The 50,702-nt window shown below is 32.8% G+C and overlaps 1 protein-coding gene across 1 annotated transcript; it reads right to left on the bottom strand.

The window, feature by feature from the left end:
- Positions 1-39,575: 39,575 nt before the first annotated feature.
- On the bottom strand, positions 39,576-40,459 carry LOC124371008 (piggyBac transposable element-derived protein 3-like). The gene is made up of 2 exons (XM_046829319.1): positions 40,224-40,459; positions 39,576-39,882 (listed from the first exon to the last, which is right to left on the bottom strand). Exons 1-2 carry the CDS (start codon positions 40,307-40,309, stop codon positions 39,576-39,578), a joined length of 393 nt encoding a protein of 130 aa, XP_046685275.1. The 5' UTR covers positions 40,310-40,459.
- Positions 40,460-50,702: the final 10,243 nt, after the last annotated feature.

Genomic DNA, 50,702 nt, shown 5'->3' with positions numbered 1-50,702 from the left:
AGAATTTTACTTATTTACCTGTATTCCAAATAATTTTTAAATTGCTACAAAAAAATACTGCTATATTTAAAATAAATTATTAAAACCAACGTGATGATAACATTTAAGTGTTCGACATATTTTTTTTATACTAATATTTACGTTTTTCTTTTAAGTTGGACTTAAAAATTTTCATACTGTGTTGAACCTTATACGACCCTGTTTTGATTTGTTACTCTTCTAATCATCGTGTTTTTCAATACCTTTCTTGATCCAAAAATAAAACCATTCAAGTATTCTTCATGATTGTAATTTAAAACCAATCATTGAAAATCGTCGTTAATAAGTCCATTAACATTAAAAATAATAGCTGATTCTCAAAAACGCGTTTTTAAATCAAGTAAACGAATATTTTTTACTACGGAAATTATATAAGCTTCATATATCTATGATACACCTCATGGCGGCAGAAAAACTGTTAGACAGAAACGGTAAAAATATGACTTTACTATTTGGTGGTCTTACTCCAATAGTGGTCTTCTGGGTAAACAATATGGTAACGAGAAAATGTGTTAGTAAATAAAGTTGAGATGACTAATCTATATAATGGTTTTAGTCTTATAAAAAGCTTAAATATTTTAGCTTAATGTGTAGTTGGCATGTATAGTATGAATGAGTGATGAGGAATTAGGTGGACATGGTCTCTCTGACAGCGAAGAGTTTGAAGTGCTAATTCGGAGGCGCAGCTTGGACTGTAGAGTGCCCCGTAAAAATAATACGCGCATGTGAGGGCGAGAGAACTCGTCTGCTGCTATCATATTATTGAGAGCTCTACACACTCCTGAGAACTCCAAGATCAGGATCCATATAATACTCAATTACACATTTAGGGGCAATATTTGGATTGGGGATGGTTGAATAAAGTTGCAATTAATTGTTTGCAAACTGTTGAAATTCAATATTAAGTTAATGCGTATTTGGTCAAAACTAGGTCAAACACAATAAAATTCATGGTGATTAGTGAGAGGTTGATACTCAAAGTACAATATCTACCGTAGACCGAGCGTAAACTGTGAAGAAAGCGTAAGAGGATTTATTCATACTAAACCATAACGTAACCAAATATGACTGTGTTAGTCACACATTATTGTTTCATACCCATAAAAGGCTGTTTGACAAAATGGACTGTTTAATAACATAGATATACTTCTGCATTAGCATGTAAAATTTCTCAATCCTGTGTTTGTTTATGTTTAATAATAATTTTTTGGATTGTTTTATTTCATTTTATTTCTTAAAATATTTAGATTTTTTAAAAAATCGAGAAAACATATATTAAAAAGGTGTAAATTGTCACTTTGTCTTATTTTATGTTTTGCGGGCGGATAAACAGAAAAATAGAAAAGACATTTTACGTTATTCACCAGACAAAGAGAAATTGTGTTACCCTACTGAGTGGTAGGCTTCAATAAAGCTCAGCCTTATTTCATAGTGGGACATGCATTGTAATAGAACGCATTCGTGTCAATGTAGAATTTAAATTGTGCAAATGTAATTTTTCTCAAGATTACTTTCCGCATTATACATTCACACTTTTACTTGTTAAGTTAAGTTGCATAGTCGAACTCACTGTTGCTTATAGAGAAATGAAACTTCATGAAAAATTCTATTCTAATAAAAAGTCCACAGGTCAGTTCGATTTCTAGATATCGTGCAGACAGATCGACAACAAAATAAAAGAAATATACACAAAAATTAAATTTGCCAGCCCAACAAGTGATACACTTCGCCAATGCTCAGCTAATAGAAATGTCTTTGTAACTGTAGCGCAATAATAAAAGCAAGTTCACAAAAACTATTTCCAGATCTATTAAAAACACAATGTCACAAATCTTTATTGCAATGTAATAATATATTGATGATTCTTTGTTAATAAATAAATTCCTTTTTGGGCTAGGAGGTGTCACACAGCCAGACGAAATTAAAAACAGTCAATAACACGAATTTTAAAAGAACCTATAAGGTCCTTTGGTATTGATGGACCTCTAAAAGTGTAATAATTTAGAGACTATATATTAATTTAAAATTGAGAATTATTTACATGACAAGTTTTGATTGAAGAACCGTTTACATAGGAAATAAACAAATTTAAATCCTATTATTAAATATAAAGGTGAACCACAAATAAGGCAATTGAGGGCACTTGGTACTACTCGTATTATAAACATTAGGAAATACCATATCAATTCAAATAATCAGGTTAGTATGAAAATTGTGTATTGGCCATTTCATAACTCACTTGATGGTAATTTTTCAGTTTATAGGAATTGGAAAAGTAATATCCCTTCCCGCATATAAATTATACAACAATAAATCAAGCCACATCCCACGTTCACAGTGACAAGAATCTATTTCTTTGGTAGCATTTCAGTGGTACAATTTGGTGTAATGAAGTATAAAGTGTTTGAAGGAAAACTGAAATCAGTCAGTTGGTATATCGGAGAGCACGTTCAACAGACAGACAGACGCCCTACGTGACCGAGATACTGATCGCTAACAAGACAGTACCCCTTCCCATCACCAAGCATTCACCAAGCCACCAGTTAATTAATTGGCTTTGTTCCAGCTTTCAATCAAACAAATTGGCAAAGCTTGGTCCAGTTACCAGAAAACAAGACATTTCATCTGCAATTAAGATAATTTGCCACATTCTTTCGATCAATCGGTAATTAATTAGCTTAACATCGTTCCATCTGTCACCATGTAAGAGTACAGCCAAGTACAACAACTCATGATTCGTTCGGTTCTTTATTTCTGTAAGTTAGTAAAAAGCTCTAGTTAGAATAAATAAATATTTCTATTAATGACACTTAATTTTATTTTTAATCATGGCTTCAGTTATGTTTGCGTTTATGTAGAACAAATCATCGATTGTAGATAAAATATCCTTTTCAATTCTAATTTAAAATGTAACTTTTCATCAACTTGCAAATTTTTATTTCACGACGGTTTGGATTATATTTTATGAATATATAACTAGTAATGAGACTAGGAGGAAATAGTTTTTTTAAGTCACATTTGCATATAGGAACATCTGTTACAAATTATTTAGATTTACTAGCGAATAGAAACAGAAATAAAACTTAGATTTAAATACTTGAACACAAATTTGCCGTTTTAAAACAGGCTCTATATGACGTCACAGCCCCAGCTAGATCCTCCACAGAAGCAATACATCCTATTGCCATACAGTGAAGTTAAAGTCGTAAAGTTAAAAGGGAACCCCCTTCTAGAAAAATTTCGTTACTGAAGCGTTTATATTATCATCATCAAATTCACAAAAACTGTATTTTTTTATTACGCATTAAAATATGTTTTTGCTGCAAAACCCATTTTCATAGTTCTGAAATAATTTGAGCAAAATATGTTTTAAGCATCAAATACGTTTTTCTTAAATGTTTACTAGTTAATTGTTTGTTTGATTACATGTTTTTCATTTAGATATTTTTACTTATGGGAAGAATACAATTGACTGTTTTTTGTATCCAAAAAATACATGGACTGAGATTTTAGGTAAATTTTTTAAACCTCTCTTTCGTCATTGTTGTCCAAAGCTTGAATCAAGCCAACGTAAACGAATATTAAGATATGCTACCGTGATGTTATTTAGAAAACAACCATGGCCACGACACATAGTCTGGTGTACTCTCATCTTGTTTTAAGAGAGAATTTCTTATTTTTTCTAAGCTCTTGTACATTTTGAATATGTAACACATTATGACAACTGTGGAAAGTTTAGTCAAATTAAATCACATTTGGTAATATGTATTTTTTTTTGTACATCTAATTTTTATGTTTCTAAAAATATAGAACTTTATTAGTGAAGTGGCCATATGTATAGGTAGATTTTGTAAGGGACGTTTTCGATTTGCTTATTCGTATATCATAATGGTTTATCAAAATAGGAAGCTATTTAAGTTTTCTTATTGATTATATTTTGCTTGATTCCGACAAAATAACAGCTGGATTAGTAGCAGTTTCTATTAATATTTGTCTGTTAATACATTTTACTCTTTACGCACGAACAAATTCCGACATTTCAATCTTGAAGTACTTAGGAAAACTGTTGCACATAGGTTCACTTACCTGTTATGGGAAGAATGAGCGCACACCTGTATTAACAGTGTGGTAAATTAACATAGAAAAATGGATGGAACAAGCTGTAACTCTATTTAATGAAATAAAATTACTAGGGTTTCAATACACAACTAATTAATCTCCATTGAATTGAAGTATAATGAAGTAAAATAGACAGCAAAATAAGCTAAAAGAGCAATACAGATGTTACACAGCACTTTACCTGTTGGATAATTTCACCATAAAGGTTATAATTGGAACAAAAGTTTATCACAGACATGAATTTGAGTTTCATAAAAGGATGTCATATAATGTTTCATAAACAAAGTAATTATGGTAGTTAACCAAGTTCATAATATAAAATTCGTGAACGGCATTAATCCTTTCACAAATAAATTACAGTCCGGCACCACCAAATATACAGTATACAATAATGATCTCATTTAGATAAGGCATGTTTATTGCAGCTCACTAGGACCGGATGTGGGAAGTGAAACAATTACATGTCAATCCGGTCTGGGATCACCAGACGTACAATAATAATCTCATCAGATACAATATGTTATTGCAGCTCACTAGGATCGGATGTGGAAGAGAAACAATTACATGTCAATCCGGTCTGGGGATCACCAGACGTACAATAAAAATCAAATCAGATACAATATGTTATTTGCAGCTCACTAGGACCGGATGTGGAAGTGAAACAATTACATGTCAATCCGGTCTGGGGATCACCAGACATACAATAAGAATCTCATCAGATAGAATATGTCATTTCAGCTCACTAGGACCGGATGTGGAAGTGAAACAATCACATGTCAAATCCGGTCTGGGATCACTAGACGTACAATAAGAATCTGATCAGATACAATATGTCATTACAGCTCACTAGGACCGGATGTGAAAGTGAAACAATTAACATGTCAATCCGGTCTGGGATCACCAGACGCACAATAAAAAATCTCATCAGATACAATATAATATTGCAGCTCACTAGGACCGGATGTGGAAGTGAAACAATTACATGTCAATCCGGTCTGGGATCACCAACGTACAATAAGAATCTCATCAGATACAATATGTTTATTGCAAGCTCACTAGGACCGGATGTGGAAGTGAAACAATTACATGTCCAAATCCGGTCTGGGATCACCAGACATACAATAAGAATCTCATCAGATAGAATATGTCATTTCAGCTCTCTAGGACCGGATGTGGAAGTGAAACAATCACATGTCAATCCGGTCTGGGATCACTAGACGTACAATAAGAATCTCATCAGATACAATATGTCATTACAGCTCACTAGGACCGGATGTGAAAGTGAAACAATTACATGTCAATCCGGTCTGGGATCACCAGACGTACAATAAAAATCTCATCAGATACAATATGTTATTGCAGCTCACTAGGACGGGATGTGGAAATAAAACAATTACATGTCAATCCGGTCTGGGATCACCAGACGTACAATAAGAATCAAATCAGATACAATATGTCATTACACCTCACTAGGACCGGATGTGGAAGTGAAACAATTACATGTCAATCCGGTCTGGGTTCACTAGACGTACAATAAGAATCTCATCAGATACAATATGTTATTGCAGCTCACTAGGACCGGATGTGGAAGTGAAACAATTACTTATCAATCCGGTCTGGGATCCACAGACGTACAATAAGAATCACATCAGATACAATATGTCATTGCAGCTCACTAGGACCGGATGTGGAAGTGACACAATTACATGTCAATCCGGTCTGGGATCACCAGACGTACAATAAGAATCTCATCAGATACAATATGTCATTACAGCTCATTAGGACCGGATGTGGAAGTGACACAATTACATGTCAATCCGGTCTGGGATCACAAGACGTACAATAAGAATCAAATCAGATACAATATGTTAATGCAGCTCACTAGGACCGGATGTGGAAGTGAAACAATTACATGTCAATCCGGTCTGGGATCACCAAACGTACTATAAGAATCTCATCAGATACAATATGTTATTGCAGCTCACTAGGACCGGATGTGGAAGTGAAACAATTACATGTCAATCCGGTCTGGGATCACCAGACGTACAATAAGAATCTCATCATATACAATATTTTATTGCATATCACTAGGACCGGATGTGAAAGTGAAACAATTACATGTCAATCCGGTCTGGGATCACCAGACGTACAATAAGGATCTCATCAGATACAATATGTTATTGCAGCTCACTAGGACCGGATGTGGAAGTGACACAATTACATGTCAATCCGGTCTGGGATCACCAGACGTACAATAAGAATCTCATAAGATACAATATGTTATTGCAGCTCACTAGGGCCGGATGTGGAAGTGAAACAATTACATGTCAATCCGGTCTAGGTTCACTAGACGTACAATAAGAATCTCATCAGATACAATATGTTATTGCGGCTCACTAGGACCGGATGTGGAAGTGAAACAATTACTTATCAATCCGGTCTGGGATCACCAGACGTACAATAAAAATCTCATCAGATACAATATGTTATTGCAGCTCACTAGGACCGGATGTGGAAGTGACACAATTACATGTCAATCCGGTCTGGGTTCACTAGACGTACAATAATAATCTCATCAGATACAATATGTTACTCCAGCTCACTAGGACCCGGATGTGGAAGTGAAACAATTACATATCAATCCGGTCTGGGATCTCCAGACGTACAATAAGTATCTCATCAGATACAATATGTTATTGCAGCTCACTAGGACCGGATGTGGAAGTGACACAATTACATGTCAATCTGGTCTGGGATCACAAGACGTACAATAAGAATCAAATCAGATTCAAATATGTAATTGCAGCTCACTAGAACCGGATGTGGAAATGAAACAATTACATGTCAATCCGGTCTGGGATCACCAGACGTACAATAAGAATCAAATCAGATACAATATGTCATTGCAGCTCACTAGGACCGGATGTGGAAGTGAAACAATTACATGTCAATCCGGTCTGGGTTCACTAGACGTACAATAAGAATCTCATCAGATACAATATGTTATTGCAGCTCACTAGGACCGGATGTGGAAGTGAAACAATTACTTATCAATCCGGTCTGGGATCCACAGACGTACAATAAGAATCACATCAGATACAATATGTTATTGCAGCTCACTAGGACCGGATGTGGAAGTGACACAATTACATGTCAATCCGGTCTGGGATCACCAGACGTACAATAAGAATCTCATCAGATACAATATGTCATTACAGCTCATTAGGACCGGATGTGGAAGTGACACAATTACATGTCAATCCGGTCTGGGATTACAAGACGTACAATAAGAATCAAATCAGATTCAAATATGTTATTGCAGCTCACTAGGACCGGATGTGGAAATGAAACAATTACATTTCAATCCGGTCTGGGTTCACTAGACGTACAATAAGAATCTCATCAGATACAATATGTTATTCCAGCTCACTAGGACCGGATGTGGAAGTAAAACAATTACATATCAATCCGGTCTGGGATCTCCAGACGTACAATAAGAATCTCATCAGATACAATATGTTATTGCAGCTCACTAGGACCGGATGTGGAAGTGACACAATTACATGTCAATCTGGTCTGGGATCACAAGACGTACAATAAGAATCAAATCAGATTCAAATATGTAATTGCAGCTCACTAGGACCGGATGTGGAAATGAAACAATTACATGTCTATCCGGTCTGGGATCACCAGACGTACAATAAGAATCAAATCAGATACAATATGTCATTACACCTCACTAGGACCGGATGTGGAAGTGAAACAATTACATATCAATCCGGTCTGGGATCACCAGAAGTACAATAAGAATCTCATCAGATACAATATGTTATTGCAGCTCACTAGGACCGGATGTAGAAGTGAAACAACTACATGTCAATCCGGTCTGGAATCACCAGACAATAAGAATCTCATCAGATACAATATGTTATTGCAGCTCACTAGGACCGGAAGTGGAAGTGAAACAATTACATGTCAATCCGGTCTGGGATCACCAGACAATAAGAATCTCATCAGATGCAATATGTTATTGCAGCTCACTAGGACCGGATGTGGAAGTAAAACAATTATATGTCACTCCGGTCCGGGATTACCAGACGTACAATAAGAATCTCATCAGATACAATATGTTATTGCAGCTCACTAGGACCGGATGTGGAAGTGACACAATTACATGTCAATCCGGTCTGGGATCACAAGACGTACAATAAAAATCTCATCAGATACAATATGTTATTGCAGCTCACTAGGACCGGATGTGGAAGTGAAACAATTACATGTCAATCCGGTCTGGGATCACCAGACGTACAATAAGAATCTCATCAGATTCAATATGTTATTGCAGCTCACTAGGACCGGATGTGGAAGTGACACAATTACATGTCAATCCGGTCTGGGATCACAAGACGTACAATAAAAATCTCATCAGATACAATATGTTATTGCATCTCACTAGGACCGGATGTGGAAGTGAAACAATTACATGTCAATCCGGTCTGGGATCACCAGAAGTACAATAAGAATCTCATCAGATACAATATGTTATTGCAGCTCATAAGGAACCGGATGTGGAAAGTGAAGCAATTACATGTCAATCCGGTCTGGGATCACTAGACGTACAATAAGAATCTCATCAGATAAAATATGTTATTGCAGCTCACTAGGACCGGATGTGGAAGTGAAAACAATTACATGTCAATCCGGTCTGGGATCACTAGACGTACAATAAGAATCTCATCAGATACAATATGTTATTGCAGCTCACTAGGACCGGATGTGGAAGTGAAACAATTACATGTCAATCCGGTCTGGGATCACTAGACGTACAATAAGAATCTCATCAGATACAATATGTTATTGCAGTTCACTATTTCCCGGTTTGGCACTGACAGTTTCATACGGAAACATTCACACAGTGAGAACTCAGACTGTTACTCGTGTTACTGCCTTATTCAAAGTTAGCACGTACCATCGAGGCTGTGTAGAGTATGAAGGAGGATTTAGACGGGAATGAAGAGCGCCTAATATGCGTCTAACCCGGATCGAGGCACATCCATTGATGCAGAAGCTTTTAGCAAGTTATGAATGAGCAATACGGACAAGTGCCCTAATGATTAGTTACGTGTCAACTAAAAAATTATATTTAAAAATATAACTATATTCTTCCTGATTTTATGCTTATATTTCTTCAACAAAAAGGTTTAAATAACGATTTCATACCTAACAGAAATAACCAGAATGTATCCTTTGCAATATTTTATAAGCACGTCATACACTAGAGTACATATTTATTTCGCTCATTTTTTACATTATTTTATTTTTATTTTGAGTTCTATTATTTTCATAGGTAAATATTTAAAATAAGGAAAGCTATTAATAATTAGCATTAGGTATTTATTATTTGGACAATCTGAAGGTCAGCACAGAAACGTCAATTTATTACTCGAAGTTACGCTCAGGTGGTTTATTGGTTATAACAGAAAAACACCTTTTCCAAACCGGAACTGGAACTTTTATACCTAGGGTGAAGCTAACCTGTCTACCGTGTCTAATATTACAGTCGTTTCTTGTAAGGGTGAAGAACGTTTCTGCATATTAGTTGTGAGTATAAAATGTAATGATGCTATTTAATACTAGTTGGATACTAGTTAATGCAATGTGCACACTAAATGCGTGGTTTACTGAAAGCTTTATTTAAAATGATCGGATAATACTTTATAAGGCTTAATATTATCACGGGATGCCAGATTATAAGCTTAATATATAGATTCTGTAAGTTAAACTATATTTTATAAATTAAGAATAATTATAATTATTGGTTTGTTTATACTGTAGTTGTGTGCACTGTAGGGTTCAATATGCTCTGATTCTATACAAGGCACACTATCTTTGTATTGTCATACAACACGGTTTTGTTGTCTGGAACAAATAAACAGAGTTTTGCGATTGAATTCACAACGAGATTGTATAAAACATGTTATTGAATAAACTTTTGTTAAACGCACACTGAATCAAACTAACATTCTCATAGTTTAAATTCATTAATATATGCAACGCTGCCGTAATCGGCCAACACGAATTTCCAGTGTTGTGAACAGTAAAATTGGAATTTCTCCAGCTCTGGAAAGAGAACAATCCATTACTGACTGTTCTGACTCGCATATACCATCCCATGTTGTTGGAGGCTGCAGAGCGACAGGTTTTACATCAATTTGTACAGTTACAGAGGAAGAGGAGTGTTCACAATATTAAAAAAAACATGACAATAACAAATGAAGGCAATAGATACTGTATAAAGACTAGAAACTAAAAGTAATGGTACTTTGACATCCACGCGGTTAGGACAAACTTTAAGTTTCGGGGTTTTCTTGTCAGAAACAAAAGATACCCATAAACACATAAACAATACACATAACATTTCCTAAACTGTAACGAATGCCCAACCAGTATTAAAGCTTTACATATAATCTATAGCAAAAGCTAATATTTAATTTACGTTCTTTGTGTATATTTTTCTGGTTTATAAGGTTACACACATATTAGACACTGTCTAGATGATACGTGTTCCATTATCTTTACTTTATTCCATCAATATAATTGGCCAAAGCCACCAGCATACAACGTTACACGCACATTGTGCGTTCTTCGTTACCGTTAAGATCCTTAATATTCTACAAATTATTTTTTTTATCGACGCTATACAGGCTGTTCAACTTGTGTTTATAATCTGAATACACATTTGCTTAAAATGAAAACAACGGTAAATTTAGAATCAGGTGAATAATGTGACAGAGACAAGGAATACAGAATCTGTTGCCAAGTCACAACTGTACGTCTTACTTCAGCACCGAATCTAACAAACATCACTATGCATGAATCTTCTTTCTTGTTATAAGATAAGCATCATGCACCATAGGTTTGCTCTGATCTATAATTGTGTTCCAAGTTCATATATATTTTAGTTTTTTAAATCTTATGGAAAAATGTATAATAACTCACTTTTATAGACCAAAATTATATTATGTTTCATAGGAGTGATGAGCAAGAATATACTCGCTTTATTAACACACATATTTAACGATGGTATATTTGCTGTAGCTTGAGAAAATGAAAACTACTAGTCCAGGAGGCGAGAGGCAGTATATAACCTTTACCTGTGATAGACGTATCACCCGGACAGTAATCGATCGACCTGGTCGTTCTTTAAATATATAGAGAAATATCCACGAATATCAACTGCCGTTGTTTTATTGCAGGACTAAATAGAAGGTATGAAGAGAAATAAAATTATTATTAGATTACATTTGTCTGAGCTAGAAAAGCCATAAAGAAACGGTTTAGCCACATTGAGTATTGAAGTACTGTAGCCCCATTACTATAGGGCATATCATATAATCTGGCGTTATATATGTGGATACATTAATGTAAAACTTAAACACAGTTGTGTGTTATGTAGTAGTATGTGTGGTACGTGCGAAGAACAGGTACAAGTCCAAGGGTATGACATCATGCTATCGTATTGTAGCTCCATTACTCCAGGGCGGTATCACATGTTCTGGCGTTATATAGTCTGATACTTAGTGTAAAACTGAAACACAGTTATTCGTTATGTAGTTAGTATGTGATACGTGAGAAGAACAGGTGCAAGTCCTAGGGTATGACATTATGCTGTCGTACTGTAGAGCCCCATTACTCCAGGGCTATATCATATGTTCTGGCGTTATATAGTGTGATACATAGTGTAAAACTGAAACAAAGTTTTTGCGTTATGTAGTAGTATGTAGTACGTGCGAAGAACAGGTGCAAGTCCTAGGGTATGACGTCATGCTGTCGTATTGTAGAGCCTCATTACTCCAGGGCTGTGTCATATGTTCTGGCGTTATATAGCGTGATACATATTGTAAAACTGAAACAAAGTTTTGCGTTATGTAGTAGTATGTAGTACGTGCGAAGAACAGGTGCAAGTCCTAGGGTATGACATTATGCTGTCGTACTGTAGAGCCCCATTACTCCAGGGCTATATCATATGTTCTGGAGTTATATAGTGTGATACATAGTGTAAAACTGAAACAAAGTTTTGCGTTATGTAGTAGTATGTAGTACGTGCGAAGAACAGGTGCAAGTCCTAGGGTATGACGTCATGCTGTCGTACTGTAGAGCCCCATTACTCCAGGGCTATATCATATGTTCTGGCGTTATATAGTGTGATACATAGTGTAAAACTGAAACAAAGTTTTGCGTTATGTAGTAGTATGTAGTACGTGCGAAGAACAGGTGCAAGTCCTAGGGTATGACATTATGCTGTCGTACTGTAGAGCCCCATTACTCCAGGGCTATATCATATGTTCTGGAGTTATATAGTGTGATACATAGTGTAAAACTGAAACAAAGTTTTTGCGTTATGTAGTAGTATGTAGTACGTGCGAAGAACAGGTGCAAGTCCTAGGGTATGACGTCATGCTGTCGTACTGTAGAGCCCCATTACTCCAGGGCTATATCATATGTTCTGGCGTTATATAGTGTGATACATAGTGTAAAACTGAAACAAAGTTTTGCGTTATGTAGTAGTATGTAGTATGTGCGAAGAACAGGTGCAAGTCCTAGGGTATGACGTCATGCTGTCGTACTGTAGAGCCCCATTACTCCAGGGCTATATCATATGTTCTGGCGTTATATAGTGTGATACATAGTGTAAAACTGAAACAAAGTTTTGCGTTTATGTAGTAGTATGTAGTACGTGCGAAGAACAGGTGCAAGTCCTAGGGTATGACATTATGCTGTCGTACTGTAGAGCCCCATTACTCCAGGGCTATATCATATGTTCTGGCGTTATATAGTGTGATACATATTGTAAAGCTGAAACAAAGTTTTGCGTTATGTAGTATATGTAGTACGTGCGAAGAACAGGTGCAAGTCCTAGGGTATGACATTATGCTGTCGTATTGTAGCTCCATTACTCCAGGGCGGTATCACATGTTCTGGCGTTATATAGTGTGATACTTAGTGTAAAACTGAAACAAAGTTTTGCGTTATGTAGTAGTATGTAGTACGTGCGAAGAACAGGTGCAAGTCCTAGGGTATGACATTATGCTGTCGTACTGTAGAGCCCCATTACTCCAGGGCTATATCATATGTTCTGGCGTTATATAGTGTGATACATAGTGTAAAACTGAAACAAAGTTTTGCGTTATGTAGTAGTATGTAGTACGTGCGAAGAACAGGTGCAAGTCCTAGGGTATGACATTATGCTGTCGTACTGTAGAGCCCCATTACTCCAGGGCTATATCATATGTTCTGGAGTTATATAGTGTGATACATAGTGTAAAACTGAAACAAAGTTTTGCGTTATGTAGTAGAATGTAGTACGTGCGAAGAACAGGTGCAAGTCCTAGGGTATGACGTCATGCTGTCGTATTGTAGAGCCTCATTACTCCAGGGCTGTGTCATATGTTCTGGCGTTATATAGCGTGATACATATTGTAAAACTGAAACAAAGTTTTGCGTTATGTAGTAGTATGTAGTACGTGCGAAGAACAGGTGCAAGTCCTAGGGTATGACATTATGCTGTCGTACTGTAGAGCCCCATTACTCCAGGGCTATATCATATGTTCTGGCGATATATAGTGTGATACATAGTGTAAAACTGAAACAAAGTTTTGCGTTATGTAGTAGTATGTAGTACGTGCGAAGAACAGGTGCAAGTCCTAGGGTATGACATTATGCTGTCGTACTGTAGAGCCCCATTACTCCAGGGCTATATCATATGTTCTGGAGTTATATAGTGTGATACATAGTGTAAAACTGAAACAAAGTTTTGCGTTATGTAGTAGTATGTAGTACGTGCGAAGAACAGGTGCAAGTCCTAGGGTATGACATTATGCTGTCGTACTGTAGAGCCCCATTACTCCAGGGCTATATCATATGTTCTGGCGTTATATAGTGTGATACATAGTGTAAAACTGAAACAAAGTTTTGCGTTATGTAGTAGTATGTAGTATGTGCGAAGAACAGGTGCAAGTCCTAGGGTATGACGTCATGCTGTCGTACTGTAGAGCCCCATTACTCCAGGGCTATATCATATGTTCTGGCGTTATATAGTGTGATACATAGTGTAAAACTGAAACAAAGTTTTGCGTTATGTAGTAGTATGTAGTACGTGCGAAGAACAGGTGCAAGTCCTAGGGTATGACATTATGCTGTCGTACTGTAGAGCCCCATTACTCCAGGGCTATATCATATGTTCTGGCGTTATATAGTGTGATACATATTGTAAAGCTGAAACAAAGTTTTGCGTTATGTAGTATATGTAGTACGTGCGAAGAACAGGTGCAAGTCCTAGGGTATGACATTATGCTGTCGTATTGTAGCTCCATTACTCCAGGGCGGTATCACATGTTCTGGCATTATATAGTGTGATACTTAGTGTAAAACTGAAACAAAGTTTTGCGTTATGTAGTAGTATGTAGTACGTGCGAAGAACAGGTGCAAGTCCTAGGGTATGACATTATGCTGTCGTACTGTAGAGCCCCATTACTCCAGGGCTATATCATATGTTCTGGCGTTATATAGTGTGATACATAGTGTAAAACTGAAACAAAGTTTTGCGTTATGTAGTAGTATGTAGTACGTGCGAAGAACAGGTGCAAGTCCTAGGGTATGACATTATGCTATCGTACTGTAGAGCCCCATTACTCCAGGGCTATATCATATGTTCTGGCGTTATATAGTGTGATACATAGTGTAAAACTGAAACAAAGTTTTGCGTTATGTAGTAGTATGTAGTACGTGCGAAGAACAGGTGCAAGTCCTAGGGTATGACATTATGCTGTCGTACTGTAGAGCCCCATTACTCCAGGGCTATATCATATGTTCTGGAGTTATATAGTGTGATACATAGTGTAAAACTGAAACAAAGTTTTGCGTTATGTAGTAGTATGTAGTACGTGCGAAGAACAGGTGCAAGTCCTAGGGTATGACGTCATGCTGTCGTATTGTAGAGCCTCATTACTCCAAGGCTGTGTCATATGTTCTGGCGTTATATAGCGTGATACATATTGTAAAACTGAAACAAAGTTTTGCGTTATGTAGTAGTATGTAGTACGTGCGAAGAACAGGTGCAAGTCCTAGGGTATGACATTTATGCTGTCGTACTGTAGAGCCCCATTACTCCAGGGCTATATCATATGTTCTGGAGTTATATAGTGTGATACATAGTGTAAAACTGAAACAAAGTTTTTGCGTTATGTAGTAGTATGTAGTACGTGCGAAGAACAGGTGCAAGTCCTAGTGTACGACATTATGCTGTCGTACTGTAGAGGCCCCATTACTCCAGGGCTATATCATATGTTCTGGCGTTATATAGTGTGATACATATTGTAAAACTGAAACACAGTTGTGTGTTATGTAGTAGTATGTGTGGTACGTGCGAAGAACAGGTGCAAGTCCTAGGGTATGACATTATGCTGTCGTACTGTAGAGCCCCATTACTCCAGGGCTATATCATATGTTCTGGAGTTATATAGTGTGATACATAGTGTAAAACTGAAACAAAGTTTTGCGTTATGTAGTAGTATGTAGTACGTGCGAAGAACAGGTGCAAGTCCTAGTGTACGACATTATGCTGTCGTACTGTAGAGCCCCATTACTCCAGGGCTATATCATATGTTCTGGCGTTATATAGTGTGATACATATTGTAAAACTGAAACAAATTTTTGCGTTATGTAGTAGTATGTAGTACGTGCGAAGAACAGGTGCAAGTCCTAGGGTATGACGTCATGCTGTCGTATTGTAGAGCCCCATTACTCCAGGGCGGTGTCATATGTTCTGGCGTTATATAGTGTGATACATATTGTAAAACTGAAACAAAGTTGTACGTTATGTAGTAGTATGTAGTACGTGCGAAGAACAGCTGTAAGTCCTAGTGTATGACGTCATGCTGTCGTATTGCAGCTCCATTACCCGCAGTTCGTATGTTCTGGTGATATAAAATTCTGATGAATTAGTATACTACTAATATATGACGGAGAGGATAGATTCCAATCCTCCAACGTTGTGTTATACCTTTAGTAACGATGGCAAATATCCGATATCCTGTTATATTTAAACCTTCCATTGTTAGTAGTAACAAACAACAACTACACATGTGTACGTTATGCAGTAGTATGTAGTACGTTGGGTAACAAGTACAGCACTTACAGGTTATGGCATCAGGTTGTCGTATTGTAGACCCATTACCCTCCGGTCATATGTCTTGGAGTTACATAGTATACAATGGTTTACTACTGAAACACAAGTGTGTTTATGCATGAGTGAATAGTTGCCTAAAATGTTCATAGGACGCTACAACTTGTAAAACATTCACTCTGAAATTATAGTAGATTCAGATGTAAGTGGGATTTGTAAAAGATAGACAGAATATCACATTTTACAACTAACGACTGCCTAAAGTACAGTTTTAAACTTAACTTTAGCATTAACTTGGTTTTATAACATAATCTGATTTAGTTCTTCCTTGTGTAATTTTTACTAATCAAAGCGATATATATATATATATATATATATATATATATATATATTATATATATAATATATATATATATATATATAAGTAGATATGAATATGCCGATTCTAGACCACTTTTGGGACAGTCAGAAAATCAATGTAAAATACTGTTCATTGAACCATAAACGAATCTATAAATCATGAACTAAAAATAAACGAATCTATAGCTGTTTGCTTCTACTTTCTAGAGCTGTCAAATCAATCTATTGGTCTGCTACGAATAAACTATAAATTAAAACTTATAAACGGAAATGATGGAATTTGCTAACAATCACTCGAGAAGTCGGGGAGAATGTGAGTAAAACCACATTCTTTTGACGAGGTTCTTCATTTAATTTCTCCAAATGTACTATAAAATCATCAAAGATTTCAGGCTTAAAATCGTAATCAAATTCAACATCCAGATAATGAAAAAATACAGGTAAAATCTTCTCATAATAAACGTGTGTATCGATACCTACAAACCTAATGTATTCTTTGAAAAGGAAAATAATGTTTTCAAGGGTTATGAGAGATAAGTAAAAATTTTTATTCTGTTTTCTAAATTCTGTAACAAATTTTGTTTGTTTTTCACCTCCGTATTGTAATTTCATAAGCAGATTATTCAAATGTGTTAGTTTATTTCGAAATTTCTTTCTTAGGTTTAGGTCTTTCATACAAAATTAAATTACAATCTCTACAAACTAAATATTTTTTATCAATAATTTCTCCTCTATTATAACACTTGTAACAGTTGGCATTGTACTCTTCCATTTAAACAAAAAATGATTTTTTTATAAATGGAGATTATGGAACTAAGTCTACCGAGATATAAATTTTTCAGCACAAATGTATATGTTTACATTTCTACAACAGAGATAAATAGAAATAATTTCATTCTATTGTACAACTATTTAGGATATTTTGTCTATGATTACAAAGATTATTACGGAAGAAATCGAGATTTTTCAGTGGCGAAAGAGTATATTTTTGAAGTATTAGAAGGAATGAAAGAGAATAACATGAATTTAATCAATTATTGAAGCTGGCTTTTCAAAGTCAAAAAAGTGCAAAACCATTTCTCAGTCATCCAATCGAGAATTAAAAATTTAGGAAATTGACACGAGGTCTCAGCGTTCCTAGTGGTAACGCATACGTCATGAAATTATTATGAAGTTAGTCGAGGTCACCGCGTTCCTAGTGGTAACGCCTACGTCATAGTTAGTGAAACAAACAGTCGAGGTCACCGCGTTCCTAGTGGTAACGCCTACGTCATAGTTAGTGAAACAAACAGTCGAGGTCACCGCGTTCCTAGTGGTAACGCCTACGTCATAGTTAGTGAAACAAACTCTCACAATGTTCATCACTCTTTCTTCCAAAATTCTTAGTGACCATAATTTATTACAGGAGTGTTTGGAACTCTAATAAAAAAATCTGTAATTGTTATTTTTCCATCAACAGGCATAACATTTCCAGTTGCAGTCTTCGATGAATAATATAGAAAATACGATGATTTTTACTGAATTTCTTTAATATCGTTCTTAATCACATCATAGGCTAAAAATTTCTCAGAAACCACAACAACATAACAAATCGCGTTTGTAACAGCATTTTGAAAATCCATATGATAATTATATCGTTCTTTGAACCAGAAATATTTGTCAAACTCTTTGTTGTATCAATGACATAAATAGGTCTATTCGCTAAAAATTCTTTAGGATTGTAATACATTTCCTTATTATTACAGTAAACTTTCTTAAAATCTTGATACATCTGATACATGATTCTGAAAAGACCTCCTGAAATGTTTAAGTTTTGTAATTCATCTGGATAATAAGAACCGTTCAATTTTACTCTGATATTTTTTACATTCAAACTATCAAACTTTGAAGGATTTTTCTCTTGATTATTCTGTCTATCTGTTTGAAAACCTATGATAACGAACTTGGGATTGAAGATATTTCTATAAATATTTGTGATATCGAACGATTAAGTTGTTCCGGAAATACCTTTTTGTTCAATACATTGCCAATCTAGAAAATTAAACATAATGTTTTGACTTTTTGTAATTTCATCAATCAACCTAATTTTACTCGTGGTTTTTATAATCAATCATTGGAACTCTAATAAAAAAATCTGTAATTGTTATTTTTCCATCAACAGGCATAACATTTCCAGTTGCAGTCTTCAGAATCACATCATCGTCTTCTGCTCTTATAAAACTTAGATAAAATCCTCCTTTATAGATCGGAATAGTAACATTTTCAAAAAATCCTAATCCAAAATGAGATAAATTTCCAGCTGCTTCAAAAACACCAAATTTAAAATCTGATTCAAAGCCCTTAGAAGTTTGAGAAATAACATCACTTTTTGAATACGAAATAGTTCCTTTAATTGTGCTTAATTGGCCACAGTTTTCGACTTCTTCTATCAATTTATTGTGTTTTCTTACTTCAATCTTAGAAAATAAAAACGGTATAAAATTATCGATTAATCTAACATTATCAGTTCCAAGATATGCTTGACCATCTTGTTTTGTTAAAGTTCCAGAAATATAAAACTGGAAGTTAGACGAGCAAAAGTTATCTCCAAAATCAATATTAAACTCAGTTCTTTTATTCGGTGCATTCAAATGTTGTTTACTAATTGGATAGAAATTTTTAAACTCCGCCCTTTCAATATCACTAGCATATTTTCTGTAGTCCGCCATTTAATAAGAGAAAATTTAGAAATTTTAAACATCATGTATAAGAAAGATATCATTTTTTCATCGATCTAATGTACGTTTTTATAAGAAAAGATATAAATTTTAGTAAAATAATTAAAAAGATTAGAGTCATTTTTAATGATCTACTTCGTCATATTCAGGATTCTCTTCCTTAAATTTTGCGATCTCGGTCACATATTTCAATAAAATTTGCACAGGATAGTAACCGCTATCTATAATATTGTTCCAATCAACTGTATCTTTATTTTCATCCAAAAACTTTATACTCAAGTGTTGATAGAGACAAAGAACAGACATATGATCTTTTAATTGATAATGTATATTTTCTTGAATGAACTCTGGGGACAGAGTTTGATATTTTGCAATGTTATACCAATTCAATTTGTTTACGTATAATCTCATCATATCTTCGGATAATTCATATTTTTGAGAAATGTCATCCCAATGTTCTTTTTTCAAATCTCTTTCGTGTTGCATGATAAAAAGATCGAAAGCACTGTAATGTCCCGCCATCTCTATTTATTAGGAAAAAATTTCAAATCAAGTTTTTATAAATTGGCTCTTTCTTGAGTTACATTCAGCACATTTTCCAGAAATTCTCTTAACTCCATTGATGTTTGCATAGTATTTTATATCATTTGTTGCAGTTTTTTCTTTACATCTCACACAATATATGAGCGCCATTTATTTAGGGAAAATTTAAAATGAATCATCATAACCGCCTAATCTATTAAATCTGTTTATCAATGTTTTCAAAAGATTTATTAACATCTTCTTTAAATTTATTAAAGTTTTCTTCTAGTTTATTTACTTTATCGAGATATAAAGAGTATTGATCATCTATTCTTTTAAGTAATTCATTATTATGTGTTACTTTCTCATTGAAACGTGTACCAAAATTTTCAAAAAAGTTTACTTTCTCATTGAAACGTGTATCAAAATTTTCCAGAATTTTGTTAATTGCTACACCAACTAATTCATTAACATTATTTTTATATGTATTGAAGTTTTCTTCTAGTTTATTTACTTTATCAAATAATTCACCAACATCGTCTACTGATCTTCTATTTCTGGCTTCTAACTTGTCATAGACTTCTGTTGTAAAATCTTTAACATGCTGTTTATGATTCTCATAATTTTGTTTTAGTTCATTAAACATTTTAATAGGATCTTCTAATTGAATCATTACAACAACATCAAATGGATTAATTCCTTTACTAACACTGCTAATTCTTTTTCCTTTAAAATCTAAGGCATTTTTAACATTCGGATCATGTAAATCAACAATATCGATGTTTTCTGATAATTTTAGAGGTTTTAAAATTTGTTCTTTAACAACAACATCATGTTTGTCAATACCAGGTCGAACACCGACAATTCTTTTTTTATTAGCCAAACTAACATAATTCTTTTCAACTTTGATCGCTTCAGTAATTTTATCAGCTTTTTCGATATGAGACATTAAATTGGTAAATAATTTTTTTACACCATCATCGACTTCTTTTTCCAATGTTTTTATTTTATCAGCAACTTCATTTGAACTCATGAAATTTGCAAGTTTGTTATCATATTCTGCTTTAAAATCTTCAATCTCGACAGCAAACATATCTGAATCTGGAAGGTTTTGTAATAAATTTTCTAACTTGTTATCAAACTCATTTCTCAAACTATCAAAATTCAAACTATTATCTACATTTTGAATAATTTGTGTACCAAATACGTCAAAAATATTTTGTGAATCCATATTTATTAAGCAATAATTTGTTAACAACTTCTTTAAAATCTTTACCATTACTCAGTTCATTCAAAACAAAAACACATAAATGACCACAAATTGGGGGATCTTTGTAGTCTTGAATTTGAGAATCGTTATAATAAACGTTTGATTTTTTTAAATATTGGATCAATTCTATAGGTGGTTTGTCCTCAATTCTTCCATACGAATCAAAATAACATGCATTCTTATCATTTTTATAATAACAAATCCAATGCGTTCCACTTCCCATAATCGAGTCTAAATTCACAATTCCACATTCAAATTTCTTAACTTTTTCAGGTAATGTATCTCTCATGAAGATTCCTCTAAAATGTTTAATATTTTTGCAGATTTCTTCCAATTCCCCGAATGTTAAAGGTTTGATTTCAAATTTTTTTTTAATGTTTGATTTCACGTAATTCAAAGTTTTTTCATCTAATCCAGATCCTGTAACATCTTCCAACTCTTTATCTAACCAATTTAAAATGTTTCGAACAATAGGAATCACATCCTTTTTAACGATTGGAGCAGCTTTACGAACATAAGGAACAACATTTTTAACAACTGGAATATTTTTCTCCAAAATCTAATAAATCTTTCAAAAGTCCACCCATTTTTAAGTTCTTTTCAACTGATTATAAGAAAATTCTATTCTGGTTCCTTTATTGTTTTTCTTATGTTTTTCGAGTTTATTGTATTGTCTATTTGTTAAAAATATCTTATCTTCGCCATTTTTTAGTTGATCTATTTTAAATTGAATACTAACGGGTATTTTCTTCTTAAAAGCGGATTTTATTTTTTCTTTCTGATTTTTGCTGAAATTTACATTCACCTCCATTTATATAGTTAAAATTTCAAGTTCTCTTCGATTCCGTTCCTAGTTTTCTCTTCAAAAACATTGCTCCAGCTGTTGGAAGCGCAACAAATCTTTCACCTAAACTAGCATCTTTTGATAAAAATCTATCCATTGCTTTATCTTGCAAAACTTTATCTGCTATATGTCTGGAATTTGTGTCTCTATGTTTTGCATAAAAAATATCGTGTTCCATAGCAGCTTGATCTAATTTATTTATACCAGGATCTCCTCTTTTTAGTCTTTTTCGAGTTTTGTGCCAGGCCCCAGATACTGATAAGTTGGTACGTGTAATTCAAAAGGTAAATTGTTGATAAAATCATTCAAAAGTCCACTACCCTCAATCATAGATGAACTTATTGCCGGCAAAACTCGTTTTAAATATTTAATTCCATCAGGTTTTTCAATCATTGCATCAAGTTTGTTCGAAATAAAATCTTTAATCGCTTTCTTTTCGTTCAAAAAATTGTTGTTTCCAGCCTTTTCTTGAGCATAAATATAATTTATAATTCCATCGAGTTTTGTCAAATCGTCGATATATCTGTACTCAATCTTATTATCACTGTATTTTCTTATACCAGATCCTTCGATTCGTTTTTCCCAAATTGGTTTAATTAATTTAATATATTTTTTACCTCTACTTGACTTAGGCTTCTTAGTAGATGGATCATTATTTTTGTAAATTGAGTCAGATTCCCATAAAATTTCTGTATACTTTTTCAAATCTTCTTCAGAATATAAACCGTCTTTTGGAACATCAGTGCCTGTTAATAATCTCCATAAACCCTGAGTACCTTCGTACATTTTTTCATTAATAACTATGTCATTATGTTCAAAATTAACGGGTAAATTTCCAATCATAAAACTTTTCTTTTTTTTATCCCAATACAAACCAAATTTATCATCTTTTACTCTAGGAAGGAATTTTTTTACCAATTTTACCAATTATTATATCCGTTGTTCCAGGACTTATTGGTTCAACTATGGTAGAGTCTTCAATGATTCTAGGTCTAAATGGTGTTGAAGATGGTAATTTTGGCAATTCAAACTCTTCTACTTCAGATTCTGGAATCGAAATATCGGCAAATTGTCGTACAACTGGAACCAAATTCATTAAATTTTGATTATCGCTTAAAACATTTTCAATTTTGCCCTCAACATTTTTTATTGCAGAAGTTACAGGTTGATTAATTTTTTGAATAAGTTCTTGTTCTTCTTCATCCATTCGAATCTGTTCTTTAAATTCTTTGATTAATTTCTTTACGATTTGATCAAGTTTTTTCGCTTCTTCAGAAGTTACGTTCGCCATTTATTTAGGAAAATTTTGAAACGTGGAACGTAAAACGTGAACGTGGAACGTAAAAACGTGAACGTGGAACGTAAAAACGTGAACGTGGAACGTAAAACGTGAACGTGGAACGTAAAACGAGAACGTGAACGAGAACGTGAACGTGAACGAGAACGTGAACGAGAACGAGAACGTGAACGAGAACGTGAACGAGAACGTGAACGTGGAACGTAAAATGTGAACGAGAACGAGAACGTGAACGAGAACGTGAACGAGAACGTGAACGTGGAACGTAAAACGTGAACGAGAACGTGAACGAGAACGTGAACACGAAACGTGAAAACGTGAACACGAAACGTGAAACGTGAAACGTGAACACGAAACGTGAAAAACGTGGAACGTAAAACGTGAACGAGAACGTGAAAGAGAACGTGAACACGAAACGTGAAAAACGTGAACACGAAACGTGAAAACGTGGAACGTAAAACGTGGAACGTGAACAGATTTAACCGTTTTTCTGTTATTTTCATAATGTAAATAAAAAGTAAAGATAATGTAAAAATAATTGTAACAAATATTTTATCAAGTAGATTTGTCAGACCACTGAGCAGCATTTATATTAGAAAACTTATTCAAATATTTACCATTTTTAGGCTTCAAAGTTAGATTAATAGTTAAAAATCCATAGTCTTCTTTCCAAATTTTATCACATAATTCATTAAAGTGGTTAAAACTCATATCAGATCCCACATAATTGTTGTAAATCTTTCTCGAATAGTGATCGTCTTGCTTAAAAACACACAACATATTCAAATTATTTCTAATAACTTGTTTATCAATCTTTGAAAAGCATTGGGAAAGATAGATACAAGATATGTTTTTGTGACGAGACATTACGAAATATTCCTTAATAACGTCCTGATTTTCCAAAATACAATCATCAAAAACGATTAACGAATTGGGTTTACATTCGCTTAATGGAACTATGTCCTCAGAAGCATTGTAAAAATGTGATATTTTCTTTGCTTAAGTTCTTCTCAATATTTTCAAATCTTTCTTGTAATTTTTTATAGGCGTCTTGTTCTAAAGATTTACTAAAAACATACAAATTGGAATAAGGAATCAACCTATTGTAGATAAAATTCAATAATAAAGTTGTTTTTCCACATCCACTTGAACCAACAATTAACAATCTGATTGGTTGATCTTTCTTATTTTCTTCAAACGTTTGAAGTTTTATCTGATCTTTTTGCTTTAAAAGTTTCTCCATTTAAATAGAAGATTTTCATCTTGAAGCAACGCTTGCGAAAATGAAGCTGTTCAAGTTGACTTCAGAAAGCTCTAAATTAGTTTTAAACTTGGAACATCCTATTCATTTAGAGGAAGAATCAAATTATTTTATCGGTTTAAGCGGATTTTATTCTGACAATTTTGTAATAAATATTAGTGAAAGTTCTCCTTATTGTATAGGATTTAGTGAGAAGAACATAACAAAATATTATGGTTTAAACAAAGGATATTATACTTTCGATCAAATAAAAAATTCCCTTAAAAATTATCTGAAAACATTCAAACAATCAGATAAATCTTTAAACTTTGACGAAAACAAGTTTGAAATGCAAAAAAATTATCTCTCTAATAAAATTCAAATAAAATCACCAGTAAGAATAATGTTTTCAGCAATTATTGTAGATTTATTAGGGTTTGTTTCAAGAAACTATTGAGCCAAATCAGATATATTTAGGAAATAAAACGCCAAAATTTAGACCGTTTGATGTAATTGAAGTACATTGTAATCTCGTTGAACCTAGTTTTGAAAATCATACCGAACATTTACACAAAGAATCTGAAATTTTGTACACATTTTTCCCAAATGTTGCTTATGGATCAAAAATCAGTGAAAAACCGAATGAAATCGATTATATTCCAATTAGAAAAAATATTAAAAGAATTCAAAAAATCGTTCTAACTATACAAGACTCTGAGGGAAATTTATTAAATAATGAGAGTAAAACAACAATATATTTAAGATTGTCGAAAGAATGATGAATCAAGGGGGGAACGAATCGTTCTTACCTTCAAACTTTCAAAAAAACACTGTTTTTATCAATGAATCTGGACTTTACACTCAAAATAAAAATTACTAGTTAAATGGAGTCAGTTGTAGACCTATATTCAATAACAAAGACATTGTAACCATTGTAGACGAAACCAATGTAATCTGGTTTTAAAGCTAAAGATGTTGCAGAAGTATTAGAATATGAAAATACGAGGCAAGCTATCATAAATAATGTCGATAATGATGATAAAACAACTTTTGAATGTATAAATTACAGGAGTCTATCCCATAGACCCCTTAACAATCTTCATCCTGACACTGTTTTTATCAATGAATCTAGGCTTTATTCTCAAAATAAAAATTACTAGTTAAATTTCTTTTCTATCTAAATGGAGTCAGTTGTAGACCTACTCAATAATCAACTTATATTCAATAATAAAGACATTGTAACGATTGTAGACGAAAACAATGTAATCTGGTTTAAGGCTAAAGATGTTTGTGAAATATTAGGTTATGAAAAAACAAAAAAACGCAATTAAATTAAATGTTGAAGATGATGACAAAATTCAATATTTTTACTTAAAAAACAAGGGGCTATTCGAATGGCCCCTTAACAATCTTCATCCTGACACTGTTTTTTATCAATGAATCTGGACTTTATTCTTTAATTTTGAGATCACATAAAAAAGAGGCAAAAAATCTTCAAAAATTGGGTTACAAAAGAAGTTTTACCGAGTATTAGAAAATATGGCGAGTACAAACTTGAAAACGAAAATAAGCAGTTAAAAGATGAAATAAAACAGTTACAAATTAAAGATGAAATGAAATCATTGAAAATAGAGAATCAAGAATTGCGAATGGAATTAATGAAGAGAGATATGGTATGTAAAGATTTTGATAAGAAAAAACACCATGTTTTTGTGTTAATTAAGAAGAATCACATGTGGGAATGGCCTTATTACGTTATCAGAGCTCAGAAACGAGAAATACCAAACCGATTAAAACATCTAAAAATAAATTATCCTGAATTAGAGATTTTGTTCATTGATGACGAACCAAATTCTATCAATCTCTACAACCAAATGAAAGAATCTTTGAATATTTTATACAACGGAAATCATTTTACTACAAATATGGCAGAATCTCGACTGTTTTATCGAATATCTAAATTACACGATGAAAATGTTTCTAAATTTTACTAAAAACTCTCGATTTATTATATTTTGTTTGTAAATGTTTAGCATAAACTAGGTAACCATCGTAGAATTTTTTTTCATATTCACAAGGCATTTCGTTTTTATAACTTTCGCTGAAAATTTTTTTAGCACAATCTTTGCAAAAAGCATCTTTTCTATCTTTACTATACTGCCAGTTATTAAATTCAGAAATATTTTTAATTTCTTTACAAAAGTAACACTTTTTTTCTTCTAAAGTTAATTTGTCCATTTTATCATATAATTCCTTACAATAACAGTCTTTTCTATTCTCTTCTTGACACTTTGTACATTTCTTTTGAGACTCCATTTATATAGAACAAATTATTACACGATGAAAATGTTAAACTCTTGAATTATGATATTTTGTTTGTAAATGTTTTTGATAATTATTTAAACCATTTTATAGTTCTTCCACATTCACATTGAGTATCTTCATAATATAATCTATGGTGATTCTTCTTTACACAATCTTTACAATATGAGTCTTTCTTATCTCTACTATAGTGATGACTATTAAACTCTGAAATTTTTTTAGTTTCTTTACATTTAAGACATTCTTTCTCTTCCAAATTTAATTTTTCTATTTTATCATACAGCTCTTTATGATACTTCCTATAACAATCTTTACAATTATAATTAATTCCATCTTTTCTATTCTTATCTTTATAAAATTCTTCAAAACCTTTTAATTCTTTGCACTTTGAACATTTCTTTTGAGCCTCCATTTATATAGAAAAAATTAAAGCTTTGACTTTCTCAATTCATATTCATAAAACTTTCCGGTTATTTCTTCATTATTTAAATCTTTTATACTATAAGTTTACAGGATCTGTGTTATTAATTTGATAAATCACAAAGATTTCTCTTGACCAATTGTTCTTATATTTGTTCGAAAATGTTTGTTTTTTACTAACAATTCTTACATGATCATCGACTTTAAATTTAGTTTTCGTGTGAATTTCAGGTGGAACATACTTGAAAACGGTCTCTAAAAACTCCTTTTCTGCATCCTTATCTACGTCTTTGGGCTTCATTTTGATTGTGCTGTGAACCGTATCATTGTAATTTGTGACTATTTTTTGAAGAATATCGATCCATTTAAAGTTTTTTATTAATCTCAAAAATAACTTTCATCCTTTCGTTTTGAGTTCTGTTATATCTCTCTACGATACTTGATTTCTCTTCGTTTTCAGTATGATAAATCTTAATGTTGTATTTCCTCAAAACTTCGTTTAAATTCTTTATTTTTGAACTCTAAACCCTTATCTGTATGAAGTAGGTTTGGAGGTTTGTGATTAATCCTTATGGCATCTTTTACTATATCTTCGAAGGCTTTTGAAACATCTTTACCGTTTTTTCTTTTGATAGCTCTTGACCAAGCATATTTTGAGAAAGTATCAATAACATTTAACATATACTTAAATCCATCATTTTGATCCGAATAGTTAGACATTATTACTAAATCTGCTGCCCATAAATCGTCAATTCCTAAAGTTATAATTTTTCTCTTTTTAAACTTTTTTCGTACTGGTGCATGAATTTCTCTAGCTTCAATCTCGATTTCTTCCTTATTCTTAGATTCTTTCTTTACTTGTTTTTCATAAGGATTCTTTATAAATTTACTCTTATTTGTCTTACATTTTGAACATTTTGCTGCAATTCTATACAATCCGTTTTGAGTTTGAACAATCTTAGAATCTATATTTTTCGTTTTCTTTTTACACTTGTGACAGTGAATTAAATCATCTTCCATTTACATATCAAAGTTTCCAAGTTTGTTTAACTCTTCTAAAATATCTGTTTTATATCCATACGGTACTGTATCGATCTTATTTTCTAGGACAATTCTCTTATCATCTTTAGCGGTCAGTGCTAACTTGTTTATAGTAACGGTGTACAACTCATGTTTATAGCTTTTGATTACTGTCATCTCCCTAAATTCTTCTTTATCTTCGAACAAACATCTCTTCAAGTTTTCGATATTTATTGTTTTATTTACAACGCTTCTCTTAATTCCTTTACACCTAACTGGGTTTTTATCTAGATATTTGTACGAGTACATCTTAGACCTTAAACCACAAAATTCTTCTAAAACTTCGCTATTTAACTCATCTTTGAATTTCCCTATTACCTTCTTATTTTTAGTAGTGAAACATTCGTGATCTTTTGGATAATCACTTGTATCAAAGTCATCTATATTTTCTTTAATAATTTTAAAAGGATCTCGTTTCAATTCTAGGAAATAACTGTCTGTATCCATGTAACACAGATTCAAATATGGATCAAACTTCTTTAATTTGTTGTAATAAAACTCGTACATTAGCAATTTTGAGAGGTCGAGAACTGAAAATCCTATGTAAATCGGTTTGTTAAATTTAAACCTTTTGTTTGTACATGTGACTCGCTATACAGTTGTCGTCAAAGATGTTAAAGCATTTGAAATTTGTTTTCTTAGCTTGTTTCATTGAAAATTCTTCATTTCCAAGCTTAATATCACATCTGTTTCTCACATTTTCCCATAGATTTTCCAAAAACTGAGTTGTTCATCAGCTTATAAAAGTCCTTTTCAAAGTCGCTTGTAGCTTTGGTTCTCATGTTTGTGTTAAAATCAATGTATTCTTTCATAAAAGACTTCTGATCGAATGCGATAACTCTATTCACATGTTTTAACACCATTCCTTGTTCCAGATAGAATTTCAAATTTCTCGAATGAACAACGTATTCAGTTTTATCCAGTAGAGTTGTGCAAAGTTTTGTTTTTAAAATGTTCTGGAGCAAGAGGTAAATCCTTGTGATGTTCGTGTAAATTTGTTGGATATCCAAGATCGACTTCGAGAATATAGCCATAATCTTCGTCGCCAGTGAGTTCCAAAATTGTTTTCTTGCCACTCTTCTTTTGTATATGTTTTAGGATCCATCCACTTTATATCGCCGTATGGTAAATTTTGCATAAGACCGTAACCATAAAGGTTGTTTGCATCGACGTACAACAGATAGTTTTCAGGCTTTGATTCATCAAAATCTTTCAAATATTTGTTTATTTGCTTTAACATATCGTTTAATACATTGAGAAATGCCTCCGCGAATACCTTTTCGATCATTAAATACATATCGTAATCGTGTATCAGTTGAAGCTCGATTTTAGTTAATTTTAACATAGCATCCCATGCAAGACTGGGAGCTGTTAGATAGTGTGCTGGATCAAGCTTATAGCAATTCAAACAAATATTCCTTAAATTTTCAAAGATATCAGCGAGCAATAGAACATCTTGAATGTTATAGAGATCAGAGTAATTTCCTAGATTTTTTCTCTTTTAATTTGTTCCAAACATTTAAGTAGTGTTGAAAATCTTTCTCAGATATGCTCTCGTCTGTCAAAAGTGAATAAAATCTTGAATTCTCAATTCTTCTGTGTAATCAAGTTTTTCAATACTGTCGATAAATTCATAGGGAAATATGCCTTTTCCAGATAGAATTTTAAAGATTTCTTCTTCGTCATTTGGCTGTCTTTTTAGAATTTCATTCAATATTCTTCCATCCTGTATAAAATGATTTGTATGTTTTGAAGTCTTCTTTCTTTAGATTTTTCGCTAATTTTTCAATAGACGAGGCCATGAATCTAAATGTGTCCACGAAAGAGAATTTTATGAACTTTCTAGGTTTGTCACCATCAAACTCATACCCGTATCCAGAATTTACAGAATAATTTATATATCGTTCATCGGTGTTTGCAATCAAATCAACATTACCGTACTGTTTTGCCAATTCTTTTATGTACAAATGAGTATCGTAATTTGACATATTATGACAGAAAAACTGGAATATTTTGTGGAAATTTCAAATTCAGATTACAACATGAATGAGCTGCGCCTCGAAACTTTCCAGTCAAATGACAATGATCTCTTACTTTATTATAACTCTTATCTTTCCAACTATCAGGAGTAAAACCATACTGAATTGACTCAACATCATAAGCAGACCATTCGCAAATATGACAAACGTTTGCATTTTGGTATGAAATTTCTTCTTCTTCAGTCAATTTCATAGGTTTTTTGTTCTTAGAATTATATTTTGTAGCTATGTATTTCGATAATTTATTGAGTTCTTCAAACAATTTTGCAGGAACATTTGGCAAATCTTCTTCATTTTTTGCTCGATAACATATCGGCTTGTACATACGATTGGTCACATTCGACACTAAATATAGAGTAAAACCATAAGGAATGTGCTTCTGAATCTTGGTTGTAGTCGATCTTTGTGGATTGTTCTTGCATGTCGGAATTTTTTCTAATATGCTCTCAAAATCCATATAAATAACGTAAGGATGGCTAAACTTCTTTTGATAATTAGTAAATGATGTTGTTTGACCTGGAAATGGCATAATTGGTTTACAAACTTCATGTTGCTTGCAAATTTCTAAATGATCTGTTAAATCTCCAGATTTGTAGAAATGGCTTAAACATCTTCTACATAGAAAATTTTTATGTCCATGTTTGGATGTTTGAGAACTCAATAACCTACTTAAATCCGTGATCAAAACATAATGAGATTTGTCTTCTTGTTTAACATACAATAAATCGATTTCTAACTCGGCATCATATTTTTCAGAAATTTGTAACGGAACAACCTTAATATTTTCATCAAAACTGTAGACATTGATAGACATTTTAGGATACTTAATACATTGGAATTGTAACTTCGTTTTTTCAAATGATTGTATATCTTTTAAGGACATTGGATACTCGAAACCTGAAAATATCTCGTCATTTACAAATTTTTCATATTGTTTTGCTCTGTCTACATGAGTTTCTGGTTTTTCAATAGCACATCGGATAGAATAAATAAAACAGAAATCATCTTTATTTTTGATATTCACACAAGCCTTCCTATCTTTGATTATCTTTGGTAAATCGATATATGATCCTGCGTTCATCATTTCGTGTTTATTAATGCTCAAAACTAGTTGTTTGCAGCTTTTAAATGTCCATCCAGAACCCTTATTTGGATGATTTTTTTTGTTCACGATGTGTTAATTTATTAAATTGTTTGGTGATAAAATCATTTACATCGAAGATTTCATCTGCTTTTATAGTAAAGTACATTGGACACGTTTTGTGTTTCACCGTTCACTAAAGTTCTTTCATATTCACATTCCAACGAGAGATAACCCTTCATATTTTTAACATTCTCTTGAAATTTTTCTATTAAACTTTTAATTTCTGGCCTCATAATTGATAGATATTTGTAAATTGACAGGGAATTGTCGTTCAAGTTTGTTAAAATGTATTGCTTGAAAAGACCGTGTATTGAGGATAAAACTTCTACATCTATGATATTTTCAGGTTTTTCGTTAAGAGTTTTATCAATTTCTTCGATCATTTCAGACTTAGTTTTATCGTTTGTTTCTATGGACAATTTTTTCAGCGATTGATTGAATTTTTTCATCATTAAATAGATTGAGATCTTTTTTATCTTCCTTAAAGCTTTTCTTTAATTCACGCAATTTTTCTATATTGTACATCTTTTCGTGACCATCGATTTGATTCTCTTTAGCCCAATTCCTCAAATAATTTAATTCTTTTTCATAAATATCTTTATTTTTCAGATGATTCTTTGAATATTATAATGCCTGGTGTAATGATGTTCAAAAACATCTTTTTTGCAGTATGGACATGATACCTTTTTCCTCTCCATTTAAATAGGGAAAATTTGAGTGTGTCAAGTTTCACTATTTAGTAAAATATCTTTTTATTAAGGAAAAGTTATCAACTCCTAAGCCCAAAGTCGGCAACAATTTGAGACAATTCAGCAGATAATCAAGGTTTTTTAAGGTCCCTACACACTAGTATTAGAGTTTTTTTGAAAAATCCTGAAAATCTACTGAATTATCTCAAACCACCGCCAACCCTAAGCTCAAAAGTTGATAACTTTTCCTTAATAAAAAGATATTTTACTAAATAGTGAAACTTGACACACTCAAATTTTTTCTTATGTAAATGGAGCTACTAAAGGAATTAAATGAAGTTGGTGAGCTAAGATTTAAAGTATATAAGAAGTTGAATGAATTAGAAGAAAATAAGAAATACAAAATTTTGAATCTGGAGAAAATGAAAGATAAATTCGGGTTTACAATAATTGCCGAGTTGGAAGATTATAAAGTACACTTACCGAACAGATTTTTTTCTGTTTTGGATGAAAAAAAGATTAAAGAATTGAATAAAAATGATAAATTACACTTGATTGTTACTGGAAAGAAGACTATTAAAGATAAAGACTGTGTTACTATCAATCAATTTTGTAGAGTAGAAGATTTTTCGTTTATTCGTAGCAGACATTTCAAATAGATTGATTTGACAGCTCTAGAAAGTAGAAGGAAACAGCTATAGATTCGTTTTATTTTTAGTTCATGATTTATAGATTCGTTTATGGTTCAATGAACAGTATTTTACATTGATTTTTCTGACTGTCCCAAAAGTGGTCTAGAATCGGCATATTCATATCTACTTATATATATATATATATATATATATATATATATATATATATATATATATATATATATATTGTAATGTATGTATAGTAAAGCGAAATAAGCAAAGGAAATATAATTTCATATTTATTAACCAAATCTAAAGTTTCTCTCCTGTTTTCTATAACATTTTTGAGTTAATAAAATAAGCCACCATATTATGAATTCCATATTATGAATAAGCCGCTATAGATAAAATTATGAATTCTTCAAATACTGTATGGTGGCCTTTTTTATTAAGCCCAGAGAGTGCTTATTTCTCTAAATACTACATCTTATAGATCTTTGTTTTAAATTTAAAACCCTATTTAAATTACAGAAATAATAATTATTTATATGTTTCACAAGCAAGCTATAGGCGCGTTTTTAACGTAGCAAATCGACAATACTTAAATAAGAAACTGAAATGTATGATTTAATAATATCTCTGATTTTTTTATAATCAAAGAAACTTTTTTGATCTTGAATATATCACGGAATTTTCATAAATATTGAATGAGTAAACAATTTTCCAAGTGGAGTTTTCTCCCTAACATTAATTCTGAATTTGTTAGGAATAAGGAATTATTGGAACCGCAGCAGTTTACACAGAAAACGTTAAATATGAGAACCGGTCTGAAGCTCTGGATAAAATAATAAGGAATTTCACACTCGACTAAATGTTATGATGATTACACAGTAATGGAAAATTCTACTTGAATCGTGGCTCTGAAATCTTACTGCCTGCTAAATTCATTCTTTAATTGGATTGGTGACATATATTTTATTATTACATTTTGAACTATATTCGTTTAACTAACTTAAAGTATACATACAGATTTCTCCTAAATTTTATAAATTTTTAAAACTAAAAATTATTCTTTTGAACTGATTTTCTAATGAGAATTCAAAATTATTACTTTATTATTAGATGTTATGGTTAAATCAATAGATAAATCCAATGCGTGAGGTAGACATTGTTATGTATAGGCATAGTAAGTCCTGATCTGTGTACAAGATAGTGCACTTCCGGCTGGTTGATACCTTCCAGTTAAACTTATACTGGGTACAGTAAAAACTGATACGTTACTTAAATATTTACAACCATATGGATGTCTGGGGCGGTATGTCTAGTATATTACTGAGGATGACTGGTTGGAGTTCGTGGGGTTCCCTAAATGTTAAAATCAGTTAGTCGCTAGGCCAGACATCAAGACGTGCCATCCCTATCTGCTTTGACTGAGTAGGGCTCCTCAATTAAAGTCATGATTGAGTTTAATACCCAAAATGCCTCCTGATGGATTTTGACTGGAGGTGGCCTTATCCCGAACCTTACTGATGCCGAATATCCTGTCGCTCCAGATGTATTACAACGGTTCCCTTAGGATTAATTGCAATTTCTCAGCTTCTTGTCCTAAAAGAACAAAAAAGTGTTCTGTCCTGTACTTGACAGGTGATTATTAACTTAAAGACTGTCGAAGCTTGATGATTTTGGTAGAATATAAGACTAAATACAAATTGAAATGGGATTGGGTAGAACAAAATTTGTACGTTTTGTTTTCATTTAAAATATCTAAATACATATGAAAATCACTTTTCAGGTTCACAAAGCTCAAAGCTCTAAAAAATTTACGTATAACATTAAAACTTAGTAAAGCAAATAAACATTTCATGCCAGCGTTGCTTCAAAATCAAGTTCAGACTTTACTAAAATTAGTTTACTGTACTTATATTTGTACGTTTAATTGGTCGGGGATAGGAATGCAGAGTAGGCCACAGCATTTAATACATAATTTCTGGAAACATAACAAAAACCAGCCATTAGTCAATATAAAATTAATTAGGAATGTCACATGCCAAACATAAGGTTACCAACGGTTTTATTGGAGAACTTCAAAGATAATTGTTAGGGTCTTTGATTATAAAATTTATTTATTTATCATATTTCAGTGTTCTAGTACGTTACGATAAAAGGTTATCCCCAATAGCTAATATCAGTTATTAAAGCTATTTAAGTTGTTAATAACTGGAACTAAACCTAATAGTGCAAACATAACGTTACAATCTGTTTTTAGAGAATTTCTAAGGTTTAATTTATTAATTTTACAGTGTCCTAAATACATTATGAAAAAAGTTGTCTCAAATGTTAATATCAGTCATAAAACTATTATAGTTGATATTTATCGGAACTAGAGATTAGAAATATACAATACTGATGCAAGACTAATAAAAACCTGATATGGCGATTGTATGTCACAAGCTACACAAACGTAACTCATGCAGTATTCAGTGCACTAATTATCCTATTAATGTAAAACCCTATTCCCTATCAGAGACGAACTCAAGGATGCTGTGGAAGCTCTGTAATGTACGTCACCAAGGTACGTGTCCTAATTTTAACGTCCTATAGTCGTAAATGGCAGAATGTCATATCATATGTTTGTAAACGGAATACGGGTGTGTTCTTTTTACTTCTCTTTTGATGCTTCTGTAATTTAAAGGATGTAGACCATTGTTTAATTTTTCTCACCCTATCATTAAACGTATCTAAACTGTTTTTAACAGTGTAATATAGTGTATTGGTTGTACAGCCTGAAAAATTACATGCAAATAAATTATTATTCTTTTTTAACTAACGTATAAAATTGGATCAGCGCATGAAGTCGTTATAATCTTATCAATATTTTTTAAATTCCCATTTGAAAATTTAAGTATTATTTCGATACACCAAATGCACATTCTGAGTTTTATGTATGCAAATAATACTTCTCGATGCTAAGGAAAGGAGGGTAATGGATATTTCGCAAGTGACTTTAAAAGGAGTGGTTACTTTTCCAGTCATTCCATTCATTGTCCTGAGGGAATGGAATGATAAATAGCTCTTTTAGTTGTTATAAAGATCTTCGAGGAGAGCACAATTCCGCGAAAAAGTAACTGAGAAGATACGATGCAATCTTGTATACGCAATTTATAACTATTATATTTACTATAATTTCATTCCAAATCAATATACACACATTTTGAGACGCCTGTAATTTGTATAAATTATTGTATAAACAGTTCCAAATGTGAATATTAATTACATTTTTAAAGAAAATCGTTATTATTACTAAACAATTTCCAGAAATTAACAACTGTTCTCGTTCACAAGTAATAGATTAACAAAAATAAACTTAAAATAATAGTGCTATACTAATCGTTTTTATTTAAAACTATTTACTGTAAAGTTTTGAAGGTTTCGTAATTATTTCACAAATAAAAATTTTTAAATTAAATTGAAATTTTCTTTGAACACCAAATACGAATGAATTGTATTGTTATCATGAGGAACGTTAAGGTTAGCTTTACAGAGCTAATCGGTAACGGGTATTTGATAACGACCAAATATTCTTATTCAATTAAACGATAAAATATAGAATGCTAAATTAACGTGCTTTATTGAAGCTCGTGCAACATTCTCACAGCTGAGGTAGATTTTAGTGACCACAAACAATAACTTTACTGTGCTTGTCCTTCGCAAGGAATAGAACGCAGTTATAATGTGGAGATCTATGCTGGCATCCAGGGAAGCAGTATTCTAATCAGCAAAATATGGGGACATTGTCGATAACATTCCGTATGGATGGACCAGGAAATCAGAAACTGCACTGTGCGTGTCCATCACATGGATATAACGCTTGCTGTACAGTTAAAATGTGGACAGCTATTGTAAGTAGTAGCAACCAGAGTAGCGGTTCAATGTTATTATTATTCAGAGGGAAAAATGTCCAATATATCTTTGAATCAAAATTTATTACATTTTTTTTATTCAAATGTAATAAATTCAAAAATCACAAGTAATTTTTCAATACAACTATTTTGATAAAGAAAATAAGTTTCTATTTCCTCCAGGCGGGAACTTAATCTAAATCACCATCTGAACCCGACCTTGATCTCCATTATCCTCAGGGCTCCACCTTGATATCCAGCATCGTCGAGATTCGAACTTCGTCCCCATCATCCTCTAATTTCGATCTTAATGTCTATCATACTACAGGTTCAACCTTGACCAATACCATCCTCCAGGCTCCACATTAGTTTTTCCTCTCATTCCATGCTCGATCAATATTCTCAATCAATATCTAGGCTCAACCTTGATATTCATCATCCTCCAGGCTCGACCTCGGTCTCCATCATCTTCACGCTTTGACCTTGATATCCGTCCATAGCATAAGGTCGAACCTTGATATCCTTATTCTCCAGAACTGAACTTGATCTCCATCAACTTCCAAGCTCGACCTTGATCTTAATATTTTCCAGGCTAGACCTTGATCAGCATCATCCTACAGGCTCAAACCTTGATCTCTATCATACACTAAGCATAGCTAGACTAAACTATGTACAAAATGTAAATATATAAGACCTTTTTACTCATTTATTAGACATAAATCTACAACTTTTTACATGTTATATGTCCAGGAACTCAATAACTTATATATCACGGATAAGTTATTTTTAACCGTGTGTTATGTTTAAGCCATGATTTACTATCTAAAGTTGTACCATACAACTCAAAAAGATTGAATGGCGTGTTTTATGTATGTTTAAATGAAATTAACCCAGATATGCCTGAATTATTTTTTTTTAATTTTTTTTAATTCCTACAGTTTTTTTTATACTATAAATGTATTCTTCAACACATTTTAACAATAATTGTAAAAAATTTCATCGTCGTTTTTAGTAAATAATGGGTGGCCTATATATAGGACAGTAGGAAAAATATGAGTGAAATGCTAAAATATTCCAAAAATGCTTTTTATTTTTAGAAGGGTTTACATTTACATTGGATATAATATGTTTTATGTACTTAATTCAACTGTGTTTTTAACAAAAGATATATAAAACAAGCTTAAATAAAATTTTTAGTAAGTGCATTTGTAGTTTATGGCTTTGTGTGGTAATCAATAAAACATTTAGTATGAAGACCAACATTCACACTTTTGGCATCTGGTAGTGCACTTGGCATGGCAATGCCCCACAATCTCGTTTGCTTTTCCTGAGGAAACAACAAGGTGGTCCAATCTGTCCAAACCTGGAGTCCACTTTTGATTGTTTCGATGGCCGTCCAGCCTTTGACGCGCACCCTTTACCAAATGTTTCTAGCAGGTTTACAGGCAAGTCTGCGTCTGAAAGACAAGTGGTCAAGGTTCCCCTCCCGCATGGCGGTGAAGTTGCCAGGCATTTTGTTCTGCACTGTCAATGCAGTCACAGATCAGAGGGAAATACCACTTCTTACCTCTGATTTGGATTCGGTACAGGCTCATATTTTGATCGCACGTCCAACCGGTCCACTCCGCCCATTTTTTTGTTGTACTGGTGTAATGAGGTTTTGGTTGAGGGATGAAAGCATGTTTCTTGGCTTTAAGTGAAAAGCGTTTTACCTGATGTATGGGTTGTACACCAACAGCAATTTTGAAACAACAGTGACAATACTGTTGTCATTCCATCTTGCAATAATTAAATTTTCATCACATACTTTTTCGTATTCAAAAGTTCCCCTTTCTTTCTTTTTCAAATCTTTACTATCAGTCAGTGGGCACTTTGCTATTCTGTTCTCTCTCACACCGTACCAATAGCTCTTATATTCTTTTGGGACAGTTTTCTCAAACAAAGGTAGACCAGAAAAAAAATTATCAAAATACAAGAAGTACGGGAAATCACCATTCTTCTTCAGAACATCACAGTACTGCAAAACAACACTGGCACCAAGGCCCAAGTGTTCATACTGAGGGTCCAAGGTGTGGCTGCTCCCTTGGTAGGGGTCTTTCCAAACTACATAGCCATTGGGTGTAGCACCAACCCAAATTTTGTAACCATAGCGAATAGGTTTGTTTCTGATGAATTGTTTCAAACCATGCCTCCCAAAAATATGGGACCATAGACTCATCAACTGAGTGGTGTTCCTCATGTGGTGCGTAATCAAAAAATGTTTTGTTCAATGCATCAAACAATGGACGTACTTTTGCATACTTGTCATCAGCATTGAGGTTGTCATTATCACAAACATGCAAATTTGACATAATAAACTCAAATCTGTCTCTAGAAATTGCATTTACAACTAATTCATTGCGAGTGTCCAAAGCTGTTTCCCAAAACATTCGTCTTCGAGGTAATGGGAACATAACCACTCAACAACAATACTCCTATGAAACATTTCATTTCATCGACAGTTACATCACCTAAACGGTTATGTAATGCCGCATAACGATTTGTTTTCTCAACTAATAAATCTACAATATCATCATCGAAAATACAGAAAAACTGTTCCATTGGTGTTAATTTTTGTTGTACTTCCTGTCTATTACTCCAAATAGTATCATCTAGTTTTAGGTCCTCTTTGACCCATTTGTACTGCTTTTTAGTGAATGGCTTACTAACCTTTTTTGCTGGTTTCTCTTCAGTGAAATTCTGAATTCGTCTTACTTTTTTATTTGGTGGCTGTGCTATGTCCATCTTCGCTGAAACTAGAGGGTAAGGTTGGTTGTGATAAAGAAGGATCCTCTTCATCTTTGTTGTCACTCAGTTCAAATTCTTGGGAAACTTCAGCCGGGGCCAATAGTTGGTTTCCTGGAAGATGATGGATTGAAGTCATGTCCTCATCCCCAGAATCCTCATCAGTGACATCATCATTTGCATTGATTGGTGGCTGAATATATACGCCAATTTCTTCATCAGGTGGCACTTGGATCTCTTCATCTTCTAGCATCGTCAAAATTTCATGAAGGTTCAAGTTCCTAAAAAATTCAAAGTACGATAAATAACAAGGTTTTTCAGAATTTTTTATAAAATAACTGTAAAAAATTGTATTGATGCTTAAAACAAAAAGTTTAACCCAATTACTAAGTCACGACTTGAAATACAAGGGTCGAAACTCATTTGAGAGTGGGAAGCATTATTGTTGTACATATGCCTACTGGACTACATGTAGGACGGGCCAATTCCAAACAACATAACCTATAAACGGTCTGAATTTAGAACGGTCACATTTCAAGATAAATGTAATAACTAGTTAGTCAGTTATTAGGAAATGTACTTAAATAGGTTTAAAACTACGAAATAATAGTATTGTACTTACTTTTCGCACATGGCGCAGAGCTCATGAAGTTGATTGGAAATCCTAAATTTGTAAACTAGTCTAAAGAAACAAACTAGTTGAAGCATTCACTTGATTGTTGCTCAGATGCATTCAGTAGCTCTTACTGAAGACAGCAACCACCCTGCCACCTGTTGGAAAAAGCTGAAACTACTTCAGAAGTAAGCTTTATGGAGAACACTACAAGTGTCCTAAATATAGGTCACTAGGCATATCTGGGTTAAATTTTCTAAGAGATTAAAATTTATCATTACCTAGCGTTGCATCAATTGTATCTTGACTTAAATGAAAAAAACTCTTAATAAAAAATAATGTATAAAAGTAGAACAAACTACACCATGGAGGCAGCTTTAAAGTTAAAAGTGTGATACAGTTTACAAGAAAGACAAGTCGACTAGCGACAAATAGTCTTGCCACACTTCACAAAAGTTAATGTATATATCAATAATGCACAAGTAGTATGAGATCTCACTAATATAATCATAGTTCACATTGACTACCGAGTTACGCGGTATATTATACCGCGTGACTCACAACACTGTAACTTTAACATTGCCACTGTAACTTCTAGTAGTGATATATTATAAATGTTATATTTAATTTTCAAATTTGCAATTATTATTGTAGGTTCTGTTTCATTATATTTATAGTCAATACACAGCTTAGTACTAGTTTTGTATACCTACAGATAAAAAGTTTAAATATCAAGAGTTGTATGTAACAATAAATAATTTTTTACATTATAGTCCTTAATATATATATTATATATATATATATATATATATATATATATATATATATATATATATATATATATATACAATATTGGATAATTTTTTGATGATTTTTTTACCCCTTTCCACACACTTTTTTCTTATTCATTTTAAAGGAAAGTTTGGACCCTTTTAAACTTTTATATTTTACACATAAGTACGGTATATATAACCTATGTAGTTATAAGTATACATAAATATATTTTTGAGGTGTGTTTCTCATGCATCACCATGCCGTTCTAATGCCCGGATGCATTACTGTCAGCTTGTTAACTATTAAAAGCTCCTTTTCAAGGTTGATATTACTTTTTTTGGCTTTCTACTTGTTAATTGTTTTCTGTGTATTCTTTATTCACCTGTTGCCTAAGTTCCTTATGAAATAAACAAATATAGTGCGATGGGTTTAAAAATGCCGATAATTCACAATGCCTGTTTATATATTGATATTTAATTTATTCTTTTAACAACAACATGTGTTAAGATGAGCGGCAATGTGTAGTAATGTGCCTGACTCGCTGACAAGTGAGTCATCTGTTTATAGATTCAGAAACTCCTCCCTTCAGTTGCGATATCCATTTTAATCAGTAATCCAAGAAATAATTCCTTGGCTAACATATTTCGAGATGAGCGGCAAATGTGTAGTAATGTGCCTGACCACACTGACAAGTGAAATCATCTGTTTATAGATTCAGAAACCCATCTTTCAGTTGGCGATGTCCAGTTCCAATCATCAATCCGAGAACTATTTCCGGTTAATTTTTAAGAGCCTCAAATAAAACTGATGAGGAAGTTCAACAATAATTTAAAATATAGAATCATGAAAGTTTATCTATACAACCATTAAAACAACCAAACAGTTATACAAGTATCCAAACCATATAAAGTAAGTATAGCTTTATGTAAGTTTGAAGTAAGTTTTAAGAGACATCGTTTTGCCTCGAAATCAGTTAATTCACTAAAGTTTATTTAATCCTCATCTGTTGTTACTAAAATTAGTCAAATCATCAAAGAGCAAATGTTTCTAAAGTTTCATTATTCTCTGTAATAAGACTGTTTCAAATATACTAATTAACAGACAGATGGGAGTTGTTTAAGATGGTGTGAAGGGAGGGGGTTGACTGGGATGGTACAAATGGATTAACCAGTACAAAGCTCTCAGTATAATTGTTTTAAAACCTTCTGGAGCTGCTGACTAGTGAACTTACTTGGCATAACAATCAAACTACTTCACTTAACACTTAGCGTGAATATGCTAATTTTAAAGGTCGTTCGTCATTTTTCCTGAACACAGTTTGTGTAATAATCATATGACAAGGTTTGGACCTGCTAACTGGTAAACTTACTTGTTTTTTATAACTATATCTTAAATATAGTTTAACACTCTCCATTACTTAACCAGGGACGGCTAGTCAGAAAATGAATATTAATTGTTAAGTATAGTATATAACACAATCAACCAAACAGGATTATCGGCTCGGCATTTACTCTATTTGTGACTGCTCCACATTAGCAGTAGTTGGTGATATCATGTTATCACTATTAGTGACACAGGGTATCTGCTACGAGCACTACATTAAAGTTGTAAATCACGTCCGGTGTCACTGTGGCTCGCACGTAGCGACCAAACAGGATTACCGGTTCGGCCCTCTAGTCTGTTTGTGACCGCTCCACATTAGTCTGTATTACAGAGGTAAACTCCATATGGAGTCTAATGTTTGTTTATTTACATTCTTGATTCTATTTCCATGTTCTACATCTAAATTCAAAAATGCTTTCTAGTGCTGCCTGTAGCGAGCAATCTTTACAGGAATACTTTTAAATACATTATTTCGTTATCCTGAGCATACAAAATAGAAGACTGAACCGCTAAATTTCTACATGTGTAATTTGATGGTCATTTATGAATCGTCTAGATTATAAAACAGGCTGAGTAATCACTCTCATGACACAATTCCCCAAATGACACCCTAAAGAAAACACCTATAAATGTTTGCATATATGTTTTTCGATCGCAAAAGAGGCCCATGATTGAATTTTTACGTTTAAAATATTGTAATATAAAATATTTACATGATTTTTTGTTAGCCTGCATTAATGGTTTAAAAGATGTGCTCTTTTGAATCTGATCACAAGTTGTATTTCAATTGCACAATTAGACAAGATAAACTTATTCAATCCACTTTTACACTATCACATTGTATAGAGTCACTTTTAAAATTATAATTTGTTGTAGTTACTATTATATTAACTTTAAACTGAATTTGATCTAATAAAGACTAATACGTGTATTACCTATCTCATACACTAGCCAAGCTCCGCCAGGTGTCCGTAACTCCATATGGAAGTCAAATTATTGTTATTTACATTCTTGATTCTATTTATACGTTATGCACCTAAACTCAAATGCTTTCAAGTGTTGTCTCTTTTCAAAGAGTACCTTTAAAGGCATTATTGCGTTATTCTGTGCAAACAAAATAGAAGATTGACAGCTTAATTTCAATATTTGTAATGTTATACCCTTTAGGAAAAAATCTAGAGTATGAATAATCACTCTCATGACACAATTCCTCATATGACATCCAAAAGAAAACACTGATAAATGTTTCCATGTATGTTTAGATCACAACACATCGCCATGATTGAATTTTTTCGTGTAGAACATTTTAATATAACATATTTATGTGAGTTTTTTGTTAGCCTGTATCAATGGCTTACAAAATGTTCTCTGTGAATCTGTTCACAATTTATATTTTAATTGCACAATTAGACTAAAGATAAACTTATTCGAACCACTTTTACATTATAAAATAGTTAACGGTCGCTTTTAAAATTATAATTTGTTGTAGTTACATCATATTTACATTTAACTATAACGTGTAGTGAGCTGATTGCTCACTTCCAGTAAAAGTGACGTTGATCTGATAAAGACCAATATTATCTGTCTCATACACAAGAAAAGTTCCGCCAGGGGTTCGTAACTATTCAAATTTTTGTGTAATAGAATTTATATTTCCTCATTAATTAAAATAATCAAATTTAATAGAAGTGAATCCCTTAATGGACAGAGACCCCAAAGAGAAAGGTGGTTGGTAATTTAATGTTCTCTGTTTTCTACTTTTATTTTATCCCAGAAATATTTATATAAGCATGGTCAACATATCTCTTCTGTCGTGAATTATTAACGAGATTAAAACCTACCTATCAGGTAGAAGAAAGGAGGAACCCAGAAAGTGGAAATATAATTCAGTCAGCTTAATTAATGGACAGGGGCCTCAGACAGCTTTGTTATGAATCTCATTTTCACTGTCTCTCACCTCTATTTGGTTAAAAAGAATTTACAAGCGTCTCTGTAGTCACGTGTGGTGTGTTAATTATTTTGTTCTCGCCAGAGAAATTTTTGGGTGTTATTTCGTTTGTGTGTATTCCAAAAATAATGGTAGTATAGCTATGTTAGAGCAAGAGGTTTTTGATGAGTGTGACATTCAGTTAGTTATTTCCTAATATTTTTTAAACATAAACACATTCCCTAACAATTAATAGTGTTTTCTTTTTTTTCTTTTTAATTTTAATATTTTTATAAGTTTATCCATCTGGAGTATTTCAAAATAATAGATAAATTTATTACTAAAGTTATAAATACTACTAATATACATTTTCTGGTAAAAATATTATCTTCTGAAAGAATATTTGTATCCTATGTTCTCCTAAACAGTTCATAGCTTGTGATGTTATAATTCTATTAAAAGTCTGTGTTGTACTATGTATGAAAGTTTGGTTTCAGTAAAAATATTAACAACGGTAATAGAAAAAGCTAGAGTGCGTAAAACAACACAAGGAGCACTCAACATGATTGCATTCCCTCTGAAACAAGCTGAAGACACAAGCGGTAATTATTACAATGAGGGATGTCAGGACGTGGAAAAACAATTTCCAGTTTCTCCCGCCCGCCTGACTGTCAGAAACGCTCCAATGGGCGTGTGGACGGAAAATCATTTTCCTAATCTTCTCACTTCTCTTCAATATCTTTCCTGAAAATCCTCCATCCTCAGCGGAAGCAAGCCACTAGGCTCACAGTTTATATTCGCAGTATAAGTTACAGGCAGATTCAAGATTCAGTATATAGTGTAATAACGTAATAAATGGAAAGTCATAAATAGTTTTAAAAACATATGTTAGAGTGAATTATATTTCCGACGCCAATGTTGAGTTCAAGAAAATACGTCAACAAGTTTATATTTATTGCCAAAATAGAAGAGCTTTCTTTCCACTGTGCTTGATAAATTATAAATGTTTATGTTGAAAAACTATTCTCGGTTTCAAAGTATATTTCCTTGTTTTGTGGAGCAGGAGCGACCTAAAGGGCAAGAGATCAGTTACGGGACACACAAACACAAGAACTATTGAGAGTTTCCAAGTGTTCCAACGACAATTTTATTCTTACCACATCAAAAGCCCCTCCTTTATATTTCTCACAAAACTGCCTGCAATAAAATAAACTTGTTTTTTAATAGTAAATCTTTTCGTGCTTGCATTAAATCAGTTTTACAATTAGTTTTATCCTTAACATCTTACGTTTACGAGATATTAATGTTCTATGAGTTCTTAGTTGCTAATGCTACTAGGAATATGGTAATTATGGTCTCTGCAAATGTACAGTTAGTGAATTGATGACATTTAGACCGCATAGGATTACAGATAGACCACATAGAGAAGTGTTACAGCTGCCGCAAGCTCGCCAAGCCATTTCCTCCATTATGTGTCCTACTAGGCTCATAAATTATACTGAGAGATAAAATCCTCCCTTAAAAAATCTATATCCGGAAATTTTATAATCTGATGTTACCATTTTATCTGAATATGTAAGAAATAGTAACTAATACTCCCATTGGAGATAGCACCTGAGACCGGTCAACTAAGTTTCCTAGTGGAGGTGTGTCAGATCTATCTAATAGCTGTATTAGGCCTGGCCGTCAGATTACGCTATGAAATGAGATTGTTGTGTTTTATCTTTATGTGCAAAATGTAGCTTTATAAATAAATCAATGAATTTGCATATTTATTAAACTGTATAACAGTAAAATTAATGAACAAAAAATTCTCACGATTGATTCTCATAAGGCTATTGTTGAAAACAGTGTAATGCTTTTAAAATATAATTTAGATTAAGTCTGTTTGAAACTAAAGAGCATACCATTACAAACTTGAAATTATTTATTAATGTTTTCCAAGCACAATTAACAATTTATAATGTATAATAATGATGTGTATAAATTATTATACTATTTTTTATTAATTATACTATTAAGACTTAGTAACGTTTTGCTAATTAATAACAAGGCTCTTAATAACACTTTGCATAAAAATAAAAAAAACTCTCGGACAATACTGTAAATAATTTGGTAATTGCGTTAGACAAAAAAATAATTTTCCGATTGCCCAACGAAAAGACAAAACAATATGTCTTAGGTGAAAAAGTTTATCTATTAACTTAGAAAGTTGTTATGACATTTAATTAAGTCCTAAAATGTTAAAGTCTGGTTAAAAGCAGACACTTATTTATATGGCGGTGTAACTTTCATAAGTAACGGAATTAAATATTACTGCAACATATAGAATTAGTAAACGGTTAAGCTATGAAAACTGTCATTGCCGTTTAAAACAGTTATTACAAATAACATTTTTTAATGGAAATTTGTGTTACAAAATTAAATTTAAGTTAAGAAACTAGAAGTAAACTTATAACATATAAAACTAACCAGTTAGAATTACAAGATTCGCTGGTAAAGATTTTCCACATATCTTGTTGGGAATCTGAGGAACTTCTGATATTTACGGGGAATTTAATAACGCGATATTGTTTTTGTACGTTCACGTTTCTTGTTGGAAAAGTCAGAAAATATACTCCCTCTGCGGAATGTGATGCAAAAGTTTGAAAAATTAGTGTTCCCTCCATTAACTGAAACTTTTATCAGCTATTGTCCGCGTTTACAGTGATTAATGTGACATAATATTGTTTTATGCTTTATGACTGTCCACTCGCTATTTTCTTGTAAAAAAATACAAAGTTATAGTACACAATGTGAAAATCAAATTATTATAGATTTTAATGAATTTTGCTTCACTCTATTGTCAAATATAATTTTACATTCAGTTAAGGGGAGTCGGTACCAACAAATATCTAAAAAAAAATCAAAACAAATTTTATTTTGCTTTTATTAATCTTTAGACTCTCCTGTTTAATTTGGTGCAATTTTTATTCAAATCGGGCCAACCAATATCACAATCCAAGATATAATATTATGTAAAATGGCTTCAGCATATATTTGGGGCTCGTTAAAATTCCAAGTGTACTTTCTGCATGCATTGTCATACATAATCCTTATTGAGAGCGCATATTTTATTATTAGGCTTTATGTTTGGCACAACCTTGCTTTAAACTGCTGCTTTGAAAATATACAAGGTTTTGTCAACCCATCTGTTTCACAGTCAGTTGAGGATTTGAGCATAAACCCTAAATTGGTTGTTTGTTTATTATTGTCACATACATTGTGTTTCTTTGCTTTCATTCAGTCCTAAGTTATAAATATTATTAGTTTTATTTACTGTGTAGTTTATTGTTTGTGAAAATGCCAAGAGCACATAAAACTTTCAAAAACAAAGCAAAGTGCTTTACAGGGACAAGAAATCCAGGTGGTAAAAAAGTGATTATGCACTAGAATTATATCAAGAACCAGAAACTAAGTACTAGCCTGATATACAGTACTAGCAAAGATACCTGGTGTAAGTACCAACTAGCTAAAATAAAATTATGAAACTTATGATCACAACAATCACAATCCACATTGCTCCTCGCTGTCATAAAAGAGGTGAAAAAAAACAAATATTTAGAGATTTATCAGATCCATTATTTGTTTACTCCGCAGCCAAAATGTTTGCCACGGTGGTACTCCAAAACCCCAGTGAATCAACTGGAACAATTATTTAAAAAAAAAAAAATTTTTGGTCGCGAGTGCCAAAATCAACCTTCGTGATGAAGGAAACATTAGAACTAGGTGTAATCTTGATGCTGTGGCAAGTTTCAACAAAGGGAAACATAAAATTAAAAATGTGAAGTAGTTGATCAAACTAGGGATCACACCCTGCCATTTTTGCTAATTTTGGTTGTTGGAAACAATGGAAAAACCATTTGAATGTGCACCCGAATCAAACAGAAAGCGCAGAAAGCTGTGGGAAGAGATCGAAAAAAGTTTGGTCACCAGAAAGTAAACGTGCAGCTAGAAAGGCATGTAGAAGACTTATATGAACAAGGGGAGGTAGATCCTGCACGACAAACCCTAGTTATGGTCCCTGGAATGCATTAAATGTTGTTATGTTTCTGTTTAAATGTATACTGCAATCTTTAAAAGAGTTTTCTGGAAAATTCCTTGTTTTTCTTTGTTTAGGAAAACACGTTTCTCTTAGAAACCCACTCCAATACATTTTGATGATTTTTTTTAAATTTTTGTTCCTCTCGTAATTGGAGCAATGTTTATAGGCACAGAAAATTGTTGTTATGTAGTCTAATAAATAATTTAAAAAAAAGTTATTTTATTAAAACAAATGATAAAAATTTTAACTTTATATAACAAAAGAATATTTTTAATATTTAAAATTTATGCTATGAAAATTTGCTGTGGCCTGTAAATGTAAGGTAAGAAATATCAGATTCAAACCCCAAATAAAAACAAACCTTATCTTATGTATTATTTGTTATTGAGAAACATGGTTTCCTAAACTTTATCTAATTTAACACGAACTGCGCTATACTAGTCAACCGACTTCGCCTTAACATAAATTACTTACTAAATATAAGAACCAAATTACTAATTTTGTTTGCACGTAAGGATATAATGAAATTATTCGTGAATGTTTAATATAAATTGTGGAAGGTCACAAAAAATTAAATGCGTAGTTGTCCGTTGGCCGGTTATACAGAGCCTTAATACATACAATAATCCACTGCCGTTCGTAAACGTTCTAATGTATTTTACTCGTGGAAAAATTAGAAAAACCCCCCCCCTTAAATAAAAAAGTTAAAAAAGGCATCCTAAACTATCCATTGTGCCACAAAAAATTGTGTCTCTTAACTTCCTAGCCGGCCAAATCCAAAGTAAAAGCGCTACAACAATCAAAACGAGCCTTTGATGTGACATTGACTAATTTGTTAGAAGTGCCCTTTTAAAGTACTTCAGATTCTTGCTGAACTGCTCAAACGAGCGTCGAACCCGTCAAACTGTGGACAAGTCTGAGTCCAGATGTCAGGGAAACAATTAATTTGTAAACTTCTATCTAAAAAAATCTAACTAACCGAGAAAATCTAAAAAATTCTAAAAATTCTACCTACTCTTCCTATTCTACCTAAAAGAATATTTCAAAAACATACCCCCCTTTCTGCTATATTTTAATTACAACTAAAATGCCGAGTAGAAATAAATAAAACTTTTAACCTTAACCTAACTCATTACTGAAAATAGATTGTTGCTCTTTGATTTGTTTAATACTCTAGAATAAACTATTTTTTAAGAAGTAGTGTACAGTTCATTTGTAGCGAGCCTGTTAGGGGAAACTAAGAGATTTAATAAGAGAAAACGGGAACGGAATACAATAATGAGAGGGACAGGGAATGCTGAGAAGAAGCCATAAGTAACCACAAGACATTGTCCAACTATCCACGGGTAGGATGTGTGGACACTGACTACCGAGCCCAAACAGTCCTCGCGAGTCACGTGATTCAATCTTGTTCTATCCAGGTTACGGTGTTTAATTCTGGTAAAAATACAAGCCGGGAAACCAGAACTTTTATAAAAAAAACTTCTGGACATGACAGAGCTGACATGACATGTTATTAGATTCTCTAAGGCCATTTCCGAGAAAAGCCACCTTCAGAGATGGCGAATGTCTGCAACTCTAGTTGTGTTTCTGATGGCTGGACGTAACCAACATCCAACCTAATACAACATCAACAACATGCCATCAACATCCTGGTATCGATGACATCCGGTTTTGATGATTACTCGGTTTTTCCACGACTATCCTCCAATTCCAAACCTCTCCCTTACACAAAACAGTCCACTTACAGGCATCAGAATTACATATCCACTCATCAACTATTCCAGTATAGTGTGATAATGGTGACAACCATTGCTTATATGGGCACATTCGTATACGGTGCAGCCAGACGGTGTAACGAAAAATCCCCTACAACCTCAACAAACACGGATTGCATTCATTAAATAACCCTCCCGTCACAAGCCAAGAGTTTGGAATTATACAATACATTTCTCCAGGATATACTGTATTAAAACTTTGAAAAATGGTATTTCATATGTTTTAGTATTACAATTTTTACGGAAGAAGAGTTGGTGTTTGTGCAGAGTATTCTAGAGACGAATTTATAGGATAAAAATGTTAGAAACTATTTAAATGAAATCTAACTATTACTCTCACATTAATCTAAACTATTCTATCCTCATCATACTCTACTCTAACCCTACCTTATTTCTATTCTACTCGCTTACGTCCACTCTACTCTGATCCTCCTCCTACCCGGGTCTAATGTACCGAGGTTGCCGTGTTGGGACTCATCCGTCAAGAGTGTGAAGTCATTGCCAATGAAAACCAGCGTCTGCTAATAATGCTACTGAACAAA

Source organism: Homalodisca vitripennis, unplaced genomic scaffold (genome assembly GCF_021130785.1).
Source record: "Homalodisca vitripennis isolate AUS2020 unplaced genomic scaffold, UT_GWSS_2.1 ScUCBcl_830;HRSCAF=3630, whole genome shotgun sequence".
Classification (NCBI taxonomy): Eukaryota; Metazoa; Arthropoda; class Insecta; order Hemiptera; family Cicadellidae; genus Homalodisca; species Homalodisca vitripennis.
Note: the sequence above shows the minus strand (reverse complement) of the source record. Positions and strands in the feature narration are given on the sequence as shown.

Bases quoted from the DNA above. Each gene is read 5' to 3' on its own strand.
- LOC124371008 (XM_046829319.1), bottom strand. From the start codon at position 40,309: ATGCTTCAACTAGTTTGTTTCTTTAGACTAGTTTACAAATTTAGGATT. The intron at 39,883-40,223 runs GTAAGTACAATA...TGAATTTTTTAG, and splicing joins CTCTGCGCCATGTGCGAAAA to GAACTTGAACCTTCATGAAA.